Source organism: Hyla sarda, chromosome 8, assembly GCF_029499605.1.
Source record: "Hyla sarda isolate aHylSar1 chromosome 8, aHylSar1.hap1, whole genome shotgun sequence".
Taxonomy (NCBI): domain Eukaryota; kingdom Metazoa; phylum Chordata; class Amphibia; order Anura; family Hylidae; genus Hyla; species Hyla sarda.
This window is the reverse complement of record NC_079196.1, coordinates 147,777,442-147,849,530: the sequence shown is the minus strand read 5'-3', so window position 1 is coordinate 147,849,530 and position 72,089 is coordinate 147,777,442.

The window sequence follows — 72,089 nt, the reverse complement described above, 5'->3', positions numbered from 1 at the left end:
AACTCTGTTCCCATGAGTCCCTGCAGGACTTGAGCATTGCCATAATCCCTTAAGGACCAAGCCCATTTTCACCTAAAGGACCAGGCCAATTTTATTTTAGCATTTTCGTTTTTTCCTCCTCGCCTTCTAAAATCCCTAACTCTTTCATATTTCAATCTACAGATCCATAAAAGGGCTTGTTTTTTGCATGACCAATTGTACTTTGTAATGAAACCTCTCATTTCACCATAAAATGTACGGCGAACCCCAAAAAATATTTTTTTAGGGAGGAAATTTAAAGGAAAACCACAATTTTGCACATTTTGGAGGGTTTCGTTTTCACACTGTACAATGTACGGTAAAAATTACATGTGTTCTTTATTATGTGGGTCAATACAATTAAAATGATACCAATGGCTAGATACTTTTATATTTTTGTACCGCTTAAAATAAATCTAAAACTTTTTGTACAAAATCAGTAATCTAAAATCGCCCTATTTTGACCACCTATAACTCTCTAATCCTACTTCAGCACAAGCAGGAAAAAAAACTAGGTGATCACCAAGGAGAATAACCTTTAAAATGTGGTTGCTACACTTTAAATCCATTTAAAAAAACTAGCCCATTACTTCTTGTTGTCTTTGAGATTAACAGGGATGATCATAGCCAGGTTCCACCATAAAGCTTTTAGAGCCAAAGTCTTAAGTCATGCAGCCCCAAGTGTCTAGACCTTATTACCTTTATGTTAGAGCTATCACCCTTGGGATCACATTAAAAACAACACTCACTTGTTCAGTTTAGCATTTGTGGGCAAATAACACACTCATGCTTTACACAAATAAACTTATTTGTTTACTCTCTGACTGACTGCACTTTGAGTCACTTGTGAGGAAATAACATCAAATGTTTAATGTTGTTGTTAAATTTATCACATTTTATATTAGATAGTATGTGTTGCTTTTAGTTTAGATTTGTGACTAACATTTAAAGCAGAATACATGTTTTTAAGAAAAACAAAATATTGATAGTAGTTTACTGTCAGCCGCCAAGTATAGTAGAATCCACTAAAATCCACTACTGAGGTATGAGGCAGCATGACGGCCACTACGCCCCCTCCCATAGACTTGCATTGAAAGGGCGGGGCCGTGATGTCACAATCTTCCGGCCCTGCATTGCAAGTCATCAGGCACGGAGCGAACTTGCTTCATGCACCAGATGACAGGGGTGCTGCAGGAAAGATCGTGGGGGTTCCCAGCAGCAGGACCCTCGAGATCAGACATCTTATCCCCTATTCTTTCGGTAGGGGATAAGATGTCTGGGGCAGAGTATCCCTTTAATGCCATTCACCGGGACAATGCCCCAAAAAATAAATAGAGAAATGTTTAAAAGCATCTTCAATTTTCATTAAAGAGGTACATACTCTGTGGCAATATAAGGCATAGGAACAGGAGAAATTTGCTGCTGCAGAATTTGCTGCCCATTGACTTCAAAGGGTAGAAAAATCAGCTACACCAAATCTGCAGCAAAAATATGCCCGTGTGAATAGACCCTAAGGGTTTAGAGTAATAGCAGTATAGAGCACTTGACCCTGAATCTGTACAAAGCTTTTATTAGTTAATTGACCCTTCGAGCGCAGAGTTTAAAACAAAAATGCAAATTAGACTTTGGAGCCCACTGGGCCATCCCTTCGACTGCTATAACAACACAGTTTGGCCTTTCACCAATTAGTCACTCCCCTCTATGCAATGGTCACCTCCTCTACCCCCCTGTTCTGAAATCTCTGTCTCTACCCTGCAATCCCATGCAAGGGGTGTAGAGCAACAGGGCAGCGCAAGCATGGTAAAGTATTCTCCAGACATGCTCATACATGTTCTGCACTTGTGGCATCTTTCAGCACTAGTGTTGAGCGGCATAGGCCATATTCGAATTCGCGAATATTCGCGAATATATGGACGAATATTCGTCATATATTCGCGAATATTCACGTTTTATTTTCGCATATGCAAATATTCGCGTATGCGAAAATTACCATATGCGAAAATTTGCATATACGAAAACCTGTGCAAGCAAAAATTTGCATATGCGAACATTCGCACACCAGTCTCACACAGTAGTATTAGAGCCTTCTTTACACCACACAAGCTGGAAGAAGAGAGGGATGATCACTGTTATGTGTACTGTGAAAAAATAAAAAAATAAAATAAAAATGAATATTCGTAATTACGAATATATAGTGCTATATTCGCGAATATTCGCGAATTCGCGAATATGCGATATTCGCAAATATAATTCGTATTGCGAATATTCGCGAGCAACACTATTCAGCACAGAAAAGCTGTAGATGAAGCCGGGAGGACAGTGCTGTTCTTGTGACAAGAAGTTGTATAATGCTTGTGTGGTGAGGAACTGTGTGGAAAAGCCTTGTGGGGTGTAGGTTAGCTGGGTGTTGCTGTTCTAGATACTGAAAGGGCGCTGTTAACCCTTATCACTCGTGACGCCAGGGTGCGGGTTAAAACTCTGTATTGATGCTGGGCCTATCGCCACCTTTCCCAACGATAGGTGAATGCAAAATAAATGGATTGTCCACAGCAGTGCTGAACTTGCAGAATCTTTACTGAAGATTTTCTGTATTTGCAATAACGGTAATAGTCCAGATAACAGAGTCTATTGAAACAGCACAGCAGTGACTGACAGATGCTTAGGAACGGAAAGTTCGCTTTAGCTTTAGAGGATTGTATTTGCATAGATCCACCGGATTTACGGGTTTGATTAGGTCCAGAGATCTTGCTGAGGTAGCAGGGAATTGTATGAACTATCCGTCTCTAGCGCAGGCTTAGGCCGCAAGGCTTAGGCATAGTAATTTGTCTTGCAAGCTGCGGAGGTCCTACCTCATCCAGAGTCAGCAACCCAAGAGCAATGATGCTGCTTGCTTGGCAGCACAAGAACAAGAGAGAGCTCAAGATGGCGCAGCTCCCTTATATGGGCAGGGGCTGGCCGTTTTGGATTGGTCCAATCAGCTGTCACTCAGCGTTGCATTGCATTGTGGGTGATCACGTCATGAGAACCACCAAAGCTCCTTCAGCAAACCATAGAATTCTGCACTAAGTCACATGACCCGCAGGTCCTGCGACGCAAACAAGGTAGGAATCTTTAATAGACATATTTACATATTTATTTACATAAATATTAACTAACTATGGGGTGACAAGGAAATAGCTAAGGTAGAGGACCCCTACTGTTCCTAGGGACTCTGTCTTTGGGGACCTCACCACAAGGTAACGTATGAAATACGGTACAGGGACACCACAAACCCCCTTACTTAAAACAAGTCGACCCCGACGCCTGTCCCCTAAGGCAAAGGGACTAGGACCGGATTATTAATACATTCTATACATCCTGACAAAATCTGAATAAACATTGGATACCTTCACATTTTCTGGATACTCTTACTAGCATATTGACTAGACAATACAAATCTATCTAGACATTATGAAGCTTACTGTACATCTTGAAGCTTACTAGACATTGTTGAAGCTATCTAGCCTTTAGTTTCTAGCTCCTTAGACATTTTTATAGCTCTCTATAACATTTATGAGGCTAAATAGACATTTATGTAGTTCTTTAGATATTTATAAAGCTCACTAGACAATTATATGCAGCTTTCTATGCATTTAGTCTCAAGCTGTCTAAACATTTTTGAAATCTCACCACATTTTTTTTCTTTTTGCCATGATGAGTCACCTGTTAGTACACAGAAGGGTATATTGGCTTGCCTGAGGCTCTCTACCAATAAGGTTAGCTACTAGGGTCTATCGGCTACACGCTACTTACCCCTAGTACACAACAGTATAACCTACCTAGGTTACCTTTAGAAATACGTGTTTAATCTTTAGCTCGCAAGAGCACCTACTGGCCAGGTAAAGCATCTCACACACGTAATAAAGAGAAGAGAAATATGAGTGTACCTAACAGTGGCAGGAATTGTATATTAATAGGCTACAATTCCTAAAGTGTTTCTTGAATGTGAGATATATTTTTGTTTTGTGTACTGAGAAGACTGAGGTAGTACTTTTAAGTGAGCAATTTGGTGTACTGAAAAGACAAAGGTAGTACATTAAAGTGAGCTATTAAAGTTACTATGTGTGCAGGAACTGAATGTGAATCTTTGTACCTTAAGGGTAGTTTACCCTGTGTAGTCCTTTGAGACCGGTGTTAGCGATTGGCGACTGCAACAATGCTACTCTCGAAGGAGCCGGGAGAGTCACCCATTTAGCAACTGCTAAAACACCTTGTAAATGTTCCTAGTGTATGTACTTGTGTACAAGGACTACTGACAATCGTTTCTTTTGTGTACACGTGCATCTAGCGGACATTTTTCATGTACAACATTTACTTACGTTTTATGTACACAGACCCAAAGCTATTTTTCTGTGTTCAAGAACCATATACATTTTTATTACACAGACTTACACATTTATTAACGCTCCAACAAGGTTCAGGCGCATACATCTGATAAGTGCAAATTTTAGCAAAAAAGTCCTATGAATATAGGGTTATGTACATAGAACGGACGTGTAAGGATCTGCAGTCCACCTACACTAGGAGTCTATGGGAAACACGGCTTTACCACAATCAGCCGGGCACAAGACTTACGAATCTCCTACTGGTTAGGAGTCTCTTGACCTAATGATCAGGCACAAAGCTTAGTGGTTACGTTGCTGAACTTGAAACTGGAACAATCTCAACACAGTCCTGCTAGGCACATTTTCTTGAACTTTGTTACTGGAAAACAAAAGTGGTTAGCAAAGAAAACAATAGACATTACTTTACAGTCCTTCAAAAGAAATTTTTTCCGGAATCTTCTTGTGCCTCTTGTAAACCCCCTAGCCCTTCCTACATCAGGGGCTGGCTGGGAGTTAATGTAACTCTCCCACACCACATTGGTGAGAGTAGAGTGGGAAACAGTGGGATTTAAAGTGACCAGGGGCTTACTGGTCGGGATCAAGGTTGGTGCATAAGGTTTTAGCCCCATTTCCATGCCAGGATGGTCCAAAGCACTTTCGTTGGTACCCTGGAATCAGGCAGTGGTGGAAGATTGCAGGCCCCCTCTTCATCCAATGACAATGGCTGCAGACGGTCAGCAAGTTCCTGGAAAAGTTGGGATGCGACTGCCACAACTTTACCCTGTTCCGGTGCCATTGTGCTGTTCTCACCACGTGGAACGCTGCTCTCCTCCATGTTTGTACTCTCCGGCTCCTTGTGCAGACTGAAGAGGTCACTTTGCAGAGTTTCTCTTATAATGGGCTTCCCCAAAATGGCGGCCGGCAGGAAGGACGTCATCGGTGCAGCCCTGACTTCCGGTCCTCCCAGAAACAACTCCTCTGTTTCCAAGTTCCCTTTTGGCTGCGACACAGCAGCTTAGCAGCCACGCCCAGGGGCGGATCGTGGTGCAGCCCAGGAGTTCTTCGCGCGCTTCTCTGGCAGCAGGTTAACTCCTCCCATGCTGACCGGACCAGAGGATCGTAGCACGAATTAGTTTCGCAGGTTACACATTGCAGGGAGTACAATTTCACTAGTGGCAACAGCAGCAGGCACACACCCGTATCCTGTTCGTGCAACACCAAAAAGGCTTTGTGGTGAGGAACTGTGTGGAAAAGCCTTGTGGGGTGTAGGTTAGTTGGGGTGTTGCTGTTCTAGATACTGAAAGGGCGCTGTTAACCCTTGTCACTCGTGACGCCAGGGTGCGGGTTAAAACACTGTATTGATGCTGGGCCTATCGCCACCCTTCCCAAGAGCGATAGGTGAATGCAAAATAAATAGATTGTCCACAGCAGTGCTGAACTTAAAACTTGCGGAATCTTTACTGAAGATTTTCTGTATTTGCAATAACGGTAACAGTCCAGATAACAGAGTCTGTTGAAACAGCACAGCAGTGACTGACAGATGCTTAGGACCGGAAAGTTCGCTTTAGCTTTAGATGATTGTATTTGCATAGATCCGCCGGATTTAGGGGTCTGATTAAGAGCGGAGATCTTGCTGAGGTAGCGGGGAATTGTATGAACTATCCGTCTCTAGAGCAGGCTTAGGCCGCAAGGCTTAGGCCTTGTAATTTGTCTTGTAAGCTGCGGAGGTCCTACCTCATCCAGAGTCAGCAACCCAAGAGCAATGATGCTGCTTGCTAGGCAGCGCAGGAACAAGAGAGAGCTCAAGATGGTGCAGCTCCCTTATATGGGCAGGGGCTGGCCGTTTGGATTGGTCCAATCAGCTGTCACTCACCGTTGCATTGCATTGTGGGTGATCACATCTCATGAGAACCACCAAAGGTCCTTTAGCAAACCATAGAGTTCTGCACTAAGTCACATGACCCGCAGGTCCTGCGACGCAAACAAGGTAAAAATCTTTAATATACATATTTACATATTTATTTACATAAATATTAACTAACTATGGGGTGACGAGGGACTAGCTAAGGTAGAGGACCCCCACTGTTCCTAGGGACTCTGTCTTTGGGGACCTCACCACAAGGTAACGTATGAAATACCGTACCAGGACACCACACTTGTGCACAATCACAGGGGTTGGGCTGGTATTACAGTATAGCCTAGTGGTTTAACTGCTGAAAAGGCGGAACTGTATTTGGTCCTAGCAGCAGAGGTGAATTCCCCGTGGACTCCATATCCTATTTTGCATATCTTTAAGATATTAGAGCAGTTAACTAAGGAGAGGTAGGTATTGATTCAGAGTCAAAAACCTTAACCTCCCTGGCGGTATGATTCTGTCTGGAAATTTGTACCAAAAGCGGTACAATTTTTTTAACTGAATTTCACATCTCCCTCCGCCCATTTCACATCTCCCCTGTCACATTCCCCCTCTCCCTTGTCACAGCCCCCGTCACATTCTCCCGCCTCCTTGTCACATTCTCCCGCCTCCTTGTCACATTCTCCCCCCTCCTTGTCACATTCTCCCCCCTCCTTGTCACATTCTCCCCCCTCCTTGTCACATTCCCCCCCTTGTCACATTCCCCCCCTTGTCACATTCCCCCCCTGTCACATTCCCCCCCCTGACACATTCCCCCCTTGTCACATTCCCCCCCTGTCACATTCCCCCCCCCGACACATTCCCCCCCTTGTCACATTCCCCCCCTGTCACATTCCCCCCCCCTGATACATTCCCCCCCTTGTCACATCCCCCCCCTGTCACATCCCCCCCCTTGTCACATTCCCCCCTGTCACATTCCCCCCCCCCTGACACATTCCCCCCCTTGTCACATTCCCCCCCTGTCACATTCCCCCCCCTGACACATTCCCCCCCTTGTCACATCCCCCCCCCTGACACATTCCCCCCCTTGTCACATTCCCCTCCTTGTCACATTCCCCCCCCCTTGTCACATTCCCCCCCCCCTGACACATCCCCCCCCCCCCCCCCTTGTCACCTTGTCTTGTCCTGCAGCAAATACACTAGGTTTGCCGGGCAGATTTCAAACCTAGTGTATTTGCTGCAGAACAAGTCCTTTCCCCTTCAGCCAATCAGAGGCTTTACACCACTGTGGCCTGTGATTGGCTGAAAAGTGAAAGGTCCTAGAAGATGAATAGTGAAGAGAGGACACCCCGGACCGCGCGGAGGGGAACGGCATCTGCAGGGACCGGGACTAGGTGAGCAAAAGTTTTTTTTATTTTACTACTTCTTCCTTTTACACTTAGCTCAGTGTTTTTCTAACAGGGGGCCTCCAGCTGTTGTGAAACTACTACTCCCAGCATGCCCGGACAGCCTTTGGCTGTTCGAGCATGCTGAGAGTTGTAGTTTTGCAACAGCTGGAGGCCCCCTGGTAGGTAAACACTGACTTTTAGTATTTTTATTTACCTGCTCTGGCCGGCGCCCGCAACGGGAGCCGACCCGAGCAGATAATCGCAAGTTTTCCCGGGGGCCGCATCGCTATATCGCATTGCTTTTGCGATATATCGTGCAGCCCGGCCGGGAACTCTGCAATTCTACCCTGAGCGTGACTCGGGGTTACCGATCCTGGCAGGGAAAATTAACCCCGAGTCACGCTCGGGAATACCGCTCAGGAGGTTAAACAGCCATGACCTTACTTTAGGTCTTAAAAACCAGCTGACTTTAAACAGTTTTTTTGTATTTTTAAGCAACTATGGTACTTCAGCATACATCTGTGTTTATATCCTAAAATAAAATTTTATTTGATTTTACATGATCTTTATATTTCATAAACTGTATGTAGCAGTTTACATTCACATATTTTGCACCATTCTTTGACTATTTTGGAATTTTACTGTTATGTGGCTGAGCTTTTTTTTTTTACAGAACATCAGAACATATATTGTGGGTGCTGTATTTATTATGGTCATGCCAAAGACATTTTTTTTTTTTTTACTAGATGCCATTGTACAGTACTGTCTGTTGCTGCCCTGTCAATGTGTGACATCCATGGTTCTCATCAAACTGATTTATAAAGTTTTTTTTATTATTATTCGTAAGGCTAAATGTCTTAAAGTCATTTTTGTTTTGCTAATATTTACTTTACTGAATGGCAACATAATTTTATGTTTAGCATTTGTTGTTTACCTAAATAGGTCACTGTCCATTCACAGTATCCAAGTTTTATAAATTTACAGGATAGGAGGTGTTTTGTTGTTGTGACAGTATGGTGTTGTTATATCATTACAGTATTGATCAGTCACAGAATTTGGGGTTTATCCATGTATTAGAGCCTTATCCAGTCATTGCATCGGGGTGTTATCTAGTCACTGAACTGTGTTAACATTTAGTCCCTCAGTCAATAATTATTTTAGATGAGGCATAGCATGCCCTTTAAGTACTAATAGAGAATATCTTGGAAACACTGTTCAGATTGCTAAACACCTGGAACTGGGTGTGCGCAGGCGGCAATGCCAAGTGTAAATGTGACACAAAAGTGTCATTTACATTGCTCTATAGTGTTACTGATAGCAAATATTTTTTTTCAGCACCACAACTGAATAAACTGTGATAAACAATAGTTTAATCCTTCTTTGAAAACACTGTCAGATTATTATTACAATTGCTCAGAAATTAGAGAATCATGGCGATAATTGCAAGTGTAAATAGGCTTTTAATAAGGGCATATTTGTTCTCCGTGCCCAGGGTAGTGTGAGCTGTAAGTACTGCCCTGCAGCAAGTACTACCTAAATGTGTAAAGTGTGCAAAGTACTTCCTTATGATGTGCACTTTTTGCGTTTGTAAATTAATAATTTTTTTCTTTTTCTTTGTAGAGACTATAGTGTTACTGTTGACATGTCTTCAAATACATTCAAAGTTTTGATTGGTCCCAGTTTCACACTCTAGAATTAGATGAAGCATGTGGCAGACAAGTTCCAATATAGTCTATGGAGCCTGCTACTTGCAACATGATGGATTAAGCACTGAATCAGGGAATAAAGCATGCTGCTGTGCATGTTCCTTGGCTGTGATTGGTGGGGGTCTCAGCAATAAGTCCCCATCTGATTAAAATGTTTGTGATGTTTGCTTAAAGTCCAAATCAGGTCCATTGTTTGCATTACATTTGTACTCAGTGCTGCGTAAAGGATAAATTAAGAGCATGAACCTTTTAAAACAGATGGCAAAACCAGTCATACTGTACAAGAGGAAGGAAATTCCACTGAGAACAATGACTAACAAATAGTAATGATGAAATGCAAAGTGTTTTAATTAGGAAGTGTGACAAGGTAACCATCGAGCAATGTTTATCTAGGTTATGATAAATGACAAATCATTAAACCCTCCCCGCAGAAACTGCAGAATTCAGTGTCTGCTCAAAATGGTAACATGTTTTTTAAGTGCAGAAGTGTAGGACCATATTGTTACACTAAACAATATATGAAGCACTGACAACATAGTGATATAATATAATGTAAAAGGGTAAAAAGTGTTGTGGTTTTATATTGACCCAGCAATATATATTTTTTTTTTTTTAATTACCGCCAAAAAATTTACAGCTCTCTTGGTTCTCTGGAATATTGATCAAGAGATAAAGTATCTCTTTTAATTATAAAGGTTTTTATTATTATTTCATTATTATTATTATTATTATTATAGACTAATAAAATATTACAATTGCAATAAATATTATAGTATGTACTGTCAACCAACATTGGAGATCCGTTATTACAATTACCGTATTTATCGGGGTATACCACGCACCGGCCTATAACACGCACCCTCATTTTACCAAGGATATTTGGGTAAAAAAAGTTTTTTACCCAAATATCCATGGTAAAATGAGGGTGCGTGTGTGCGCATGTATACCCCGATACACCCCCAGGAAAGGCACCGGGAGAGAGGCCGTCGCTGCCCGCTTCTCTCCCCCTGCCTTTCTTGGGGTCTAGAGCCCTGCTGCCGGCCCTTCTCTCCCCCTGGCTATCGGCGCCGCTGTCCGTTCTGTCCCCCTGACTATCGGTGCCGGCGCCCCATTGCCGGCACCAATAGCCAGGGGGAGAGAAGCAGCGCCGACAGCCAGGGGGAGAGAAGGGGCAGTGGCACCCATTGCCGGCGCCGCTGCCCCGTTGCCTCCCCCCATCCCCGGTGGCATAATTACCTGTTGCCGGGGTCGGGTCCGCGCTGCTGCAGGCCTCCGGCGTGCGTCCCCTGCGTCTTGTTATGCACGGCGCGGCGCACTGACGTCATGCGCCACGCCGTGCAGCGCATAGCAACGACGCAGGGGACGCACGCCGGAGGCCTGCAGCAGCGCGGACCCGACCCCGGCAACAGGTAATTATGTCACCGGGGATGGGGGGAGGCAACGGGGCAGCGGCGCCGGAAATGGGTGCCGCTGCCCCTTCTCTCCCCCTGGCTGTCGGCGCCACTTCTCTCCCCCTGGCTATCGGCGCCGGCAATGGGGCGCCGGCACCGATAGTCAGGGGGACAGAACGGACAGCGGCGCCGATAGCCAGGGGGCGAGAAGGGCCGGCAGCAGGGCTCTAGACCTCAGGAAAGGCAGGGGGAGAGAAGCGGGCAGTGACGGCCACTCTCCCCCTGCCTTTCCAGGGGGTGTATCGGCGTATAACACGCACATAGACTTTAGGCTAAAAAATTTTGCCTAAAAAGTGCATGTTATACGCCGATAAATACGGTAATTCATTCATGTACATTAAATGGAATGCATAGGGGGAGATTTATCAAGACCGGCATCTCAAACAGCAGTCTAAATCTATCGCCAGCGCACACCTCTACAAAAATCCCTGTGCAAAAACTGTGTGCATTTGTAAGGCTGGGTTCATATATTAGGCGTCCGACATAGTTTCCCTCCGGTGTGCACCAGAGGGAAACAGATGCTAGAATTTATCCCATTTATTTTAATGGGACAGTTCGCAATCATCCAGCATCTCAATTTTGACGCCGGATGGTTGGACAGGGGAACCAAGCTTGCTGCTTTCCCCTGTCTGGCGTCCATTGCTTCTGTTGTCATTAGTTATGGCATCAGTTGCATTGAAATCTAGACTGAGTTTGATAGGGATGACCCTTATGTTTCTAATGACTGATTAATATACTAATACTAGGAAAGATCACAGTGGATGTCACTCCTGACACCGGCTGTGATCCTTCTGTATAATGTATAGATGCGGCTGGCCGCTCTTCTATGGTCCCCTGCACTGACGTATATACACACCTATTCATATTTCCCACAGAGAGTTGTGATTGGCCAGATGGTTCGTGCCAACTGTAATCTTTCTTTAACTGCAGGAACTACTGCTCCCAACATGGAGCCCACTCTGCTCAATGCTGGGAGGTGTTGTACCTGCATTAATACAGTAGACATATCGCAACAGGTGTCAGAATTTACACTCGGCCCGGAGTACAGAGCAGAGATGTGAGCGCTGTATAGAGCTGCTCTGCATCTCTGCTATATTATGGACGACCGCATCGAGTGTCAGGAGTACTACCTGAAAAAAAGTGGAAAAACACACACTTTATTAAAAATTACTTAATATTTTGTTAGAAAAAAAGAAATTTTGTTAAATACATTCTTTTCTCATCACTACTGCATCCTTTTATTTTTCCTTTATTTTTTTTTGGTACCCAATACATTTTGAAAAAACGTCAAAGGGGCCAAAAAATGCAATTTCCACTCAAAGGCAGAAAATGCTAGAAAAAAACGCATGAAAAAAAAATGCCAAACACAGGAAAATGCTGTGGCATTTTTTCTGGCGTTTTTTTCTTGCATTTTTTGGGCCACAAAAAAAAACTATTAGAAACTTAGCCTTATAGGTGGTCTGGATCTCAAGCATTTAACAAATACTTTACTTTTTGTCAATGCCTCTCATGTATGTTTCTTTTTTCATTAATATAGTAACTAATATTAAATGATGCACAGTTGCTATTTACAAAGGGCTACTTGTTAGTCTACTGCAGCCAGAATTATGCGATACCTTTATGAATCCTTGAAAATACTACACATGTATTTGTATTGTTGTTAATAAATAGCCCTTTTTCAATTAAGCATGCAAATGTTTGGTTCATTTGTTCCTAATCCTCTTCTTGCCCAACCACATGTACAGGATGTAATCTATTAATGTGTTTCATTATACAAACATTTTAATTAAGCATAGAGTTTTCTTCATTTCTTCTGCTCTCCAGCCATGGTGAGTAATCCTACAAAATGAACTCATTTATATCTGGAGAACAAGTGAACATATTTGTCATGTAGAATTTATGTGCTTTGTATTATATTAATTTGTATCCCATTTACAGAACTTCATCTTTCAACTGATGTTTTCCATTGCACAAACGTAATTCATTTGTCTTTGTCAACACTTTTTGTCATTTGAATTAAACAATATTACTTTGCTTATGATGTGTATTTAAAACTGAGATGAATGGTAATATATCTTGCTGCAATCAAATTGCAATAAAGCACTTCTGGATGAGCACAGATATGTCGGTAGTATTGACCTATCTGCTTGCCAAAAAAAATAAAATGTACATGCAAAGTAGTTGTGAACAATCTGAAATGAAAAGGGCTTTGTGGTTTTTATGAAACCATGTAGTAAATGTAGAACTATGCTACCATATGTCTATCTCCTATAGCTGGGGTCGGCAACCCCTGGCATGCGTGCCACTCATGGCATGCGGGGTGCTTTTCAGTGGCACGCGGGGCTGGCTCCGGGCGGAGAGGCTAATGAGGATCCAGGACACTTGTCCCAGATCCCCAGGTTAGCGAGCACACGCACACACAGCTTAAGCCTCCTCTCAGTGTGAGCCACAGGACCTGTGGCTTCATTGAGAGGAGACCTGTGCAGGCGCCGATGATGTCACTCATCGGCACCTGCACTGTGGCGGGAGAAGAACGCAGCCAGCCAGTGCTGCCCAGGAGATCCCTGCGTGGGAAATAGGGGAGTAAAAATTTGTTTTTTTTTAATCATCCTGGCATCAGCAGAGCAGGGAAGGCAAGGTGACGGGATAGGGGATGGGGGTTTGGGGTTTGCAAAGTGATGATGAGGGGAGAGAGGGTACAAAGTGATGATGATAAGGGGAGGGTACAAAGTGATGATGAGGGTGGGTGCAAAGTGATGATGATGAGGGTGGGTGCAAAGTGATGATGATGAGGGGGGTGCAAAGTGATGATGATGAGGGGGGGTGCAAAGTGATGATTATGAGGGGGGGTGCAAAGTGATGGTGATGATGAGGGGGGGGCGCAAAGTGATGATGATGAGTGGGGGGGTTGAAAGTGATGATGATGGGGGTGCAAAGTAATGATGATGAGGGTGGGGGAGCAAAGTGATGATGGGGTGCAAAGTGATGATGATGGGGGTGCAAAGTGATGATGATGATGGGGGAGCAAAGTGATGATGAGGGGGGGTGTAAGTGATGATGATGATGAGGGGGTGCAAAGTGATGATGATGAGGGGGTGCAGAGTGATGATGATGAGAGGGGGGTGCAAAGTGATGAAGATGAGGGGGGGTGCAAAGTGATGATGAGGGGATGGGAGTGATGATGAGGGGGGTGCAAAGTGATGATGATGAGGGGGGGTGCAAAGTGATGATGATGAGGGGGGGTGCAAAGTGATGGTGATGATGAGGGGGGCGCGCAAAGTGATGATGATGAGTGGGGGGGTTGAAAGTGATGATGATGGGGGTGCAAAGTAATGATGATGAGGGTGGGGGAGCAAAGTGATGATGGGGTGCAAAGTGATGATGATGGGGGTGCAAAGTGTTGAAGATGAGGGGGTTGCAAAGTGATGATGATGATGGGGGAGCAAAGTGATGATGAGGGGGGGTGTAAGTGATGATGATGATGAGGGGGTGCAAAGTGATGATGATGAGGGGGTGCAAAGTGATGATGATGAGAGGGGGGTGCAAAGTGATGAAGATGAGGGGGGGTGCAAAGTGATGATGAGGGGATGGGAGTGATGATGAGGGGGTGCAAGTGATGATCGGGGTGCAAGTAATGATGTGGGGTGCAAGTAATGATGGGGGGTGTAAGTGAAGGGGTGGAGGTGCAAGTGATGGGGGGTGCAAGTGATGGGGAGAGGGTGCAGGTGACGGGGAGGGGGCGCAGGTAACGGGAAAGGGTCAGGTGCAAGTGACGGAGAGGGGGATGCAGGTGACAGGGGAAGGGGAGTGCAGGTGACAGGCAGGGGGATGATGATTTGGATGTGAAGGAGCACTGGCTACTTCCCTACCTGGCTACCTACACAATTACCTGCCTGGCTACCTACCTCATTAATTTCCTGGTTAAATACCCACCTACTTAGCCACCTGGTTACCAACCTACACAGCTACCTACCTTCATATAGATGAAAGATCACTGCAGCACTCAAAGACTTGTGGTAAAAAAAACTTGTAAAAAAAAGTGTTTATTCCATCAAAAATGCAGAAGGCAACGTTTCAGCTGCTAACATGCAGCCTTTCTCAAGCAATTTACACAGTGCACCTGGGGAAGTATAAATATGGTGAACATAGTGATGTCATTGATTACATCATGAATTTATATATAGATAATAGATAGATAAATAGATAAACAGAAACCACAAGGGTCAGCCGGAAGAGTGTATGTCCGCGCATGCGCACCAGGACCTGAAGCGCCGCACGGACATGATAGGTGTTGGCACACACTATAGGAAAACTGTTCAGGGCATATAATGGCAAGTGAGGGCAACAGGTGAGGGCCAAATAGAATACTGGTAAAATTGCAACAATGTCACAAAGACTATGCCGGAGTGTTAGGTAATGGCAATAGGTATAGTATGGGCTTTCAGGAAAGATGTTATATATGGGTCATGAATATCCAGATGCAAACATACCAAAGACACAAAAATCGCGTCTAATCGTGACGGCGACACCGGCGCAGGTATGCGTGTCATGATGGGCCTGTCTAAGATCCCCACCTCTGTAAGTTTTAATATCTATGTTCTCTCACTTTACACTATGTATTATTGTTTTATTTTAACTGTATCACCTGTGCATCCAGATGCCAATACTACTGTACTATGGATGCACCTTAATTCACTATGGATCATTTGTTATCACTATGGTTTTATGTGTAATTATATATATGTAAATCCATTATATAATCAATGACATCACTATGCTCAACAAATTTATACTTCCCCATGTGCACTGTGTAAATTGCTTGAAAAAGGCTGAATGTTAGCAGCTGAAATGTTGCCTTCTGCATTTTTGATGGAATAAACACTTTTTTTTACAAGTTTTTTACCACAAGTCTTGGAGTGCTGCAGTGTTCTTTCATCTACTTGAAGTCTGGAGTTCTGCGACCAGGGACTCCCACTGAATTGCACCCACCTCCATCCTTTCTGATGATGTGCTGCTACCTTTCTATTTAAACTACCTACCTACATAGCTACTTACCTACACAGCAACCTAAGTACCTACCTATATACATACATAGCAACCCATTTACCTATCTTTGCTACCTACCTATGAACTTAATTCCATATCTACTAACCTACCTGCAAAGCTACCTAACTACCTAATTATATCCAAAGAAAATCGTAGTTCACCAAAGTATACAGTGCAGAATTCAGTGCAGTTTATTCCATTTCAAACAGTGTTACAGAGAAGGCTATGTTTCGTCACCTCTCATACTTGACAAAGGCGAAGACAGGTCGCTGAAACGTAGCCTGCTCTGTAACACTGTTTCAAATGGAATAAACTGCACTGAATTCTGCACTTCTGGGAATGCACTGGAGAAATGGAGAAACTAAAATGTTTGTCCTGCAGATGCTGCAATGATGGTATTTGGCTGGAAGAAGTCATCATGGTGGACTGAGCCAGATGAGGAACAAAAGGAAAGGGGACGCTGCCGACCATAAAATATGTGAATTGTGAGTCAGTTAATGTAACTGTATGTATTATAGATGAGTGAATCGAAGCTGACAAACCAGAATTCATTACGAATTTCATGAAATATTCTATTTTTTTTATTTTTTTTTAAGTTTTTAAATTTTATTTCAAATTACAAAATTACAATAATGCATTTCAAAATTCGCTTTACACAATATAAATAATCCCACCCCTATCCCCCCACCCACTACCAGCTAGGATGCCTCATCCCATTTCTTCCACTCGTTTTCAACTTTTTGACCTATCTTTTTTCCCTGATAGTAAATAGCTTCAAATCTTCTCATTTGTTGGACTTTCCTCTGCCACTCAACCCAACATGGGCCCTGGGGGGAAAACCATCTCCTAAGAATAATTATTCTAGCTAATCCGAAAGCCTTTATCAGAACACTGTTCTTGCAGTGCATCCTAAGTCCTATCCCTAGAATGGCCGTTTTAATATCAAAGCTTATCTTAATACCCAATTTCGTTTCTACCATATTGTATACCCCTGTCCAAAAGGAAAGCTATTTTGGGCAACTCCACACCATATGTGACAAATCCGCGCCTTCCATATTACATTTCGGGCATTTAGAGTCAAGTCTTTTTCCTATCTTATACAAGAACCCCGGCGTATATGGGATCCTATGTATCAGCTTTATCATAGAGGTTTTATGGTTCATATTGAGAGATGATTGGGAAATATTTATGAATACTTCCCTCCATTCTTCCCCATCGATCTGACCTACTACTTGCTTCCATTTATCCCTACTCTTTGGAGGAAATTTTTCAACGGAAAATCTAACTAGGCCCTTATATAAGTTACCTAATACCTTTGTCGAGGATGACCGAAGCCCAAACATATAGTCAAATAACTCATGTCTATTTATTGCCCATCTAGGGTTGTTCTTCTCCTTCTCAAAAGCGCTTTTGATTTGTAGGTATGAAAAGTATTCGCTCTGACTAATACTAAATTCCCTATTAAATGTTTTCCACTCTTTTAGTGTGCTTTCTATCACAAAATCTTTAACTCTAATAACCCCATTTCTTTCCCAGTTAACATATTCCTTTAATTTCATCCTTTCCGGAAAATTTCCATTACCCCACATTAGTGTGTAGTGCATACTACCCTCAATCCCTAATAAACGTCTCGTGAATCTCCATACTTTATTAAACATATTACAAGTGGGGATTTCTCCCCTGTGCATACATCTTCCCCCTTCAATTAATTTCAAAGTGCTATCTCCCCTAATACCTAATTTAGAAAAAAAAACTTTTAAAACATCATCTTCCTTTATCATGTATTCAATTTGTGTCGCTATATAATACAGTTGCATATTTGGTATACCCAAACCACCACTACTCAAGGGAGGACTCAGAAATGTGTGTTTCATCTGTGTTTGTTTCCCATCCCATAAAAAATCATTAATCTCACTCTGTATTTTATTAAAATGGTGTTCCCCTAACCAAACTGGTGCTGCTCTAATCACATGCATTTCATGAAATATTCGATTTTCAAAGAATGCGAAAATCGCTGCGATTCTATTGCGCAAATGGCTTCATTAAACTACATTTACTGTGGTCCAGACTCCAAGGCATCTAAAATGTCGGATCCACATGTCAGTACAAGGGGCAAGGAACACTGGGAAGGCGGGAAGGCAAGGCGGGATGGGAAGTAGGCGGGATGACCCTGAATCACATGCAGGATGCAGCCTATCAGCAGCAAGTCACCCCTGTGATGTCACAGCCCTATATATTTGGCAGCCATTTTGCGGCTCGTCATTTAATTCATTACACTGCATAGAGATAGGACGGACATTGCTGTGTGTGTTACACAGAAAGGCTTGTTGCAGCAGCGTTTCACATCCTAGTCAGATTCTGGTGGACAGAGAGCAGTGTTTTTCTTCACTGATAAGGATTTTTACTGCAGTCATTAATCTCCCAGTCACTTTCTTCACCATTGCATTAAAGAGAGGGGCAGATAGCTGTGTGTTGCCTCATGCATTTCAACGAGCTGCCTCAACTTCATAAACCTTAACAGAGGAGGCAGGAATAATTTTTCAGCGCAATTCTGTGTCTTTGTTCCGCAAAAAATAATCTGCTGGTTATACTAGTCTGTAGACGGTATAATAACCAGCAGTCCATTCCAAATAGTCTTTGACAGAGTGCAATTTTGTGTTTAGTACACAGCTTTTGTGTGCTGCAGCACTTTTGTGTACTGCTGGTGTTGTGCAAAAATATGTTTTTTTAAGTTTATTGTACCACATTTTTCTGCCCTCATAAGTGCATACCACATATGTACATCTAAGTAGTGTACTATTTTGTACCTGTTAATCTGTCAAGGGCCTACATACTGTGAAAGGACAGCCAAAAGTAATCACCAGCGTATAGTAGCGCATTTTTCTGCCCTCATAAGTGCATACCACATACCTACATCTAAGTAGTGTACTATTTTGTACCTGTTAATCTGTCCAAGAGCCTACATATTGTGAAAGGACAGTCAAAAGTAATCACTGCCAAATTTTTTACTCCAATAAGTTTATAAAGCGTACCGTAGAGCATTTTTCTGCCCTCATAAGTGCATACCACATACCTACATCTAAGTAGTGTACTATTTTAAACCTGTTAATCTGTCAAGGGCCTAGATACTGTGAAAGTCCAGACAAAAGTAATCACCCGCTGGTGTTTAACTAAAATATGTTTTTTTAAGCATACTGTACCGCATTTTTCTGCCCTCATAAATGCATACACATACGTTCATCTAAGTAGAGTACTATTTTGTACCTATTAATCTGTGATAGACAAATATAGTTTTAAGCATAGTGAAGTGTATTGTACTCCCCTCATATAGGCACCAAGTATGTCATGCAGAGAAGTGCCTGGGCATGCACAGAGGAGTGGCAGAGGCCTAAATTCATCAGGCATTGGTCGCAGCAGACTAGGGGCGAGTGGCAGCAGGAGTCGCAGCGAGATGACTGAGCTCCCGGTATCAGCTAGTGGTCATGTCTCGACGAGTAACCCATCTTCCGTCATCGATTGGTTAACACGGTCATCCACTTCATCACAAGAGACATCTGATACCCCCAGTCAACAGTCGATGGGTTCCTCAGACAGAACCCTCAGTTGGCATGGCCTGGGAGCAGCCCCTGTCCTCCCATTGCCTCTGTCCTATGCTCTTCCCTATATCTTATGCTATGGGTTCAGCTCCACTATTCACTGAGGACGATCTAATAGAGGACAGCCAGCAGCTACTGCCCAGCCAAGAAGTGGAGGAGATATCTGACGCTTCCCCCACTAGGCGGGCAAGTAATGATGAGGAGAGTGACGTGGGAGGCGATGTTGCCAGCGTTCAGGGTCCTGAAGCAGACACTGTTGATGAACCTGAGGAGGACATCAGTGACGTGCAGACACTTGTTCATGATGATGATGAAGCTGATCGCAATTGGGAGCCGGGTGAAGGGTCTTCATCATCATCAGGAGAAGAGAGTTGCAGGTAGCCCGTGAGGCAGCAGCTGAGCCAGCAATGTGGTAGCAGGCAGTCAGCATGGTGGCAGAAGTGAAAATTCTGGACCCAAACGTGCCCAGGGGAGACCACCTGCTTCACGGCAGCCTAAGTTCTCAGGAGGCAGTGGAACAGGTAGTGGAGCAGTAGCAGTCAATTAGTGCGGACTGTTGGTGGGAAAATCAGCTACTCGGTGGTGTTGCAGTTTTTCATCAAGCATCCGGAGGAGGTTCACATAGCCACATGCAAGATATGTTGGCAGAAGGTGAAGCATGACCAGGGTCCCAATGTCGGCATCATGGCCCTGCGTCAACATATGCTTCGCCACCATAAAGCAGCCTGGGAGAACGTGGCTCTGATGTAGTGGTCCAGCCTGCTGCATCACCCAGTGGCACGCTGCTCCCTCTTTCAGCCAGCCAAGGCTCGACCACCTCAGCCAAAGGGAGCTGTGTTTCATACCCTCCCTCTGTCGCTCCAGATGCTCCTGCTCCTCCTACTTTTAGTCAGCCATTCCGCCAACAATCCATCGGCAAAGCCATGTCCAAGAGACAACAGTAGGCGCCCACTCATCCAATGGTGCAGAAGCTGAATGTGCTCCTGTCTAAGTTGCTGGTGCTGCAGTCCCTCCCTTTTCAAGTCGTGGACTTTGCACCTTTCAGAGAACTGATGGCTTGTGCCAAGCCGAGGTGGAGAGTGCCAAGCCGTTATTTCTTTGCGAAGAAGGCAGTACCAGCCCTGCACAATTTTGTGAAAGAGAACATAGTCCAGTCCTTGAGCCTGTCAGTGTGTACCAAAGTGCATGGCACTGCCGACGTCTGGAGCTGTAACTATGGTCAGGGACAATACATGTCCTTTACGGCTCACTGGGTGAATGTGGTTCCTGCACAACCACAACCCCAACTTGGACAAATCACGCCGCTTCCTCATCCACACTCTCAGGCCGTTGGTCCTGTGACAGTGTGCGCCTCCGCCTCCTCATCCTCCATCGTGTCCTCAGCCTCCACTGCCCAGACAAGTCTCAGTGGCCCTTCAACATACCATGTGTATAGGGCACGGCGGTGTCATGCTGTTATTCACATGGTTTGCCTTGGCGAAAAGAGTCACACAGGGAAGGAACTGCTAAAAGTCATTCGTAAAGAAATCGGAGCATGGCTTACTCCATGAAAACTTGAAATGGGAACCATGGTAAGTGACAATGGGAAGAACATCTTATATGCGCTGCGACAAGGAAGGCTGAGCCATGCGCTCTGCATGGCACACGTATTCAATCTGGTTGTGAAGCAGTTCCTGAAGTGTTCCCCCCATTTGCAAGACATCCTAACAATGGGAAGGAAACTTTGCATGCAATTCAGCCACTTGTACACCACAAAGCACACCCTCCTTGAGCTGCAGCGTCAGAACGGTATCCCCCAACATAGTCTGATTTGTGACGTTGCCACACGTTGGAATTCCACCCTCCATATGATGATCCAAGCGGATAGGGGTACCCCCCTGTGTAACTTCAATGTGAACCAGTGGCAGCTCATACGTGACACCTGCCGTTTGCTCAGGCCCTTTGAGGAAGCCACATTGTTAGTAAGTCACCAGGATTACAGGATGAACAACGTCATTCCACTGCTTCATTTCCGACAACACATGTTGCAAACAATGTCTGGTCAGGGCACTGCAGACGTGGTGCCTACATCCCACTGCCACATGAGCCCTTTGGGGGCTGAACTGGAGGAGGAGAAGGGGGAAGGGCACAGTGGAGCACAGTTTAGGCTTCACCAAATGTTTTTTTTTTTCTAGTTATCTGACAGGAGAGGAGAAGCAGGAGCAGCCAGATGAGCTAGAGGGTTATGAGGAAGGCGAGACAGAGGACCCAGACACACCGTGCAGTATGCAGTGGAGATGGAGGCAGGGAGTTCCTACGAGTCACTTGCACAAATGGCACGATGCATGCTCACTTGCTTGCGTAGTGACAGACGAATTGTCACCATTCGGCAGCGGGATAACTTTTGGATTTCTACCTTATTGGACACTCGCTACCACCACAAAATAGGGACCTTTTTTACACCCACCGAGAGGGAGAACAAAGTGACCTACTACAGAGGCATCCTATGTAGTCAGTTCACCGATGCCTATCGGTGCCATCATCTATCCTCTCGCAGGTCTGAATTAGGGGGCCCTCTGCACTCACCTTCCACTGCCATGGCTGCTGGGGAGGGGTGGAGTGGAAAGACCAGAACCAGCTCCATCAGCAGCAACCTGAGTCTACAGTTGCTGATTTGTAGCTTTCTTCAGCCGCATAGTGAAGCAACTTATCAGCAGCAGGTAGACCTGGAGCAGGACCTGAACCAGCAGGTGGTGGCATACCTTGACATGCCCATGCCAACACACCTTGAAGATCCACTGGACTTCTGGGCAGCCAAACTTGATTTGTGGCCGCAACTAGCAGAGTTTGCCCTGGAAAAGCTGTCCTGGCCGGCCAGTAGTGTGCCACCAGAGTGGGTGTTTAGTGCAGCAGGTGCCATAGTCACCCCAAGGAGAACTCGTCTGTCCACGAAAAATGTGGAGAGACTGACCTATGTGAAGATTAATCAGGCATGGATCAGCCAGGATTTCCAACCACCAATGCCTGATGCATCAGAGTAGATTGACCATGGTGCCACACCAATACTTCACAGATATGGATAGTGCCAAACAGATTTGAGGCGCCGCTCCCCAGTTACAAACATTCCTCCATATCAGACCTTTTTTCAGCCATCTTCGTCACCGGGTAATGGTATTGCCACCAACCGCACCACTCTGTCACCGGGTCAATTTCAGGACTCCTGATGCTGTTGCTGCCACCTCCCGGCTGTCTCATTCAGCCACTATATGGTCTCTTCTCATACTTCAGCCACCTCCAGGCTGTGTCATTCAGCCAATATATGGTTTACTGCTGCTGCTGGGCCTGGGCCTAAACATTTTTATGGTATCACTAGCTACCATAAATCTTCAATTTAAATGTATAGGGATTATGAAGCCCTAGTGTCTGCTCATGCTGCTGCCAGCTCCAGGCTGTGTCATTCAGCAACTATATGGTCTCCTCATGCTGACAACACCTCCAGGCTGTGTCATTCATCCAATATATGATTTACTGATGCTTCAGCCACCTCCAGGCTGTGTCATTCAGCAACTGCATGGTTTAGTGATACTGCTGGGCCTATTACCTACATATGTTTATGGTAGCACTAGGTACCATACATCTTCAATGGAAGTTTCAAAATTAATCTTTTACTCTTAGAGATTGTGAGGCCCTATTGTCTCCTCATCTGCTGCAAACTCCAGGCTGTGCCATTCAGACACTATATGGTCTCCTCATGCTGCCACAAACTCCAGGCTGTGCCATTCAGCCACTATATGGCCTCCTCATGCTGCCACAAACTCCAGGCTGATCCATTCAGTCACTATATGGTCTCTTCATGCTGCCACAAACTCAAGGCTGTGCAATTCGGCCACTATATGGTCTCCTCATGCTTCAGCCACCTCCAGGCTGTGCCATTCAGTCACTATATGGTCTCCTCATGCTTCAGCTACCTCCAGGCTGTGCCATTCTGACACTATATGGTCTCCTCATGCCACCACAAACTCCAGGCTGTGCCATTCAGACACTATATGGTCTCCTCATGCTTCAGCCAAATCCAGGCTGTACCATTCAGCCACTATATGGTCTCCTCATGCTTCAGCCACATTCAGGCTGTGCCATTCAGTCACTACTTGGTCTCCTCATGCTGCCACAAACTCCACACAATGTCAGATGGGTTGCTGGTCGAGACACGACCGCTAGCTGATAACGGGAGCTCAGGCCTCTCCCTGCGAATCCTGCTGCCACTTGCTCCTAGCCTGCTGCGACCTCCTCCTGAAGGATTTAGGCCTCTGCCACTCCTCTGTGCACGTCCTGGCCCTTCTTTGACTGACATACTTATTGCGTATATGAGGGGAGTACAATACACTTCACTACGCTTAAAACAGTATTTGTCTAGAACAGCAGCAGGTGTGCACTTTTGTCTTGACTTTCACAGTATGTAGGCCCTTGACAGATTAACAGGTACAAAATAGTACACTACTTAGATATACGTATGCGCTATGCACTGATGAGGGCAGAAAAATGCGCTACAGTATGCCTAAAAACTCTGCATTTTTGTAAAACACCAGCCAGTGACTACTCTTGTCTGTCCTTTCACAGTATCTAGGCCCTTGACAGATTAACAGGTACAAGATAGTACACTACTTAGATGTAGGTATGTGGTATGCACTGATGAGGGTTGATTAATGTGTTACAGTACGCCTAAAAACTCTGGATTTTTGTACAACACCAGCTGGTGATTACTTTTGTCTGTCCTTCCACAGTAAGTAGGCCCTTGACAGATTAACAGGTACAAAATAGTACACTACTTAGATGTACATATGCGGTATGCACTGATGAGGGCAGAAAAATGTGCTACAGTACGCCTAAAAACTCTGAATTTTTGTAAAACAACAGCTGGTGATTACTTTTGTCTGTCCTTTCACAGTATGTAGGCCCTTGACAGATTAACAGGTACAAAATAGTACACTACTTAGATGTACGTATGTGGTATGCACTTATGAGGGCAGAAAAATGCGCTACAGTGCCCTTAAAAAAAACATATTTTTTGTAAAACACCAGCAGTACACAACAGTGGTGCAGCCGAAAAAAGCTGTGTACTAAACACAAAATTGCACTCTGTCACAGACTATTAGGAATGGACTGCTGTGTATAATACCGTCTACAGACTAATATAACCAGCAGATGATTTTTTGTGGAACAAAACACTGAATTGCACTGAAAAATTATTCATGCCTCCTCTGCTAAGGTCTATGAAGTTGAGGCAGCTTGTTTAAATGTATGAGGCAACACACAGCTATGTGCCCCTCTCTGTAATACAATGCCGAAGAAAGTGACGGGGAGGCTAATGCCTGCAGCTGCAGTAAAAATCCTTTTCAGTGAAAAAAAACAATGCTCTCCGTCCACCAGAACGCTGATGTGACTAGGAGGATGTTAAAGGGATACTCCGCCCCTAGACATCTTATCCCATATCCAAAGGATAGGGGATAAGATGTCAGATCCCCAGCAGCGGGACCCCCGGGATCTCGGTTGCAGCACCCATCTATATGGCTTCCGGCAACACTGGAGGCTTTGGATCCCGACCCCAATGGCGGAAGAGCATGACGTCACGACTCCGCCCCGTGTGATGTCATGCCCCACCCCCTCAATGCAAGTCTATGGGAGGTCCATCACGCCCCCTCCCTTAGACTTGCATTGAGGGGGCGGGGCGTGACATCAAACATGGCGGAGTTGTGATGTCATGCTCTTCCGCCATTGTGGTCGGGATCCGAAGCTTCCAGCATTGCCGGAAGCCGTACAGGTGGGTGCTGCCGCCGAGATCCCGGGGGTCCCCGGCAGCGGGACCCCGCGATCTGACATCTTATCCCCTATCCTTTGGATAGAGGATAAGATGTCTAGAGGCGGAGTACCCCTTTAAATGCTGCTGCACTGCGCTTTTCTTTGCTGTAACAGACACACACAGGCTCTGCATCCTATGATCCTTCTGCAGTGTATTGTAATGAAGTGAGAAGCCGGAATTATGGCTGCCAATTATGTAGGGCTGTGACATCACAGCGGTGACTGGATGCATCCTGCATGTAATTCAGGGTCATCCAGGCTACTTCCCTTCCCGCCTTGCCTTCCCAGCATTCCTTGCCCCATGTACTTTCATGTGAATCTGCCATTTTAGATGCCCTGGAGCCTGCATCGCAGTAAATGGAGTTCAATGAAGCATTTTGCGCAATAGAATTGCGGCGATATTTGCATTTGTTGTGAATCGAATATTTCCTGAAATTCGTAACCAATTCAGGTTCTTCAGCTTCGATTCGCTCATTTCTAGTCATATTGATACTTAATATTATTGTGAAAAGGCTCCTTGATCTTAAAAGCAATGGCACTGTTAATCACTTCTCTCAGTCTTTAGCTTTTGTTTTGATTAATCAAGGCACTCGTAACAACAATATTCCAGGGCTGCCATCAAAACTGCCTTCTTTATAATCCACTCGCTAGGCAGGAAACCCAGGACACCTGCCCCAAATCCCAAAGCCAGCGAGCTTTACCAAAGCTGTTTGTGTAGGCTGCAGACAGCTTTAGGGAATGGTCTACAATGGGAGTGGAGCCTGACATCTGTCCCGTCATCATCATCTGCACCAGAGCAGAGGAGGAAGGGAGGTACAGGCTGCTATTCTGGAGTGGAGGGGAGGTAAGTATGATTTTTTTGTTTGTTACTTTAGCAGGTGTGTGTGTGTGTGTGGGGGGGGGGCTACCTGCCTAAACTTGTAACTACCTGGCTAATATGGGGAAAATAAAGGGGAAACATACCTACCTACTAGGGGGAATGCCTACATAAATAGTGAACTATCTGCCTACAACATAACTACCTAACAGGGAACTGCTGTGGGGAACATACATGGTGGCAAACCTATCTAACTAATGAGGGATCTACCCACTTTTACTGTATGGAGCACCAAGAGTGGCATTATTACTATTTAGGAAAGGTGATGAGGAGTAAGTATAGAGATGAAGTATGAGGGCTTTGTATAAAGGTGAGAAGTGTGCCGGAGCGAGAAGTCTAAGATGTTTGTGTGGCAAATGCTGCTGGATTGTGACTTGGATTAGTAAGAAGTCCTGGTGGTTTGGGCCAGATAAAGAAGAAAAGAAAAATACTTTAATTAGAGAAGTCATCACCTGTAAGTCACCAGGTGTAACTGCACCGTATATTAACTACTGGTGTTCAGCTTGGACCTTCACCTGACAATAGAATCAAGCAATTGGACCTTTTCAGAAAGTCGTTGAGAACCCCTCCCCTACACTGAGTGCCAAATTTGGTGCCACAGGACAAGGCTGGACAATGAGTCACTCACACACAACGCACACAACATGACTGATGGCTCTCACTGCATCAACTCCATCCACACGCACTGCTGGGGAGAATTGTCCAATTTTGATTTTGAAAAGGCCCCAAGAATTCTATATACACCAGTTGTTGAACAGAGGTTGATATGAAAACAGTTTATTAAATTTAATTTATTGAATGTTTTGCTAAAATTAGTCACCAATGGTGGAATATTCTGGGACAGGGTAACTGTGTGAGTCTCTGATAACATGAGACTACTATTGGACTACATCATAAACGTTGCTTTAGTAGTATTCTGTGAATAGAACTTTTTTTTGTAAAGTTTCTATTGATAATATAGGAAAAACCTATTTGAGGTATCAGTTGAGGAGGGTTGATATTACAGTTTAAGATTATAGCATTAGCTATAATCCCAAAGACCGGGATCGCCGAACAGTGTGTTGTCTTCCTGGCGCTCAAATTTAGCACATCGCGGATCGGGTTGACAGGTTGCAGGGGGGGGGGGGGCTGGAGAGGACCCAGCAGTAATGGTACATATTGACACCAATGACAAAGTAAGAGGTAGGTGGAGTGTCCTTAAAAATGATTTCAGGGACTTAGGCCGCAAGATTAAAGGGGTACTCCGCCCCTAGCCATCTTATCCCCTATCCAAAGGATAGGGGATAAGATGTCAGATCGCCGGGGTCCCGCTGCTGGGGACCCCCGAGATCTCGGCTGCGGCACCCTGCCATCATTACTGCACAGAGCAGACTCGCTCCATGCATAATGACCAGCGATACAGGGGCCAGAGCATCGTGATGTCACGGCCCCGCTCATTGCGACATCACAGCCCACCCTCCTTAATGCAAGTTTTTGGGAGGGGGCATGATGGCCGCCACGCCCCCTCCCATAGACTTGTATTGAGGAGCGGGCCGTTACATCATGAGGGGTTAGAGCCGTGACGTAACGATGCTCCGGCCCCTGTATTGCCTGTCATTATACCTGTAACATGAGCAACACCAGAGAGGCAGCGAGAGATTAGGGAGGTAAAAAAGTGGCTAAGAAGCTGGTGTAGGAAGGAAGGGTTTGGTTCATGGAGAACTTGGCCGACTTCGCTGTCGGATACCGGCTCTACAGTTGGGATGGGCTGCACCTCAATGGGGAGGGTGCAGCTGTGCTTGAGGAGAAGATGGCTAGAAGGGTGGAGGAGTGTTTAAACTAGGGACTGGGGGGGAGGGAACCTACAACATAGAGGGGGAAGATAGTGTAGATAGAGAGGGGGGACTTATTAATGTACCTGTGGGTGGAGTGGAGGGAGGGGTTAGAATAGTTAATAGGGATAGGCATCATAGGAAGAAAAAAAACATACACCATTGAATTGCATGTTGACTAATTCCAGATGTCTGACCAATAAAACTGATGAACTGGAGTTGAAAATGTCTGAGGAGGATTATGACACAGTGGGTATAACAGAGACTTGGTTGGATAGCTGTGACCGGGCGGTCAACATACAGGGTTATAGTCTATTCAGGAAGGATTGGACAAAACAGGGGGGAGGTGTTTGTCTTTAGGTGAAATCGAGACTGAAGGCCGACATAATGGAAGAGGCAGAAGATCAATTACTGAGGCAACTAAACAAGGCAGCAAATCAAAGTGATAATAATGGGGGACTTTAACTATCCTGATATAAACTGGGAGACTGAGTCCTGTGAATCTCATAAATGTAACAAGTTTCTAACTATAGCTAAAGACAAGTATCTGTCCCAAATGGTGCAGGGCCCGACCAGAGGGGACGCCCTACTAGACTAAATATTAACGAACAGACCTGACAGAGTAACTAATATGCAAGTAGAAGGATACCTAGGAAATAGTGATAATAATATAATACATTATAACTTGTTCTTCAATAAGGGAATCTCTCAAGGGGCCACAAAAACAATGAACTTTAGGAAGGCAAAGTTCGATCAACTGAGAGAAGCCTTTAACAATATAAGATGGGATAATGTCGTCAAAAACAAGAATACTGACACTAAATTGAAGACTTTTTAAAATATCTTAAATTCTCACTATAAGATGTATATACTTTATGGGAATAAAAGGGTCAGAAATAAAAGAAAATCAATATGGATGAATAGGAACCTTAAGGGGGCAATAAATGACAAAAATAAAGCATTTAAACTACAAAAACAGGATGGTAGAGAAGAAGCATTCCAAAGCTATAGAGGAAAATGTTAAATATGTAAAAAACAGATAAAAGCCGCAAAAATAGAGACAGAAAAACTAATTGACAAAGAGAGTAAAACTAACCCCAAAATGTTCTTTAACTTTATAAATAGCAAAAAGGTCAAAAATTTAAGTGTAGGCCCTTTCAAAAAAATGATTAGTAAGAAATTATAAATGGGGATTTTCAGCAGGAAAAAGCAAATGTATTAAACACATTTTTCTCCACTGTATTCACCGAGGAAAATGAAATGCCAGGGGAAATACAGCGAGATAAGGTTAACTCCCCAGTACAGGTGTCACGATGCCGGCTGGCAGGAGGTGGATCCTCTGTGCCAGAGAGGGATTGGCGTGGACCGTGCTAGTGGACCGGTTCTAAGTCACTACTGGTGTTCACCAGAGCCCGCCGCAAAGCGGGATGGACTTGCTGCGGCGGTAGTGACCAGGTCGTATCCACTAGCAACGGCTCAACCTCTCTGACTGCTGAAGATAGGCGCGGTACAAGGGAGTAGACAGAAGCAAGGTCGGACGTAGCAGAAGGTCGGGGCAGGCAGCAAGGATCGTAGTCAGGGGCAACGGCAGGAGGTCTGGAACACAGGCTAGGAACACACAAGGGAACGCTTTCACTGGCACAATGGCAACAAGATCCGGCGAGGGAGTGCAGGGGAAGTGAGGTATACATAGGGAGTGCACAGGTGAACACACTGATTAGAACCACTGCGCCAATCAGCGGCGCAGTGGCCCTTTAAATCGCAGAGACCCGGCGCGCGCGCGCCCTAGGGAGCGGGGCCGCGCGCGCCGGGACAGGACCGACGGAGAGCGAGTCAGGTACGGGAGCCAGGGTGCGCATCGCGAGCGGGCGCCACCCGCATCGCATCCCGGCTGGAGGCGGTATCGCAGCGCACCCGGTCAGTGGATCTGACCGGGGCGCTGCGGGAGCGAGAGTGTAGCGAGCGCTCCGGGGAGGAGCGGGGACCCGGAGCGCTCGGCGTAACAGTACCCCCCCCTTGGGTCTCCCCCTCTTCTTGTAGCCTGAGAACCTGAGGACCAGACTTTTATCTAGGATATTGTCCTCAGGTTCCCAGGATCTCTCTTCAGGACCACAGCCCTCCCAGTCAACCAAAAAGAAGGTTTTTCCTCTGACCTTTTTGGAGGCCAGTATCTCCTTTGCAGGAAAAATGTCTGAAGAACCGGAGACAGGAGTGGGAGAGATAAGTTTAGGAGAGAAACGGTTGATGATGAGTGGTTTAAGAAGAGAAACGTGAAAGGCATTAGGAATACGAAGAGAAGGAGGGAGAAGAAGTTTATAAGAGACAGGATTAATCTGGCACAAAATTTTGAAAGGACCAAGATAGCGTGGTCCCAATTTGTAGCTGGGAACACGGAAGCGGACATATTTAGCGGAGAGCCATACCTTGTCTCCGGGAGAAAAAATGGGGGGAGCTCTTCTTTTCTTATCAGCAAACTTCTTCATGCGTGATGAAGCCTGTAAGAGAGAATTTTGGGTCTCTTTCCATATGGTGGAAAGATCACGAGTTATTTCATCCACAGCGGGCAAACCAGAGGGCAAGGGAGTAGGGAGGGGGGGAAGAGGGTGACGGCCGTACACCACGAAAAATGGGGATTTGGAAGAAGATTCAGAAACTCTGAAGTTATACGAGAATTCGGCCCATGGTAGAAGATCTGCCCAGTCATCCTGGCGGGAGGAAACAAAATGCCGTAAATAATCACCCAGGACCTGGTTAATTCTTTCTACTTGCCCATTGGATTGAGGATGATAAGCAGAAGAAAAGTTTAATTTAATCTTGAGTTGTTTACAGAGAGCCCTCCAGAATTTTGACACGAATTGGACGCCTCTATCCGAGACGATCTGCGTGGGCAACCCGTGAAGACGAAAAATGTGTACAAAAAATTGTTTTGCCAACTGAGGCGCAGAAGGAAGACCAGGAAGAGGGATGAAATGTGCCATCTTGGAGAATCGATCAACGACCACCCAAACAACAGTGTTGCCACGGGATGAGGGTAAGTCTGTAATAAAGTCCATACCAATCAGAGACCAAGGTTGTTCGGGAACAGGCAGAGGATGAAGAAGACCAGCGGGCTTCTGGCGAGGAGTCTTATCCCGGGCACAGACAGTGCAGGCCCGCACAAAATCAACAACATCCGTCTCCAGAGTCGGCCACCAATAGAAACGAGAGATGAGTTGCACGGATTTCTTGATGCCCGCATGGCCTGCGAGATGGGAGGAGTGACCCCATTTGAGGATTCCGAGGCGTTGGCGGGGAGTGACGAAGGTCTTCCCTGGAGGAGTTTGCCTGATGGAGGCTGGAGAAGTGGAGATCAGGCAGTCAGGAGGAATGATGTGTTGCGGAGAGAGCTCTACTTCCGAGGCATCCGAGGAACGAGAGAGAGCATCGGCCCTGATGTTCTTATCGGCAGGCCGAAAGTGAATTTGAAAATTAAATCGGGCAAAGAACAGAGACCACCTGGCCTGGCGAGGATTCAGCCGTTGGGCAGACTGGAGATAGGAGAGATTTTTGTGATCGGTGTAAATAATAACTGGAAATCTTGATCCCTCCAGCAGATGCCTCCATTCCTCAAGTGCTAATTTAATGGCTAGTAGCTCTCGATCCCCGATGGAGTAGTTCCTCTCCGCCGGAGAGAAGGTCCTAGAAAAAAAACCACAAGTAACAGCATGCCCGGAAGAATTTTTTTGTAGAAGGACCGCTCCCGCTCCTACTGAGGAGGCATCTACCTCCAATAGGAAGGGTTTAGATGGGTCAGGTCTGGAGAGCACGGGAGCAGAAGAAAAGGCAGACTTGAGCTGTTTAAAGGCGTCTTCCTCTTGAGGAGGCCATGACTTAGGATTGGCATTCTTTTTGGTTAAAGCCACGATAGGAGCCACAATGGTGGAAAAATGTGGAATAAATTGTCTGTAATAATTGGCGAACCCCAAAAAACGTTGGATAGCACGGAGTCCGGAGGGGCGTGGCCAATCTAAGACGGCAGAGAGTTTGTCTGGATCCATTTGTAGTCCCTGGCCAGAGACCAAGTATCCTAGGAAAGGAAAAGATTGACATTCAAACAGACATTTCTCCATCTTGGCATAAAGTTGATTGTCACGAAGTCTCTGAAGAACCATGCGGACATGCTGGCGGTGTTCTTCTAGGTTGGCAGAAAAAATCAGGATATCGTCCAGATACACAACAACACAGGAATATAAGAGATCACGAAAAATTTCATTAACAAAGTCTTGGAAGACGGCAGGGGCGTTGCACAGGCCAAAGGGCATGACCAGATACTCAAAGTGTCCATCTCTAGTGTTAAATGCCGTTTTCCATTCATCCCCCTCTCTGATGCGGATGAGATTATAAGCACCTCTTAAGTCCAGTTTGGTAAAGATGTGGGCACCTTGGAGGCGATCAAAGAGTTCAGAGATAAGAGGTAGAGGGTAGCGGTTCTTTACCGTGATTTTGTTAAGACCGCGGTAGTCAATGCAAGGGCGTAGGGAGCCATCTTTTTTGGACACAAAGAAAAATCCGGCTCCGGCAGGAGAGGAGGATTTGCGGATAAAGCCCTTTTTTAAATTTTCCTGGATGTACTCAGACATAGCAAGAGTCTCTGGGGCGGACAGAGGATAAATTCTGCCCCGGGGTGGAGTAGTGCCCGGGAGGAGGTCAATAGGACAGTCATAAGGCCTGTGAGGAGGAAGAGTCTCAGCTTGTTTTTTGCAAAACACATCAGCAAAGTCCATATAGGCCTTAGGGAGACCGGTTACAGGGGGAACCACAGGATCACGGCAGGGAGTACTGGTAACCGGTTTAAGGCAGTCCTTGAAACAAGAGGTACCCCAACTCTTGATCTCCCCTGTGGACCAATCCAGGGTTGGGGAATGGTGTTGAAGCCAGGGTAGTCCAAGGAGAATTTCGGAAGTGCAATTGGAGAGGACCAAAAACTCAATTCTTTTGTGATGAGGTCCGATGCACATTAGGAGGGGTTCCGCGGTAACGCACGGCACAGTCCAATCTTTCATTGTTAACGCAATTGATGTAAAGAGGTCTGGCGAGACTGGTCACTGGGATGTTGAACCTGTTGATGAGAGAGGCCAAAATAAAGTTTCCTGCAGATCCGGAATCCAAGAAGGCCTTAGTGGAGAAGGAGAAGGTAGAGGCAGATATCCGCACAGGCACAGTAAGACGTAGAGAAGCAGAGTTGACATCAAGGACTGTTTCACCTTTGTGCGGAGTCAGCGTACGTCTTTCCAGGCGGGGAGGACGGATAGGACAATCCTTCAGGAAGTGTTCGGTACCGGCACAGTACAGGCAGAGATTCTCCATGCGGCGTCGTGTCCTCTCTTGAGGTGTCAGGCGAGACCGGTCAACTTGCATAGCCTCCACGGCGGGAGGCACAGGAACGGATTGCAGAGGACCAGAGGAGAGAGGAGCCGGGGAGAAAAAACGCCTCGTGCGAACAAAGTCCATATCCTGGCGGAGCTCCTGACGCCTTTCGGAAAAACGCATGTCAATGCGAGTGGCTAGATGAATGAGTTCATGTAGGTTAGCAGGAATTTCTCGTGCGGCCAGAACATCTTTAATGTTGCTGGATAGGCCTTTTTTAAAGGTCGCGCAGAGGGCCTCATTATTCCAGGAAAGTTCTGAAGCAAGAGTACGGAATTGCACGGCGTACTCGCCAACGGAAGAATTACCCTGGACCAGGTTCAGCAGGGCAGTCTCAGCAGAAGAGGCTCGGGCAGGTTCCTCAAAGACACTTCGAATTTCCGAGAAGAAGGAGTGTACAGAGGCAGTGACGGGGTCATTGCGGTCCCAGAGAGGTGTGGCCCATGACAGAGCTTTTCCAGACAGAAGGCTGACTACGAAAGCCACCTTAGACCTTTCAGTAGGAAACTGGTCCGACATCATCTCCAAGTGCAGGGAACATTGTGAAAGAAAGCCACGGCAAAACTTAGAGTCCCCATCAAATTTATCCGGCAAGGATAGTCGTAGGCCTGAGGCGGCCACTCGCTGCGGAGGAGGTGCAGGAGCTGGCGGAGGAGATGATTGCTGAAGCTGAGGTAGTAGCTGCTGTAGCATCACGGTCAGTTGAGACAGCTGGTGGCCTTGTTGCGCCTGTTGTGACTGCTGGGCGACCACCGTGGTGAGGTCGGCGACAACTGGCAGAGGAACTTCAGCGGGATCCATGGCCGGATCTACTGTCACGATGCCGGCTGGCAGGAGGTGGATCCTCTGTGCCAGAGAGGGATTGGCGTGGACCGTGCTAGTGGACCGGTTCTAAGTCACTACTGGTTTTCACCAGAGCCCGCCGCAAAGCGTGATGGACTTGCTGCGGCTGTAGTGACCAGGTCGTATCCACTAGCAACGGCTCAACCTCTCTGACTGCTGAAGATAGGCGCGGTACAAGGGAGTAGACAGAAGCAAGGTCGGACGTAGCAGAAGGTCGGGGCAGGCAGCAAGGATCGTAGTCAGGGGCAACGGCAGGAGGTCTGGAACACAGGCTAGGAACACACAAGGGAACTCTTTCACTGGCACAATGGCAACAAGATCCGGCGAGGGAGTGCAGGGGAAGTGAGGTATACATAGGGAGTGCACAGGTGAACACACTGATTAGAACCACTGCGCCAATCAGCGACGCAGTGGCCCTTTAAATCGCAGAGACCCGGCGCGAGCGGGGCCGCGCGCGCCGGGACAGGACCGACGGAGAGCGAGTCAGGTACGGGAGCCGGGGTGCGCATCGCGAGCGGGCGCCACCCGCATCGCGAATCGCATCCCGGCTGGAGGCGGTATCGCAGCGCACCCGGTCAGTGGATCTGACCGGGGCGCTGCAGGAGCGAGAGTGTAGCGAGTGCTCCGGGGAGGAGCGGGGACCCGGAGCGCTCGGCGTAACAACAGGTCACCTGTCTAACCCAGGAAGAAGTACAGTGCCGGCTACAAAAAATCAAACTAGATAAATCAACAGGTCCAGATGGCATTCACTCCCGTGTTCTAAAGGAATAGACAGACCCCTTGTTAGGACAGGCCGGATCTTACTGTTAGGAATCACGGCAGGTGAATATCAGGAGGTGGATTATCAGGGCCTGTGTGGATAGAGACTTGAGCCATGCCAGAGAGCAGGGTCTAAGGTGCCACCGGTCTTCACCAGAGCCCGCCGCAAAGCAGGGTAATCTTGCTGTGGCAGGTGACCCCCAAGTCGCTACCCCTGGCACTACTCGTCCACACAGGTAGGTGGTGGGTGACGTGGCACAGACAGAGACTGGCAGGATGTGGCAGGCAGGACGTGACTGGCAAGGCAGAAGGACAAGGCTGGAACACGGGAACAGGATAGGCCGGAACTAGGGACAGGTACACAGACTCTGGAACAGGACTTGACTCTGGAACAGGACTTGACTCAGGCTAGGACAAACAAAGACTAAGACAGACAACAAAGATCCGGCCCAGGGAGCAGGGAGGAGCAGATACCTAACGCCTTAAGGATGCATGGCTTTTCCGTTTTTGCATTTTTAATTTTTCCCCATCACCTTCTAAAAATCATAACGCTTTCAATTTTGTACATAAAATTCCATATGATGGCTTATTTTTTGCGCTACCAATTCTACTTTCCAGTGACTTTAGTCATTTTACCAAAAAATCCACAGCGAAACAGAAAAAAAATTCCTTGTGTGACAAAATTGGAGAAAAAATTCCATTTTGTAAGTTTTGGGGGCTTCCGTTTCTATGCAGCGCATTTTTCAGTGAAAATGACACCTTATCTTCATTCTGTAGATCCATATGGTTAAAATGGTACCCTAGTTATATAGGTTTGATTTTGTTGTACTTCTGAAAAAAATCATAACTACATGCAGGAAAATTTACACGTTAAAAATTCTCATCTTCTGATCCCTACAACTTTTAGATTTTTCTGCGTACGGGCGGTATGGGGGCTCATTTTCCGCATACGGGTGGTATGAGGGCTCATTTTTTGCAGCGTGATTTGAAGTTTTTATTGGTACGATTTTTATATTGATCGGACTTTTTGATCACTTTTTATTCATTTTTTCATGACATAAAAAGTGACCAAAAATACGCTGTTTTGGACATTGAAATGTTTTTTTCGTGTACGCCATTGACTGTCCGGTTTAATTAACAATATATTTTTATAATTCGGACATTTCCGCATGTGGCGATACCACATATGTTTATTTTTATTTTTATCTACTCAGTTTCTTTTTATATGGGAAAAGGGAGGTGATTCAAACTTTTATTAGGAAAGGGGTTAAATGGCCTTTATTAACTTTTTTTCACTTTTTTTTGCAGTGTCATAGTTCCCATAGGAGGCTATAACACCGCACACACTGATCTTCTACACTGATCCCTGCAAAGCCATAGCTTTGCATTGATCAGTATTATAGGCTGTCGATTGCTCAAGCCTGTATCTCAGGCTTGGAGCAATCAATCGCCGATCGGACGTGATGAATACAGTGGAGGGGACCTCCACTCCCGTGCTAGCTGATCGGGACATCCCGTTTTATTTACCGGGACCAGCCGCAGGGCGAACAGGTACGCCCTGCGTTCTAAAAAGGTTAAAGAGGACAGGTTAAAACACAAACTAATAGGGTACTGTTCCTTTAACTAACAGAGCTCCGGCGCACGTGCTCCCAAAGGGGCCAGAGGCACACACACCGGAGCAGCGGGACATTAGGGAGCAAGGACACAGGATGGTAAGTGATGGGCTGAGACTCGCATGCGGGCATGTACCGCTCTGCGAATCTCAGCTCCGCCGACAGCGGGGACAGAAAGCGCTCGCGGCCGGCAAGTCCGACCGGAGCGCAACTGTAACATCCCTTGAGTATCTTGATAAAAATAAATGTATGACTCCATATCAGCATGGCTTTATGAGGAATCAGTCCTGTCAAACTAACCTGATAAGCTTTTATGAGGAGGTGAGCTCCAGACTGGACCAGGGAGAATCGCTGGATGTCGTATATCTGGATTTTTCCAAAGCATTCGTTACGGTTCCACATAAAAGATTTGTGCATAAAATGAGAAGGATTGGACTGGGGGAGAATGGGTGTAACTGGGTAAGTAACTGGCTCAGCAATAGGAAACAGAGGGTGGTTATTAATGGTACTTATTCTGATTGGGTGACTGTTACTAGCGTGGTACCACAGGGGTCCGTCTTGGGTCCTGTTCTTTTTAATATATTTATTAATGACCTAGTAGAGGGGTTGAATAGTAAAGTAACAATTTTTGCAGATGATACTAAACTCTGTAAAGCGGTAAACACAATAGAGGACAGTGATATGTTACAAATGGATCTGGATAGGTTGGAGGTTTGGGCTGGGAATTGGCAGATGAGGTTCAGCACTGATAAATGTAAGGTTATGCACATGGGGAAGAAAAATCCGGGCTGGGATTATGTATTAAATGGGAGAATACTTGGGACGACTGATGTGGAAAAGGACTTGGGAGTCTTAGTTAACAGTAAATTGAGCTGTAGTGACCAGCGTCGGGCAGCTGCTGCCAAGGCTAATAAAATCATGGGATGCATCAATAGGGGCATAGATGCATATGACAAGGAAATTATGTACAAATCACTAGTCATACCACACATAGAATACAGTGAACAGTACTGGGCACCAGTGTACAAGAAATATATAGTGGAGCTGGAGAGGGTTCAAAGACAGGCAACCACGGTAATACGGAAAATGGGAGGACTACAGTATCCAGAAAGATTAGCAGAATTAGGGTTGTTTAGTTTAGAAAAAAGAAGGCTTAGGGGAGACCTAATAACTATGTATAAATATATCAGGGGGCCATACAGAAATCTCTCCCATGATTTATACCCAGGACTGTATCCATAACAAGGGGGCATCCTCTACGTTTAGAGGAAAGAAGGTTTCTACACCAGCACTTGGGGGTTCTTTACTGTAAGAGCAATGAGACTGTGGAATTCTCTGCGAGAGGAGGTGGTCATGGTGAACTCAAAGAGTTCAAAAAGGGTCTGGATGCATTTTTGGAGAATAATAACATAGCTGGTTATGTATACTAGATTTATAGGGACAGAACGTTGATCCTGGGATTTATTCTGACTGCCATATTTGGAGTTGGAAAGGAATTTTTACCTCTAGTATGAAGATTTTTTGCCTTCCTCTGGATCAACTCAGTAGGGACTCATTAGGGATATAGGTTGAACTTGATGGACTCTGGTCTATTTTCAACCTTATGAACTGTGTTACTATGTATGTAACATAACAACTCTATGAAACAATAATATACAAAACATTGTCACACTGAAGTAAATGCATTTTACACATTAGTTACATTTCGTGTTCATAAACCAAGTAAATCCATTATTGAATGAAGGTGAGAAAGGTCAACATTTAAAAAGATCAGATGGGAAAAACTGAAATATAGGTTTTTTTTCTCCATTTAATTTGAGTTGAAAGAGAAAAAGCAGAAAGCTTTAGATAATGTATGAAGACAGCAAGGTCAGACCATAGGTCTGTAATACACATCTGTGAGTGTTCAGTAATGCATCTCAAGCTGGTAACTCGAATGTTGAAAAAATGCTTAGAAATGTTTTGGAGATAGAAGGTACATGTTCAAGAACATTACAGGTTAAAAAGATGCAAGTTGCTGAAGTGAGATCTAAAATGATACATATATATTATTATGGGTCAATTTAGTTGTCTATCTGAAAATTAATACATGCAAAATATCATAATAGTTAAATAGTCAGACCTACAAGTGAACACTGGAAAAGAACAGGAAAAGGGAATCTGCCTCTTAAATAGATATTGGTCAGTAACATCTCTCATTAAGTTAATAAAGAGGTTTTCAGACAGGAGGTAAATACAACTCATATGCAAGGTGATAGAAAAACATAACATTGTATACAATGTTACAAACTGATATTCTGGGACTCTGGTCATTGGTTTGAGTGCACTTGGCCCATGGGGCTGAAGGGGGGCAAATTTCTCAAATATTTCTCTACTGTAATGCTATTATATTTGTTAACCCTACTCTGTAACCTTATCCTGTTTTGTGACATCACATCATCACGTTTTCATTATAGAGACTTCTTATATGCATTACCTTTTCCCTATTTTTGCCTATTTTTATTTTTTATTTGCCCAGAGATCCCTGTAATGCTTACCATGTACCATGACATTACTATTTGTATTATTTATTAGATATGTAATTCAGAAATGTGCGCATTTCTGAAAAATTTTATTCGGCTATTTCTGGCCTACAGAGAGGCTCAATAGGGGTGTTTTGCAGTATCCATGGCAACACAATGAGAGATCCTGGAGGTGGTAGCATCAGCATGAGGAGACCATATTGCTGCACAATGACAGAGCCTGGAGGTGGCAGCATCAGCATGAGGAGACCATATAGCATCACAATGATAGAGCCTGGAGGTGGCAGCATCAGCCTGAGGAGATTATATGGTGGCACAATGACAGCGCCTGGAGGTGGCAGCATCAGCAAGAGGAGACCATAGTGCAGCACAATGAGAGAGCCTGGAGGAGGCAGCATCAGCATGAGGACACCATATGGCTGCACTTTAAGATTTATATTTTAAGATTTATATTAGATTCCCAAGTTTAATGTTCCAGTGTTTACTTTGAACTAATACCGTATAACCACAAAACCCAATCTAACAAGGAGCCACATTGTGGCACCTTAAAATGTTTTGCAGTATCCATGGCAACACAGTGAGAGATCCTGGAGGTGGCAGCATCAGCATGAGGAGACCATATTGCTGCACAATGACAGAGCATGGAGGTGGAAGGATTAGCATGAGGAGACCGTAGAGCAGAATGAGACAGCCTGGAGGTGGCAGCATCACCATGAGGAGACTATGTAGCAGCAAAATCAGAGAGCCTGGAGGTGGCAGCATCAGCATGAGGAGATTGTATGGCGGCACAATGACAGAGCCTGGAGGTGGCAGCAGCATGAGCGCCATACCAACTGAGGGTTGAGTCTGAGGAACCCACCAGCTGTTGACTGGGGGTTTCGGATGTCACTTGGGATGAATTGGATGACTGAGTGAACCAATCAATCACGGCTGCTGGGTTGCTGGTCAAGACACGACTGCTAGCTGACACCGGGAGCTCAGACCTCTTGCTGCGACTCCTGCTGCCATACGCCCCTACTCTGCTGCAACCTCTGCCTGCGCCTGATGAATTTAGGCCTCTGCCACTACTCTGTGCACATCCTGGCACTTCTCTGCCTGATATACTTAGTGTGTATATGAAGGGAGTACAATACGCTTCACTACGCTAAACCCCTTAACGACCACGGACGTAAATGTACGTCCTGGTTTGGCGGTACTTCGCGCACCAGGACGTACATTTAAGTCCTGTGCATGAACGCGAGCATCGGAGCGGTGCTCTCGTCATACACAGCAGGTTACGGCTGCTATCAGCAGCCGGAGACCCACCGGTAATGGCCGACATCCGCGCATGTTAAAATAGATGATCGGATCGCCCGCAGCGCTGCCGCTGCAATCCAATCACTTGTAATGGCGGACGGAGGTCCCCTCACCTGCCTCCATCCGTCTCCCAGCGTCTCCTCCTCTATTCTGAGATTGAGCAGACCAGAGCAGGAGATAGCTGATAATACTGATCAGTGCTATGTCCTATGCATAGCACTGAACAGTATTAGCAATCAAATGACTGCTATATATAGTCCCCTATGATGACATAAAAAGTATAAAAAAAAGTTGAAAATAAAAATCCCATCCCCCAATAAAAAAAAAATTGTCCACTTTTCTAATTTTACCCCCAAAAAGCATAAATTATTATTTTTTTATAAACATATTTGATATCGCCGCGTGTGTAAATGTCCGAACTAAGATCTAAAATGGAAAAAAAAGGAAAGAAAAGAGAGAGAGGAAGGGAAGGGAAATGAAAGAGAAAAGAAAATGAATTGATATAGTATAATGGAAATAGTAATAGAATGGGTAAGTCTTGTCCCTCTGCCTCCCGCCCACCCAGTAAGGGGAGATATGTAATGGGGGTGAAAGGTGAGGGTAGGGGAGGGGGGTAGGAGAAAAGATAAAATCTTGAAATTCAATGTATAAAATGTTATTTATTAAAATGTAAATGAAAATTTTTTTCAATAAAGAAATGTTGATAATTAAAAATGTCCAAACTATCAAAATATAATGTTAATGATCCCGTACGGTGAACGGCGTAAAGGTAAAACATAAAAAAAAGACCAAAAATGCTGCTTTTTGTCACATTTTATTCCAATTTTTTTTTACAAAAAATTATATAAAAGTTTAATTATGCAAATGTGGTATTGATAAAAAAAAGTACAGATGACGGCGCAAAATATGAGCCCTTATACCGCTCTATATACAGAAAAATGAAAAAGTTATAGGCGGTCAAAATAGGGCGGTTTTAGATTACTGATTTTGTACAAATAATGTATTATTTTGTCTAGCCATGGGTATCATTTTAATCGTAATGACCCACAGAATAAAGAACTCATGTAATTTTTACCGCAAATTGTACAGTGTGAAAACAAACCCCTCCAAAATGTGCAAAATTGTGGTTTTCATTTAAATTTCCTCCTTAAAAAAATATTTATTTTTGCATTCGCCGTACATTTCATGGTAAAATGAGAGGGTTCATTACAAAGTACAATTGGTCACGCAAAAAACAAGCCCTTATATGGGTCTGTAGATGGAATTATAAAAGAGTTATGGATTCTAGAAGGCGAGGAGGAAATAAAAGAAAACGCTAAAATAAAATTGGCCTGGTCCTTCACCCCATAAGGACCAAGCCCATTTTAACCTTAAGGACCAGGCCAATTTTATTTTTGTGTTTTCATTTTTTCCTCCTCGCCTTCTAAAATCCATAACTCCTTTATATTTCCATCTACAGACCCATATAAGGGCTTGTTTTTTGCGTGACCAATTGTACTTTGTAATGAAACCTCTCATATTACCATAAAATGTATGGCGAACCCCCCCCCCCCCCCCCCCCCAAAAAAAAAAAATAAATTTTAGGGAGGAAATTTAAATGAAAAACTAAATTTTGCACATTTTGGAGGGTTTTGTTTTCCCACCATACACTTTACGGTAAAAATTACATGTGTTCTTTATTCTGTGGGTCAATACGATTAAAATGATACCGATGGCTAGATACTTTTATATTTTTGTACTGCTTAAAAAAAAATCTTAACTTTTTGTACAAAATCAGTAATCTAAAATCGCCCTATTTTGACCACCTATAACTTTATCATTTTTCCATATATAAGGCGGTGAGAGGGCTCATTTTTTGCGCCGTCATCTGTACTTTTTATCGATACTACTATTGCATATATAAAACTTTTAGATCTTTTTTTTTAATACAATGTGACAAAAAAGCATCATTTTTGGACTTTATTTTTTATGTTTACGCCATTCACCGTACGGGATCATTAACATTATATTTTGATAGATCGGACATTTACGCACGAGGCGATACTAAATATGTTTAGAAAAAAATGTTTTACACTTTTTGGGGGTAAAATGGGAAAAACTGACAATTTTCATTTTTATTGGGGGAGGGGATTTTCTTTGATTGCTAATACTGTTCAGTGCTATGTATAGGACATAGCACTGATCAGTATTATCGGTGATCTTCTGCTCTGGTCTGCTCGATCTCAGACCAGAGCAGAAGACCCCGGGAGATGGCCGGAGCCAGGTGAGGGGACCTCCAGCCGCCATGCTGGATGATCGGATCTGTATTGATCACAGCATCTGAGGGGTAAATAGCGGACTTCCGTGTGATCGCGGATGTCAGCCATTACCGGTGGGTCCCCGGCTGCTGCAATCAGCCGGAACCTGCCGTGTATAACGCGAGCACCGTTCTGATGCACGTGGTCATACACAGGACGTAAATGTACATCCTGGTGTGCGAAGTACCGCCAAACCAGGACGTACATTTACGTCCGTGGTCATTAAGGGTTTAATGTGAAAAGGGGTTTGGTCCTTAAGGCGTTTAAAAAGTCTTTGTCTATAACAGCAGCAGGTGTGTACTTTTGGCTGGCCTTTTACAGTAACTAAGCCCTTGACAGATTAACAAATACAAAAAAGTACACTACTTGGATGAAGGTATGTGGTATGCATTTATGAGGGCAGAAAAATGCGTTACAGTACACTTAAAAAAGTATTTGAGTAAAACACCAGCCAGTGATTACTTTTGCCTGGACTTTCACAGTGTCTAGGCCCTTGAGAGTTTAACAGGTACAAAAAATACACTACTTAGATGTACAGTGCCTTGTGAAAGTATTCAGCCCCCTTGAACTTTTCAACCTTTTGCCACATTTCGGGCTTCAAACATGAAGATATAAAACTGTATTTTTTTGTGAAGCATCAACAAATGGGACACAATCATGAAGTGGAACGAAATTTATTGGATAATTCAAACTTTTTTAACAAATAAAAAACTGAAAATTGGGCGTGCAAAATTATTCAACCCCCTTAAGTTAATACTTTGTAGTGCCACCTTTTGCTGCGATTACAGCTGTAAGTCACTTGGGGTATGTCTCTATCAGTTTTGCACATCGAGAGACTGACATTTTTGCCCATTCCTCCTTGCACAACAGCTCAAGCTCAGTGAGGTTGGATGGAGAGCATTTGTGAACAGCAGTTTTCAGTTCTTTCCACAGATTCTTGATTGGATTCAGGTCTGGACTTTGACTTGGCCATTCTAACACCTGGATATGTTTATTTGTGAACCATTCCATTGTAGATTTTGCTTTATGTTTTGGATCATTGTCTTGTTGGAAGACAAATCTCCGTCCCAGTCTCAGGTCTTTTGCAGACTCCATCAGGTTTTCTTCCAGAATGGTCCTGTATTTAGCTCCATCCATCTTCCCATCAATTTTAACTGCTTAAGAAAAGCAGGCCCAAACCATGATGCTGCCACCACCGTGTTTGACAGTGGGGATGGTGTGTTCAGGGTGATGAGCTGTGTTGCTTTTATGCCAAAAAGTTCGATTTTGGTTTAATCTGACCAGATCACCTTCTTCCACATGTTTGGTGTGTCTCCCAGGTGGCTTGTGGCAAACTTTAAATGACACTTTTTATGGATATCTTTAAGAAATGGCTTTCTTCTTGCAACTCTTCCATAAAGGCCAGATTTGTGCAGTATACGACTGATTGTTGTCCTATGGACAGAGTCTCCCACCTCAGCTTTAGATGTCTGCAGTTCATCCAGAGTGATCATGGGCCTCTTGGCTGCATCTCTGATCAGTCTTCTCCTTGAATGAGCTGAAAGTTTAGAGGGACGGCCAGGTCTTCGTAGATTTGCAGTGGTCTGATACTCCTTCCATTTCAATATTATCGCACAGTGCTCCTTGGGATGTTTAAAGCTTGGGAAATATTTTTGTATCCAAACCGGCTTTAAACTCGGACCTGCCTGATGTGTTCCTTGTTCTTCATGATGCTCTCTGCGCTTTAAATGGACCTCTGAGACTATCACAGTGTAGGTGCATTTATACAGAGACTTGATTACACATAGGTGGATTCTGTTTATCATCATTAGTCATTTAGGTTAACATTGGATCATTCAGAGATCCTCACTGAACTTGTTTCCGCCTTCCCAGGATGCCTTGCCCCATGTCCTCACATGTGAATCCGCCATTTTAGATGCCCTGGAGCCTGGACTGCACTAAATTGAGTTTAATAAAGAAATTAGAGATGAGCGAATTTCTGAAGTATTCGATTTGGCCGATTCCCCCGAATTTTCCCCCAAAATTTGGTTTGGGATGAATTTATTTGCAGTGAATCACTATTAAAAAAGCCTTGTTCTGGTCTACAGAGAGGCTCAACAGGGATATAGAACACTTGGCCTTGTCCTAACACACATAGGGAGTGTGCTGTGATAGTGAAATAATACTGTTATTCAGTATGACATGCAGATTACAGGCATCGCTTTTAGAATCACAGAGCATGTGGATGTGGCAGATGTTTTATGTAATTTTTATTTCATTTCATTCGAAATTATTTAAATTTTTTGATTACCCATTCTGGTGAGCATCGAGCTGGCGGTCTTCCTTCAGGTGAAATACTACCTGTTCCAGCCCCTGCCTCTCAGAGGAGCCTCCCTGACTGTGAAAGTGTGAATGTTTCATTTAATCAGTTATGGTTTATTGTTATCGCTCCAAGATGTTTCATTGGATTCTTGTGATAATTCCACAGGTAATATAACATCGAAGACCATAGGGCCTCAGTCTTGAAAAGATTACATCTATTTATTTAAATTTAAGATTTATATTAGATTCCCAAGTTTAATGTCCCGGTGTTTACTTTCAACTAATACTTTATGACCACAAAACCCAATCTAACAAGGAGTCCCATGGCGGCACAATGACAGAGCCTAGAGGTGGCTGCAGCATGAGAAGACCATAATCTGGCAGAATGACACAGCCTGGAATTGGCGACAGCAAGAGGAGACCATATAGTGGCTGAATGATACAGCCTGGAGGTGGAGGCAAGATGAGGAGACCATAGGGCCTCACAATCCCTAAGATTAAAAGATGAATTTTCTTATTTAAATTGAAGATTTATGGTAGCTAGTGCTACCATAAAAAATGTACGTAATGTCCCAAGCCCAGCAGCATCAGTAAACAATATAGTGGCTGAGTGACACAGCCTGAAGCTCGCGGCAGCATGAGGAGACAATAGGGCTCCACAAACCCTAAGAATAAAAGATGAATTTTAAATTTTAAATTGAAGATTTATGGTAGCAAGTGTTACCATAAATTTTTTTAGATAATGTCCCAGACCCAGCAGCATCAGTAAACCATATAGTGGCTGAATGACACAGCCTGAAGCTGGCAGTAGCACGAGGAGACAATAGGGCTTCACAAACCCTAAGATTAAAAGATTAATTTTAAAATTTAAATTGAAGATTTATGGTAGCTAGTGCTACCATAAAAATTTTTAGGTAATGTCGAGGCCCAGCAGCATCAGTAAACCATATAGTGGCTGAACTCCACAGCCTGGAGGTGGTGGAAGCATGAGGAGACCATATAGTGGCTGAATGACACAGCCTGGAGGTGGCAGAAGCATGAGGAGACCATAAAGTAGCTGAATGGCACAGCCTAAAGTTGGCGGCAGCATGAGTAGAACATATAGTGGTTGAATGGCACAGCCTGAAGTTGGTGGCAGATGAGGAGACCATATAGTGGCTGAAAGGCACAGCCTGGAGTTGGCGGAAGACTGAGGAGACCATATAGTGGCTGAATGGTACAGCCTGAAGTTGGTGGTAGATGAGGAGACCATATAGTGGCTGAATTGCACAGCCTGGAGTCGGCAGCAGCATGAGGAGAACATATAGTGGCTGAATGGCACAGAGTGGAGGTGGCGGCAGCATGAGGAGAACATATGGTGGCAGAATGAGACAGCCTGGAGGTGGCAGCAGCAGCATCAGAAGTCCTGAAAAGGACCCGGTAACAGAGTGATGCGGTGGTTGGCAATACCAGCACCCGGTGACGAAGGTGGGTGATGAAGAGGAATGTTTGTAACTGGAGAGCAGCGCCTTAAATCTGTTTGGCACTATCCAAATTTGTGAAGTGTTGGAGTGACACCATGGTCAATCTACTCAGGTATTGTTGGTTTGAAATCCTGGCTGATCCATGCCTGATTCATCTTCACAACGATCAGTCTCTCCACATTTTTCGTGGACAGATCAGTTCTCCTTGGGGTGACTATGGGACACGATGAAGAATGAGGAGGCAGAGTCGCACACTGTTGCCGGACCAACAGCCTGAGAGCATGGAGGTGGAAGCGGCGTGATCTGTCCAAGTTGCTGTTGTGGCTGTGCAGGAACCACATTCACCCAGTGGGCGGTAAGGGACATGTATTGTCCCTGATCATAGTTACAGCTCCACACGTCGGCGCTGCCGTACACTTTGGTACACTTTGGAAAAGTGGGGTGGTGGGTGTTAATACCAGTACCCGGTGACTAGAGATGAGCAAACTTTTTAAAAAATTTATTTGGCTGTTTCACTGAATTTTCCGAAAAATAATTGTTATGGACCGAATATTTTTTTTGCAGCGAATCACTATTAAAAATGGCTATTTCTTGCCTACAGAGAGCCTTAATAGGGGGTGTAGAACACTTTGCCTTGTCCTAACACGCATAGATAGGGAGTGTGCTGTGTTAGTGAAATAATACTATTATTCAGTATGACATGCAGATTACAGGCATTGCTATTGAATCACTGCGGAAAAGCGTCGATGTGGCTGAAGGGAGACCATATGGTGTCAAAATTGAAGAGAATAAAGATTTGAATTGATTTAAATGTTTTTGAGTACCCATTCTAGTGAGCATCGAGCTGGCGGTCCTCTGCCAGGCGGGATACCACCTGTGAAAGTGCAAATGTGTCATTTAATCAGTTATGGTTTATTGTTATTGCTCCAAGCTGTTTTATTGGATTCTTGTGATAATTCCACAGGTAATATGACATAGATTACCATAGGGCCTCAGTCTTGAAAAGATTACATCTATTTTTTTTAAATTTTAATTTAAGATTCATATTATATTCCCAAGTTTAATGTCCCAGTGACAAAGCCTAGAGATGGCAGCAGGAGGAGACCATAATCTGTCAGAAAGACACAGCCTGGAATATGGGGCAGCACGAGGAGACCATATAGTGGCAGAACAACCCAGTCTGGAGGTGGCAACAGCCTGACAAGACCATAGGGCCTCACAGTAGAAAAGATATTTTAGAAATTTTAAATGAAAGATTTTAGATATATAAAATTTTTTAGTTTAATTTAAGGTGCCAAAAGCATAAGGAGACCATATGGTGGCACAAAGACACAGCCTGGAGCTGGCGGCAGCATGAGTAGACGATAGGGCTTCACAATCCCTAAGAATAAAAGATGAATTTTAAACTTGAAATTGAAGATTTATGGTAGTAAGTTCTACCATGAAATATCTTTAGGTACTGTCCTAGGCCCAGCAGCATCAGTAAAAAATATAGTGGCTGAATGGCACAGCCTAGAACTGGCAGCAGCATGAGTAAATAATAGGGCTTCACAACCCCTAAGATTAAAAGATGAATTTTAAAATTGAAATTGAAGGTTTATGGTAGCTAGTGCTACCATAAAATATTTTTATCTAATGTCCCAGGCCCAGCAGCATCAGTAAACCATATAGTGGCTGAATGGCACAGCCTGGAGTTTGTGGCAGTATGAGGAGACCATATATTGTCTGAAAGGCACAGCCTGGAGGTGGCTGAAGCATGAGGAACCATATAGTGTCCTAGTGGCACAGCCTGGAGTTGGCAGCACCATGACTAGAACATATAGTGGCTGATTGGCACAGCATGGAGTTTGTGGCAGCATGAGGAGACCATATATTGTCTGAAAGGCACAGCCTGGAGGTGGCTGAAGCATGAGGAACCATATAGTGTCCTAGTGGCACAGCCTGGAGTTGGCAGCACTATGACTAGAACATATAGTGGCTGATTGGCACAGCATGGAGTTTGTGGCAGCATGAGGAGACCTTATAATGTCTGAATGGCACAGTCTGGAGGTGGCTGAAGAATGAGGAGACCATATAGTGGCTGAATGGCACAGCCTGGAGTTTGCTGAAGCATGAGGAGACCATATAATGGCTGAATGGCACAGCCTGGAGGTGGCTGAAGCATGAGGAGACCATATAGTGGCCGAATGGCACAGCCTGGAGTTGGTGGCAGCATGAATAGAACATAAAGTGCCTGAATAGCACAGCCTTGAGTTTGTGGAAGCATAAGGAGACCATATAGTGGCCGAATGGAACAGCCTGGAGGTGGCTGAAGCATGGAGACCATATAGTGGCTGATATTGAACACTCTAGAGACAAACCACTTGCTATGCACATGCGCAGTGTCCACCCACAGCACCCCTTCAATATATCATTTCAGGTTATTGAAGTACTAAAGAGAGATGGAAGGGGTGGCAATTTGGATAGACAATAGTGTTGAGCGGCATAGGCCATATTCGAATACGCGAATATTCGCGAATATATGGATGAATATTCGTCATATATTCGCGAATATTCGCATATTCGTAATAGTCTTGTTTTATTTTCGCGTATGTGAAAATTCGCATATGCGAATATTAACATAAACAAACATTCGCATATGCGCAAATTAGCATATGCTAATTTTCGTATATGCGAAAATTCGCACACCAGTCTCACACAGTAGTATTAGAGCCTTCTTTACACCACACAAGCTGGAAGCAGAGAGGGATGATCACTGTGATGTGTACTGTGGAAAAAAAAAACAAAAAAAAAACGAATAGTCGTAATTACGAATATATAGCGCTATATTCGCGAATATTCGCGAATTCGCAAATATGCGATATTCGCGATTAAAATTCGTATTGCGAATATTCGCGAGCAACACTAATAGACAACTCCTCCAAAAAGAAGCCAAATGGATATTCAAGCTAAAAACCATGAGTCTGGAGGGACTTAATGATGATCTGTCGTTTGCCTCTTCCATTGATCCATAATCAACACTTTACTTACTACTCCATTGTTTTGTTAGCCATTATGTATCCTTTTGTTGAGCAGGCTATGACAGTAGTATGACACATACTTATTAACCTTGAAATTTGGGTTAATGAGCTAACTAAAGCCACTATGTCAGGTCCATCCTTATATCGATATCTGTAACATCAATTTCATATATCTTTATATTTATATATGCAACATCGATTTCATATCAATAGCCACTACTGCATTAAAAAACATATGCAAACCTGTATGTAATGGAAGACGGCGCAGTTACAGCATCTGTTGCTGTAAATATTTATGCCGTGTATACCATTGCGGTTCCCTTCTACGGAATGCTCTATTGTGATACTGTGGAGGATCCTGCGCAACCGCACTGTTTGGAGCGCAGTCTGCATTCCACTAGGTATGCGCAGGCGCATTGGCATTAGCGCCGCGAGTCTTGCATTTACTGAATGGATGGCCGCTGAACCGGAAGCCTGTAATTCTCGCGCAGGCACATGGGCTGGAACACTGTTTGCGGTTCACCCACCGGACAGCGTGCAATATCCCGGAAGGAGATGAATTGGCTCCGGACAGACAGCAGATAAGGGCTATAAAAAGAGACATCTATCCAAATATAGGGTGCCAACATCGCTGCATCTATCCTTTGGCATCCATCCTGACATAACCGGGCTTCCACTCCGCAGTCTGGACATCATTGTCTGTAGGACTGGGCCCTTCAGCTGATCGGGCTGAAAAACCTGAGCTTTTCCATCACCTAATGGGGGCATTGAGCTAAGTATTATCTATCATGTGATCTATATGCTCATCGTAGTATGCAAAGTGATCTTTGTATGTCCTGTGCAGCCCCCTGCTGGGTTATTGGTACCTGAACACCAACTACCATGTGGCTTTGATATTATGTGTCTAATCTGGTTTAGCCTACTCTGAATTTGTGGTACCAGGGTGATTGTGGCCCAATTGATGTACCCGATTAGCTATCCTTGATGAACCCCTCTGTGCCAAGAGTGGGGGAAACACATCGGTATAATACATGGGGATTGTCGCCCTGTTTTTTAGGGAACAACTTTATTCCAACTAGGATGGTCCAAATATCTAGTGGACATTCTATGTGATTTTATTTATTCACGTGTGTTCACATATACACTTTGGCCTGGATTCGAGACGATCTGAGATTACACAATAGTCTCACACTACACTGCTATTTTTTTCTATTCCCCTCCTGCATCTGGTTGTTATTTTATCCTGTGCACTTAGTTGACAGGAAGGGAACGGCACCGTGGTCGAGGCATCCTGTTAAGGAGATGGGTCCCTCAAAAGGCAGGGAAAGACTTTTTGGGGGGACATAGACATCAGGGTGGGCACGATTACCCTTTCCTGCTCATTATTTGTCCCAACAAAATTGTTTAACCAATCCATCAGTCTACACCCACGTTAATTATCATACCTGTTTTACATCTTTCCAATCTTGTATGTGATCAGTCTCCAATCCTGGCCATTTGATTCTTGTACATACACTTACATTTGAAACCATTTTTGTGTTTTGGTACCCTTTTTAACTTTGAGTTATTAAAAGTTATGTTTTAATATCATGCCTCAAAGGTGGTTACTCCTTTTGAATTAAGTATATGAATTTGGACTGGCTGTCCGCTACCTTGGGTATTTCTCAACCTGGCAGTTTGCAGCTACTGCATCATTTCTTGCTGTTCTGATATTTTTCATATAGTGGCTGAATAAGACAGCCTGGAGGTGGCAGCAGCAGCAGCATCACTAGTCCTGAAAGTGACCCGGTGACAGAGTGGTGCGGTGGGTGGCTATACCAGTTTCCGGTGACGAAGGTGGGTGAAAGAAGGACAATTTGGCATCAGATGTGTGGCATCAGGTGGGTGGAAGGATCAGAATAGAATCTGAGGCCGGTAGGCAGAAGGAAACGGTCTTTTTTTTTTTTCAAAGTATTGGTGTGCACAAATAAGTATTGAGGATATGCATAACGTAAAACGTAACTTTTCTTAGAATAAAATATATGGACCCCAATTTTTTTATTTTATTTAGGTGTGCAAAAAAACACCAAGTATTTATGCGATGCAAAGACCTCTAAAAGGGGGAAGGGAACAACATATGGTCCATTGTAACAGTTGTGGGTAAAAACTTCCCCTGTAAGGCCCTACTCTCGCACTATTTATTCCCTTTTTGGTAAGTGTTACTCATCCTAAAAAAGGCAGCCCCACACAGGAACCTCTCCCTATTTCCAACTAAAAACCATGGGAAGTGGCAGTGTTTTTAGGTGGAAATAGGGAGAGGTTCCTGGGTGGGGCAGCCCTTTTTAGGACAAGTAACACTTGCCAAAAAGGGAATTAATAGTGCGAGAGTAGGGCCTTACAGGGGATGTTTTTACCCACACCTGTTACAATGGACCATACCTTGTTCCCTTCCACCTTTTAGAGGTCTTTGCATTGCATAAATACTTGGTGGTATTGGTGGCACATGTTGTTTATTGCACACCTTTCCTTTTGTTAGATTTAAAAAAAGAATTGGGATCCATATATTTTATCCTAAGAAAAGTTACGTTTTACGTAATACATATCCTCAATACTTACTTGTGGTCTAATACGGAGGAATTTCTGAAACTGGGGACCAGCACCTTAATTATGTTCTGCAGTATCCATGGCAGCACAATGAGAGAGCCTGGAGGTGGCAGCATCAGGATGAGGAGACCATAGAGCAACCAAATTAGAGAGCCTGGAGGGGGCAGCATTTGCATGAGGAGACCATATGGTGGCACAATGACAGTGCCTGTAGGTGATAGCATCAGCATTAGGAGACTATATGGTGGCACAATGACAGAGCCTGGAGGTGGTAGCATCAGCATGAGGAGACCATATGGTGGCACAATGACAAAGCGTGGAGGTGGTAGGATTAGCATGAGGAGACCGTAGAGCAGAATGAGAGAGCATGGAGGTGGCAGCATCAGCATGAGGAGACCATATGGTGGCACAATGATAGAGCCTGGAGGTGGTAGCATTAGCATAAGGAGACCATGGAGAAGCACAATGACAGAGCCTGGAGGTGGCAGCAGCAGCATGCGGGCCATGCCAACTGAGGGTTGAGTCTGAGGAACCCACCGACTGTTGACTGGGGGTGTCAGATGTCACCTGGGATGAAGTGGATGACCGTGTGAACCGATCAATCACGGCTGCTGGGTTGCTGGTCGAGACACGACTGCGAGCTGACACCGGGAGCTCAGACCTCTCGCTGCGACTCCAGCTGCCACACGTCCCTACTCTGCTGTGACCTCTGCCTGCACCTGATGAATTTAGGCCTCTTCCACTCCTCTGTGCATGTCCTGGCACTATTATGCCAGACATACTTATTGCGTATATGTGGGGAGTACAATACGCTTCACTACACTTAAAACAGTATTTGTCTAAAACACCAGCCGGTGATTACTTTTGGCTGTCCTTTCACAGTATCTAGGCCCCTGGCAGATTAACAGGTACAAAATAGTACACTACTTAGATTTAGGTATGTGGTATGCACTTATGAGGGCAGAAAAATGCTCTACAGTACGCTTAAAAAAGCACTGGGGTAAAACCTCAGACAGTGATTACTTTTGACTTTTACTGTATCTAGGCCCCTGACAGATTATCAGGTACAAAATAGTACAGTACTTAGATGTAGGTATGTGGCATGCACTTATGAGGGCAGAAAAATGCGTTATTGTACGCTTCAAAAATTATTTGAGTAAAACACCAGCCGGTGATTACTTTCGGCTGTCCTTTCACTAGACATGCGCACAAGAAAAAAAATTGTTTTGTTTCGTTGTTTCATTGTTGGTAAAATTTTCGGTTCGGTAATTTTTTCGGGCTCGATTTTTCGGATACATTCGGTATTCGGGGGTTCGGGTGTGATTTTATTTCGGATACATTCGGTATTCGGGTACATTCGGGTAAATCTTTTTTAAGCAGGGGACCAATATCGGGAGCGTGTGCAGGAAAAGAGGGAAGCCGCAGAGATATTAACATTAACATTACCATTGAACATTAAGACAGGTAAGATAATGTATAATTCTATGTGATTCATTAATACATGATGTAATGTTGAATGGATCAATGAATGAATGCTGTATGAATGATTGATGTGTTTGATCGATGTGTTTGATTGTCGGGTGATTTATGTATAACATGTCATGTCACTTGCGATACCGTTTCTGTTACCAGGGTGCATCCAGCTGTTGCAAAACTACAACACCCACCCAGCATGCCCTGACAGCCAAAGGCTGTACGGGCATGCTGGGAGTTGCAATTTTGCAACAGCTGGAGACACTCTGGTTGGTTGGAAAACATGCGCTATGTTCTAACTACTTTCATTTTTTAATTTCCCTCTCTATTTTCTGAACTGAGTTAGTTTGTGATTGAAATGCATAGTAATTGCCGTGGGAACATTTTTTATTCATAAAACCGCAGACTTAATTGGATAATTGGACCATAGGAGAGCAGCCGCTGCAACTATACATTATACAGGAGGATCGCAGCGAGTGTCTGGAGTGATACCCGCAGTGATCTTTCCATAACTACAAGTACTACTACTCCCAACATGGAGTACACTCTGCTCCATGCTGGGAGCTGTAGTACCTGCATTAATAGACAGATCGCATCATGTGTCAGAAATTACACTCACTGCGATCTGTCTATTAATGCAGGTACTACAACTCCCAGCACGGAGCAGAGTGTGCTCCATGTTGGGAGTAGTAGTACCTGCAGTAAGGGACAGATCCCAGCAGATGTCACTCCTCTGGACACGCGCTGCGATCCTCCTGATGTGAATGTCGGGATCAGCTGTCCACAGGGCTACAGAGCCAGGAGAACAGCTGATGCTGAGCCGTAGGTATACATCATATATCTACTGCCCAGCAAGAACTTACAGTGAGCCTGCAATGTGTATACAGTATACACATTGCTGGCTCACTTAACCCCTTGCTGAGCTGTGCACTGTGCACAAGCCCAGCAAGGAAAGAGATAACTTACACTGCTGGACAGTGTAGGTTAACCATTTGGGCGGTATACACTATATACAGCTATCTATCTATATAGTGTATACTGCCCAAAGGATTAACCTACACTGTCCAGCAGTGTAAGTTAACTCTTTCCTTGCTGGGCTTGCACAAAGCGCACAGCTCAGCAAGGGGTTAAGTGATCCAGCAATGTGTATACTGTATACACATTGCAGGCTCACTGTAAGTTCTTGCTGGGCAGTAGATATACGATGTATAACTACGGCTCGGCATCAGCTGTTCTCCTGGCTCTGTAGCCCTGAGGACAGCAGATCCCGACATTCACATCAGGAGGATCGCAGCAGGTGTCCAGAGGAGTGACATCCGCTGGGATCTGTCCCTTACTGCAGGTACTACTACTCCCAACATGGAGCACACTCTGCTCCGTGCTGGGAGTTGTAGTACCTGCATTAATAGACAGATCGCAGCGAGTGTAATTTCTGACACATGATGCGATCTGTCTATTAATGCAGGTACTACAGCTCCCAGCATGGAGCAGAGTGTACTCCATGTTGGGAGTAGTAGTACTTGTAGTTATGGAAAGATCACTGCGGGTATCACTCCAGACACTCACTGCGATCCTCCTGTATAATGTATAGTTGCAGCGGCCGCTCTCCTATGGTCCAATTATCCAATTAAGTCTGCGGTTTTATGAATAAAAAATTTTCCCACGGCAATTACTATACATTTAATTCACAAACTAACCCAGTTCAGAAAATAGAGAGGGAAATTCAAAAATGAAAGTAGTTAGAACATAGCGCATGTTTTCCAACCAACCAGGGTGTCACCAGCTGTTGCAAAACTGCAACTCCCAGCATGCCCAGACAGCCTTTGTCTGTCGGGGCATGCTGGGTGGGTGTTGTAGTTTTGCAACAGCTGGAGGCACCCTGGTAACAGCAACAGAAACAGTAGCGCAAGTGATATGACATGTTATACATAAGTCACCCGACAATCAAACACATGGATCAAACATATCAATCATTCATACAGCATTCATTCATACATACATTTATTCATTCATTCATTCATTCAACATTACATCATGTATTAATGAATCACATATTTAATGAATCACATAGAATTATACATTATGTTACCTGTCTTAATGTTTTGATCTCCACGGGTCTCTTTTTTTCCATGCATCCGTTCCCAATAATGTTCCCCTGCTTCTAAATGAAAACGAATTTTGTTTAAAATTTGTTTTTCACAATTTCGTAGGCATGTATGATTCGTTTTGTTCGGATTTCGGATTCATTCGGATGTAAATTTTTTGTACATTCGGATCAATCCGAATGTACGAAATATGAACAATTCGGACAAAATCTAATTGTGTCCGAAATGAATTGCACATGTCTACCTTTCACAGCATGTAGGCCCTTGACAGATTAACAGATACAAAATAGTACATTACTTAGATGTAGGTATGTGGTATGCACTTATGAGGGCAGAAAAAGTTCACTACAGTACGCTTAAAAATATGTATTTTTGCACAACACCAGCAGTACTGTGTAAGCCAAAATTGCACTCTCTCACAAACTATTAGGAATGGACTGCTGATTATTATACCATCTACAGATTAGTATAACCAGCAGATTTGTTGCAGAACAAAGACACAGAATTGCGCAGAAAAATATTCCTGCCTCCTATGCTAAGGTTTATGAAGCTGAGGCAGCTTGTTGAGGCATGAGGCAACACACAGTTCTCTGCCCCTCTCTGTAATACAATGCTGTAGAAAGTGATTGGGAGGTTAATGGCCGCAGTAAAAATTATTTTCAGTGAAAAAAAAGCACTGCTCTCTATCCATCAGAACGCTGATCTGACTAGGAGTTGAAACGCTGCTGTAATAAGCTTTTCTGTGTAACACACACACAGGCTATCCGTCCTATCTCTCTGCAGTGTAATGAATGAAGTGATGAGCCGCAATATGGCTGCCGATTATATAGGGCTTTGACATCACAGGGGTGACTGGCTGCTGTAAGGCTGCATGTGATTTAGAGCCCTCCCGCCTACCTGCCTTCCCGACTTCTCAGCGTTCCTTGCCCCATGTACTGACATGTGGATCCACAATTTTTGACGCCCTGGAGCCTGGACAGCACTAAATGGAGTTTAATGAAGCTATTTGTATGATAGAATCACGGCGATATTCGCATTCGTTGCTATTTAAATTTTTCAAGAAATTCGTAACAAATTCGGGTTAGTCAGCTTCAATTCGCTTATCGCTGCCGGTGATGAATGGGGGTGAAAGAAGGAGAACTTGAAATCAGATGTGGGGCATGAGGCGGTTGACAGGATCCGAATAGTAGCTGAGGCAGGTAGGCAGAAAGTCAAAGTGTTGGTGTGCACAATTAAGTATTGAGGATATGCATTACGTAAAACTTAACTTAACATTATTCTTAGGATAAAATATATGGACCCAAATTTTTTGGGAAATCTAACAAAAGGAAAGGTGTACAAAAAACACCATGTGCCACCTACAGCACCAAGTATTGATGCGATGCAAAGACCTCTAAAAGATGGGAACAACATATGGTCCATTGTAACAGGTAGGTCTAAAAACTTCCCATGTAAGGCCCTACTCTCGCACTATTATTTCCCCTATTGGCAAGTGTTACTCGTCCTAGAAAGGACGGCCCCACACGGGAACCTCTCCCTATTTCAACCTAAAACACTTCCATTTCCCAGGGTTTTTAGTTGGAAATAGGGAGAGGCTCCTGTATGGGGCTGCCCTTTTTAGGACGAGTAACACTTGCCAAGAAGGGAATTAATAGTACGAGAGTAGGGCCTTACAGGGGAAGTTGTAACACCCACCTGTTACAATGGACCATACGTTGTTCCCTTCCACCTTTTAGAGGTCTTTGCATTGCATCAATACTTGGTGGTGTAGGTGGCACATGGTGTTTTTTGCAAACCTTTCCTTTCTTAGATAAAAAAAAAAAATTGGGTCCGTATATTTTATCCTGAGAAAATTAGAGTTTTAGCTAATGCATTTCCTCAATACTTACTTGTGATGTAATGCAGAGGAATTTCTGTAACTGGGGACAAGCACCTTAATTATGTTTTGCAGTATCCATGGCAGCACAATGAGAGAGCCTGGAGGTGGCAGCATCAGCATGAGGAGACCATATGGTGGCACAATGACAGAGCATGAAGGTGGCAGCAGCAGCATGATGGCCATGCCAACTGAAGGTTGAATCTGAGGAACCCACCGACTGTTGACTGGGGATGTCGGATGTCACTTGGAATGAAGTGGATGACCGAGTGAACCAATCAACCACGGTTGCAGGGTTGCTGGTCGAGACACAACTGCTAGTGGACACCGGGAGCTCAGACCTCTCGCTGTGACTCCTGCTGCCACACGCCCCTACTCTGCTGTGACCACTGCCTGCACCTCATGAATTTAGGCCTCCGACACTCCTCTGTGTACGTTCTGGCACTTCTCTGCCTGACATACTTAGTGCGTATATGAGGGGCTTCACTACACTTAAAACGGTATTTGTCTACAACAGCAGCAGGTGTGTACTTTTTGTTACGCCGAGCGCTCCGGGTCCCCGCTCCTCCCCGGAGCGCTCGCAACATCCTCGCAATTGCAGCGCCCCGGTCAGACCTGCTGACCGGGTGCGCTGCGATACCTCTCCCAGCCGGGATGCGATTCGCGATGCGGGTGGCGCCCGCTCGCGATGCGCACCCCGGCTCCCGTACCTGACTCGCTCTCAGTCGGTCCTGTCCCGGCGCGCGCGGCCCCGCTCCTTAGGGCGCGCGCGCGCGCCGGGTCTCTGCGATTTAAAGGGCCACTGCGCCACTGATTGGCGCAGTTGGCTTAATTAGTGTGTTCACCTGTGCACTCCCTATTTATACCTCACTTCCCCTGCACTCCCTCGCCGGATCTTGTTGCCATTGTGCCAGTGAAAGCGTTTCCTTGTGTGTTCCTAGCCTGTGTTCCAGACCTCCTGCCATTGCCCCTGACTACGATCCTTGCTGCCTGCCCCGACCTTCTGCTACGTCCGACCTTGCTCTTGTCTACTCCCTTGTACCGCGCCTATCTTCAGCAGTCAGAGAGGTTGAGCCGTTGCTAGTGGATACGACCTGGTTGCTACCGCCGCTGCAAGACCATCCCGCTTTGCGGCGGGCTCTGGTGAATACCAGTAGCAACTTAGAACCGGTCCACCAGCACGGTCCACGCCAATCCCTCTCTGGCACAGAGGATCCACCTCCTGCCAGCCGAATCGTGACACTTTTGGCTTGCCTTTTACAGTAACTAGGCCCTAAAGACTTTATCAGGAACAAAATGGTACAACACTTAGATGTATGAAGGTGGTATGCACTTAAAAGGGCAGTAGAATGCGCTCCACCTTGCTTAACAGTATTTGTCTAGAACAGCAGCAGGTATGAACTTTCGGCTGTCCTTTCACAGTAGCTAGTCCCTTGACAGATTAACAGGTACAAAATAGTACACTACTTAGATTTAGGTATGTTATATGCACTTATGAGGGCAGAAAAATGCCCTACAGTACGATTAAAGAATTATTTGAGTAAAACACAAGCCAGTGATTACTTTTGTCTGGACTTTCACAGTATCTAGGCCTTTGAGAGTTTAAGGTAAAAAATAGTTCACCACTTAGATGTAGGTATATGGTATGCACTTATGAGGAAAGAAAAATGCACTACAGTATGCTTAAAAAAAATATTTGAGTAAAACACCAGCCGGTGATTACTTTTGCCTGGCCTTTCACAGAATCTATTCTAGGCCCTTGACAGATTAACAGGTACAAAATAGTACATTACTTAGATTTAGGTAAGTGGTATGCACTTATGAGGGCAGAAAATGTGCTACAGCACGCTTAACTTGTTGGGGATGGAGGGCATATGCCCTCCGCATTTCCGATCACCACCGCTCGCCGGGCGGTGATCAGACCGGGATGACTGCTGATATCTATCAAATAGTAGAATATGGCACTCTTGATCAACGTAGGTGCACAAGTAGGATCCCACTCCTTCAACTCATAGAACAATAAAACTTGGTACTCAAAAGTTGCAGTTTAGGTGATTTATTTCATATGCAATCCATAAGGTAAATAGATAACGTTTCGGTCAAACACTGACCTTTATCAGATCTAGAATCATACAACATAGATGTCATTAATTATACATATGTACAACATTGTGTATAAAACAGATGTCATGTAGTGACAATAAGTGGACAAATAAACAGTGCCCTGTTCTAAATCAAAGGGTATCGAGTTATTGCATATGAAGCGATGTAGGTAGGGTAATGTCTGGAATGTATTATCAAGGAAAATTATGGACATCAGGACAAAGATGAGTTTACAACAGAACTATTGCAAGAATATTTACAAATTGTGTTTACTGGTTTTCACCAGAGCCCACCGCAAAGCGGGATGGACTTGCAGCGGCAGGTAACCCCCAGGTCGTTCCACCCGATAGCGACTCAACCCCAACTGACAGCCGAGACAGGCGCGGTATACAGGGACAAGGCAAGAGCAAGGTTGGACGTAGCAGAAGGTCAGGGCAGGCAGCAAGAGTCGTAGTCACGGGCAACAGCAGAAGGTCTGGGTACACAGGCTTGGGAACACACTAAACGCTTTCTCAGGGCACTAAGGCAACAAGATCCGGCAAGGACAGGAAGGGGAAGTGGGTTTTTAATCACATGGAGCAGGTGGGAGCTAATTAGGAAGATTGAGCCAGGCACCAATTAGCGGTGCGCTGGCCCTTTAAATCTGAGAGCCCCGGCGCGCGCCCTAGAGAGCGGGGCCGAGCGCACCGGGACCCAGCAGAATATCGGGACAGGTGAGTGGGACGGGGTGCGATCCGCGAGCTGGAACGTCCCGCTAGGCGGAATGCATCCCCGCCGGGCACAACAGAGCAGCGTCTCCGGTCAGCGCTGCCGACTGGAGCGCTGCAGGGCAGGAGATGCCGCGAGTGCTCCGGAGGAGGAGGAGGAGCCGGAGCTCTCGGCGTAACAGTACCCCCCTTAGGTCTCCCCCTCTTTTTGGAGCCCAGGAACCTATGGATGAGCTCCTTGTCAAGCATATTGTCCTCGGGCTCCCAAGACCTCTCTTCGGGGCCACAATTCTCCCAGTCAACAAGAATTTTTTTTTTACCTCTGACCACCTTGGAGGCGAGGATTTCTTTTACCGTGAAGACATCAGAGGAGCCAGAGACAGGAGCAGGAACGGTGACCTTGGGGGAAAAGCGGTTAAGAACGAGAGGTTTGAGAAGGGAAACGTGAAAGGAGTTAGGAATATGAAGAGAAGGAGGAAGATGAAGCTTGTAGGAGACAGAATTGATTCCTGTAGCTAGGAACACGAAACCGGATATATTTGGCAGAGAGCCACACTTTGTCCCCAGGAGTGAAGACAGGAGGAGTTCTTCTCTTCTTATATGCATGTCTCTTCATACGAGACGAGGCCAGTAGGAGCGACATTTGAGTCTCCTTCCAGATAATATGCTGTTCTGTTTTGGTCGCCTGTACATAAAAGGGACACTGTGGAGCTGGAAAGGGTGCAGAGACGCGCGACTAAACTAATATGGGGCATGGAACATCTTAGCTATGAGGAGCGATTAAAGGAGTTACAATTGTTTAGTCTTGAGAAGAGACGTTTAAGGGGGGATATGATAAACGTATATAAGTATATTAATGGCCCATACAAAAAATATGGAGAAAAACTGTTCCAGGTTAAATCCCCCCAAAGGACGAGGGGGCACTCCCTCCGTCTGGAGAAGAAAACGTTTAGTCTCAAGGGGCAACACGCCTTCTTTACCATGAGAACTGTGAACTTATGGAACAGTCTACCTCAGGAACTGGTCACAGCAGGAAAATTTAACAGCTTTAAAACAGGATTAGATACATTCCTGGAACAAAATAACAATGCTTATGAAGAAATATAAAATCCCATCCCTTCCCCAATATCACGCCACACCCCTACCCCTTAATTCCCTGGTTGAACTTGATGGACATATGTCTTTTTTCGACCGTACTAACTATGTAACTATGTAATAACAGAGAAGTCCCGGGTAACTTCATCTACAGCAGGTAGTCCAGAAGAATTGGGAATGGGGAGGGGGGCAGAGGGGGACGTCCGTACACTACAAAGAATGGGGATTTGGCGGAGGATTTTGAATTTTTGAAATTGTACGAGAATTCAGCCCAGGGCAGAAGGTCGACCCAATCATCTTGGCAGGAGGAGACAAAATGTCGCAAGTAGTCACCAAGAATCTGGTTTACTCTTTCTACTTGTCCATTGGATATGGGGTGATAGGAGGACGAGAAATTTAATTTGATCTTTAATTGGTTACAGAGAGCTCTCCAAAATTTCGACACAAATTGAACGTCTCTATCCGAGACGATATGCGCGGGAAGCCCGTGAAGGCGAAAAATGTGCAGAAAAAATTGCTTCGCCAACTGTGGCGCAGAAGGAAGACCGGGAAGCGGAATGAAGTGAGTCATTTTGGAAAAACGATCAACGACCACCCAGATGGCGGTATTGCCATGGGATACGGGAAGATCAGTAATGAAATCCATGGCAATTTGGGACCATGGTTGCTCAGGGATGGGCAAAGGAAGGAGGAGTCCAGCAGGCTTCTGGTGAGGGGTTTCAGATTCGGAGGCATCAGAGGAACGACAAAGGGCGTCAGCTCTGACATTCTTGTCAGTGGGACGGAAATGTATCTCGAAGTTAAAGCAGGCAAAAAACAACGACCATCTAGCCTGGCGAGGATTCAGACGCTGAGCGGACTGGAGGTACGAGAGATTCTTGTGGTCAGTGTAAATGACAATGGGGTGTTTGGAACCCTCCAATAGATGTCTCCACTCCTCGAGTGCTAACTTGATGGCCAGAAGTTCACGATCTCCAATGGAGTAATTCTTTTCTGCCGGAGAGAAAGTTTTTGAGAAAAAAACACAAGTAATGTTACGTCCGGTAGCGTTTTTTTGAAGAAGTATGGCTCCGGCTCCGACTGAGGAAGCGTCAACTTCCAGGAAGAATGGCTTCAACGAATCAAGTCTGGACAGCACTGGTGCAGAGGCGAAGGCAGTTTTGAAACGATTGAAGGCCTCATCTGCTTGAGGAGGCCACGATTTAGGATTAGCATTCTTCCTGTTCAGGGCCACAATAGGGGCCACTATGGTGGAGAAGTGGGGAATAAACTGTCGGTAATAGTTGGCAAATCCCAGGAAGCATTGGATAGCGCGGAGTCCAGAAAGTCGTGGCCAATCCAAAACCGCTGACAGTTTATCTGGATCCATTTGAAGCCCTAGGCCAGAGACTAGGTAACCTAGGAAAGGAAGACTGTTGCATTAAAAGAGACATTTTTCAAATTTAGCGTACAGGTGGTTTTCACAAAGCCTTTGGAGCACTTGACGGACATGAGGACGGTGTTCCTCTAAGTTAGAGGAAAAAATCAAGATGTCGTCCAAGTAAACCACAACACAGGTATACAATAAGTCCTGAAAGATCTCATTAACGAAGTCCTGGAAGACTGCAGGGGCGTTGCAGAGCCCAAAGGGCATAACTATACATTCAAAATGTCCATCTCTGGTATTGAAACCGGTCTTCCACTCATCACCTTTCCGGATGCGAATAAGATTATATGCGCCCATTAAGTCTAATTTGGTGAAGATACTTGGTTAAAGAGTTCAGAGATCAAAGGCAGGGGATTGCGGTTTTTGATGTTAATTTTATTTAAACCGCGGTAGTCAATACATGGACGTAAGGATCCATCCTTTTTAGAAACAAAGAAGAACCCCGCTCCAGCAGGGGATGAGGACTTCCGTATAAAACCTCTCTTTAAGTTCTCTTGGATATACTCAGACATGGCTTGAGTCTCTGGGGCTGACAGAGGGTAAATCCTGCCACGGGGCGGAGTGGTACCAGGAAGGAGGTCAATGGGACAATCATAAGGCCTATGATATTCCAAATAAAAAAAATATTTATTCACAGTTCCAATATGTCTACTTTATGTTTGCATCATAAAATTGATGTGTTTTTACTTTTGGAAGACACCAGAGGACTTCAAAGTTCAGCAGCAATTTTCAAATTTTCCACAAAATTTTGAAACTCACTTTTTTTCAGGGACCAGTTCAGATTTGAAGTGGATTTGAAGGGTCTTCATATTAGAAATACCCCACAAATGACCCCATTATAAAAACTGCACCCCCCAAAGTATTCAAAATGACATTCAGTCAGCATTTTAACCCTTTAGGTGTTTCACAGGAGTAGCAGCAAAGTGAAGGAGAAAATTCACAATCTTCATTTTTTACACTCGCATGTTCTTGTAGACCCAATTTTTTTATTTTTACAAGGGGTAAAAGGAGAAAATGTATACTTATATTTGTAGCCCAATTTCTCTTGAGTAAGCACATACCTCATATGTCTATGTAAAGTGTTCGGCGGGCGCAGTAGAGGGCTCAGAAGCGAAGGAGCGACAAGGGGATTTTGGAGAATACATTTTTGTGAAATGGTTTTTGGGGGCATGTTGCATTTAGGAAGCCCCTATGGTGCCAGAACAGCAAAAAAAAACACATGGCATACCATTTTGGAAACTAGATCCCTTGAGGAACATAACAAGGAATTAAGTGAGCCTTAATACCCCACAGGTGTTTCACGACTTTTGCATATGAAAAAAAAAAAAAAATGTCACTAAAATGTGTGTTTCCCCCCCAAATTTCACATTTTTGCAAGGGTTAATAGCAGAAAATACCCCCCAAAATTTGTAACCCCATCTTTTATGAGTATGGCGGTATCCTATAAGTTGACCTGAAGTGCACTACGGGCGAACTACAATGCTCAGAAGAGAAGGAGTCATATTTGGCTTTTTGAGAGCAAATGTTGCTCAGGGGGGCATGTCGCATTTAGGAAGCCCCTATGGTGCCAGGACAGCAACAAAAAAAACACATGGCATACCATTTTGGAAACTAGACCCCTTGAGGAATGTAACAAGGAATTAAGTGAGCCTTAATACCCCACAGGGGTTTCACGACTTTTGCATATGTAAAAAAAAAATATTTTAATTTCACTAAAATGTGTGTTTCCCCCAAATTTCACATTTTTGAAAGGGTTAAAAGCAGAAAATACCCCCCAAAATTTGTAGCCCCATCTCTTCTGAGTATGGCGGTACCCCATAAGTTGACCTGAAGTGCACTACGGGCGAACTACAATGCTTAGAAGAGAAGGAGTCATATTTGGCTTTTTGAGAGCAAATTTTGCTCGGGGGGCATGTCGCATTTAGGAAGCCCCTATGGTGCCAGGAAAGCAAAAAAAAAAACACATGGCATACCATTTTGGAAACTAGACCCCTTGAGGAACGTAACAAGGAATTAAGTGAGCCTTAATACCCCACAGGGGTTTCACGACTTTTGCATATGTAAAAAAAATGTTTTTATTTCACTAAAATGTGTGTTTCCCCCCAACTTTCACATTTTTGAAAGGGTGAATAGCAGAAAATACCCCCCAAATTTGTAACCCCATCTCTTTTGAGTATGGCGGTACCCCATAAGTTGACCTGAGGTGCACTGCGGGCGAACTACAATGCTCAGAAGAGAAGGAGTCATATTTGGCTTTTTGAGAGCAAATTTTGCTCGGGGGGCATGTCACATTTAGGAAGCCCCTATGGTGCCAGGACAGCAAAAAACGAACCACATGGCATACCATTTTGGAAACTAAACCCCTTGAGGAACGTAACAAGGAATTAAGTGAGCCTTAATACCCCACAGGGGTTTCACGACTTTTGCATATGTAAAAAAATATATATTTTTTTCACTAAAATGTGGGTTTTCTCCAAAATTTTACATTTTTACAAGGGTTAATAGCAGAAAAGACACCCCACAATTTGTAAATACATTTCTTTGGATTAAGGACATACCTTAATTTTTGATGATTTTTGCTCCACGGGTGCACACCAGGTCTTGGAGCGGGAGGTCAGTCAGGGGCCTTGAGCTTATCTTAGCAGCCAGGATGTGGGACCCCCCCTCAAGGAGCATTAATGGGGGGAGCACTGAGCCCTAAAATAGGGGAACACGATGGGGGACAACGGGCCGTAACTGGGGTAGACAGGTGGGGTACAGAGGCCCGTAATATGGGGTACAGTGGGCCAAAAAACTATAAATCATAAAATAATAAAACAGGATATGTTCCCAGAATGATGACCCAGAGCATAGCCAAAACTATATAAATAATGCCCGCCACAAACCCTATGCTCTGAATCATCATTCTGGGAATGTGATGTGTGTGGCCGTCCCTAACCTGTTGCCTCAAATGCGCACCCGCTCAGGTGGAGAGAGAGCGCTGCGCATTTGAGGCAACATAAAAAGTCCCCGATTATAGTGACTCAGTGACCTATGACCCATTTTTTTGAAAAATCCCCCCAGAGGTGTTATCAGGTTTTTTGTTTTTTTGTTTTTTGTTTTTTTCAGTTTTCTGGGCAATTTAGTGATTTATGGGGTTAAAATTTGGAATGTACTCTGGACTTGGTACATTGGTCAAATTATGGACAATTAAAAATGTAAAGGGAAAATTTAGGGCTCCATGGAAGTGTGATACTCCCTGAAGCAGTCTTTTATGCACAGGCCCGGATTATCTGGGCAAGTGTTGCACTGATGGATGGTGTCCTTCCGTATCACACTCTGCATTTTTTCTGGGATCGCCCCTTCTTTCCAGTGTGGGGGACCTCACCTGGAAAGTGTTGGCCTGGGACGATCCTGGCGCCTACAATTCCAGAACCTTGGGAAGTCAGGCCTGATCTTTCCCGGTCACCAAAGATCAGGAACCTTAGGACTTCTTCTTGGTACTGGAGGAATGTCCCTGTGTTGCCAGCATACTGGGGCAGTACAAAAGCGTTGTACATGGCAACCTGTACCATGTAGACCGCAACTTTTTTGTACCATGCCCTTGTTTTCCGCATGGCGTTATATGGCTTGAGGACTTGATCTGAGAGATCAACTCCCCCCATATACCGATTGTAGTCCAGAATATAATCGGGCTTGAGGACCGGTCTCACGGTACCTCGCACAGGGACAGGGGTGCTGCCGTTCCCATGAATAGTGGTGAGTATAAGGACATCCCTCTTATCCTTATACTTCACCAACAACAGGTTATCAGGGGTGAGGGCACGGGACTCACCCTTGGGATAGGCGTCTGGACCAAATTTAGAGGGAGGCCTCTCTGGTTCTTCCGCACGGTCCCACAAGTGGACGTGGATCTAGCGGAAAGGAATCTGAACAGAGGGATGCTGGTGTAAAAATTATCCACGTACACGTGGAAACCCTTATCCAGCAATGGGTGCATAAGGTTCCAAACGATTTTCCCGCTAACACCCAGAGTGGGGGAACAATCTGGGGGTTCAATACGGGAATCTCGTCCCTCATACACTCTAAACCTGCAAGTGTACCCGGAGGTACTCTCGCAGAGTTTATAGAGCTTTACGCCATACCGCGCCCGCTTCGAGGGAATATACTGGCAGAAGAGGAGTCTCCCCTTAAAACTGATGAGAGACTCATCTACCGAGAGGTCCCTGAGCGGTACGTAGGCCTCCAAAAATTTGGCCCCAAAGTGATCGATGACCGGCCTCACTTTGTAAAGCCGGTCATGGGCGGGATCACCTCGGGGCGGACATGCCGCATTATCTGCATAATGCAGGCATTTCCGAATGGCCATACTGTAAAGCGTGGTCTGGTAGAGGACGTCCCTGCTCCAGTAGTGCCTGACACATGGTTTTTTGTCCAGGCCCATATGCAGCGTGAGGCCCCAAAATGTCCTTATTTCCACTGCATCAATGGCGCGCCATTCATTGGACCTGGCCAAAAATGAATCGGGGTGGTGGGCAATGAACTGCTGGGCATACAAGTTTGTTTGCTCCACCATGTGATTGACAAAGCTGTCACTGAAAAAAAAAACTTTAAAAAGTCTAGATCAGTGAAGCCAGCCGTGTCAATTCGGATTCTTGAGTCACCAACAAACTCAGGAATCTGTGGCTGATAACCCTCTGGGGGCTCCAGACAGGGTCATCGGAAGGGGGTTCCGGTGCACTTGCCTGGGGGGCCGGACTCCTATTACGAGAGGCATTGCCACTCGTACCAGTGTCGGCAACTGGGTCACTCTCATGGGGGGTGCGTGGCCTCGCCTGGCGGCGTCTCCGCCCCCGTACAGGGGACTCATCACTACTAGATGATGAGGAGGGCGATGAAGAACACAAAAATTTAGGATCTTCATCGTCCTCACTGGCAGATTCGGAGTCGGAGGCTAAAAAAGCGTAAGCCTCCGCTACCGAAAATGCCTGACGGCCATCGCCTTTTTTCTACGGTGGTGGGGGGCGGTGGCGGGGGGGGAAGGGGTGTGTGCGGGGGGGGGTCAGGGAAGTATGTAGTGCTTGGTGTTAACTTACAGGGGGAAAAAAAGAGCTGCGGCCAAAAAAAAAAAAAAAAAAAAGTGTGGCACTCGCAGCACCCTGAACCCCTAATAGGGCCCGGGGTCACACGGATCAGGTGACAGCGGACCATTGGGGACCTATTAGGGGGTCAGGGGGGGGGGATTTTTTTTTAAACTTTATTTTTAACTTTTTTTTTTTTTTACTGTTTTTGGACACAGAATGCCTACCTTGCCCTGATAACTGCTTTCCCTGATCTAGGGGCTCCTGAGGGGGCTCCGATGGTGCACAGGGGGGGTCCCAGTCCTCTCATGGCAGCTCTGCCCACTGACTGAACTCAGCGAGCACGCAGAGCTGCGTGAGGGGACCGTTAACCCCTCCTCTGCTGCACTGCTATTGGCCGACGATCACCGGCCAATAGCAGCCTTTCTGGGGCGGTGACAGTATCGTCACCTCTCCCCAGCAACGGCAGGTGATTGGCGGTGTATTGTACACCGCCGATCACCTTCTTTTTACGGGTCATCGGGTCACAAGTGACCCAAAGGACCGGAATCGCAGCAGATCGCTCGCGTGATTTCGCGAGTGCTCTGCTGCGATCGCTGACATGTGGGATCCCGGGACTCCCCTCGGCATTTGCACAGCATGCCTGCTGAACGATTGCAGCAGGCATGCCGTTCCGATCTCTGCTCGGCGTGCGGCAGGGACCGGAAAATGCCAGGGCGTAAGTTTACGCCCTGGATCCTTAAGTACCAGGGTGCCAGAGCGTAAAATTACGCCCTGGGTCCTGAACAGGTTAAAAATGCAAAAGATTAGAAGTACAATTGCATTATGAAATAATGTCAGATGTTGGAACTTACACTCAGATCTGCTATGTGGTATGAATAGTATTTTTTTCTGGCTTTAACTGATCTATCTTCAGATTCGACCAACAAGTGCCTGGCATAAAGAATTTTGGGGTTAAATAAGCACCATAAATGTATCACAAATCATTCAGGCATTAATTATATCATGGCTTCATTTTCAGCAATTCATCTTGTCCTCCTTATTAACCCAGTTCAGTTAGAAAGGACTAAATGTAAAGATTTATTCAGACTAGTATTTCATAATCCATTCTTAAAGAAGCACTCTATCTTTTTCCCATCAATATTCCTGTAATGTCATCTGTCTCACCCCAACTCAGCTGCATCAAATCATTTCATTACTGTAGTTGGGTCTTCCGAACCACAGTCTTACAACCAGTACATTACAGTGCTTAAATTGGCACTGTTAGATTCAAAAACTTTTTATATGTTGTTCATCTTGGCAAAACCTCAACCTTTCTTCTATACTTCATAATCAAATTGTATTTCCTTTCTTATAGAAATCATGGCTTATAAAATCATGGCTTTGTCCAAGCTGAAGCACAGGCATGACTAAATCCAGTAAGTGAGGGTGGGCTAGCACTCCTCTGTGCTCTCTCCTGTCGGATAGTACCCCTCTGTGCTCCCCCCTGTCTGATAGTACTCCTCTGTACTCTCTCCTGCCTGAAAAATACTTCTCTGTGCTCTCTCCTGTCTGATAGCACTCATCTGTGCTCTCTCCTGTCTGATAACACTCCTCTATGCTTTCTCCTGTCTGATAGTACTCCTCTGTAATCTCCCCTCTCTGATAGTACTCCTCTGTGCTCTCTGCTGTCTGATAGCACTCCTCCGTGCTCTCTCCTGTCTGATAGCACTCCTCTGTGCTCTCTCCTGTCTGATAGGACTCCTCTGTGCTCTCTCCTGTCTGATAGGACTCCTCTGTGCTCTCTCCTGTCTGATAAGACATCTCTGTGCTCTCTCCTGTCTGATAGCACTCCTCTGTGCTCTCTCCTGTCTGATGGCACTCCCCTGTCCTCTATCCTGTCTGATAGCACTCCTTTGTGCTCTCTCCTGTCTGATTGTACTCCTCTGTGCTCTCTTGTGTCTGAAAGTACTCCTCTGTGCTCTCTCTCTTGTTCTATCAAACAGGAGAAAGGAGTGTTAGCCCACCCTCACTTACTAGTGGGAAAAATAGAGGGTGCTTCTTTAAGACTGGATTATGAAATACTAGTCTGAAGCACAGCTTGGACAAAGCCATGATTTTCTAAGGCACGATTTCTATAAAAAGGAAATACATTTTTCTTATGAAGTATATTAGAAAGGTTAATGATTTTCCAAAATCTACAACATATAAAACGTTTTTGTACCTGACAATGCCTATTTAATGTGTCACAGGAAGTGATCTGTTCTGTCACCTGTGACTTCCTTACCCCCTAAAGGACCAGGCCAATAGTGTTGCTCACGAATATTCGCATTATGAATATTCGTCGTGAATATTGCATATTCGCGAATATTACGAATTTCACAATTAAAATTCGCTATTACGAATATTCGTCTTTTTTTCAAACTGTTTTAAAAACTGAGCACATTGTAGGGATCTCCTTCAACTGATAAATGCAATGCTTGTATCATTTCATTAAAGACCCAGGGATGAAAGGTTTATGCTTGCGAATATTCGTGGAAATTCCGCCCTACTTATGCCTGTGGGCCAATGAGAGTTCTGCAAGCACAGTTGTCAGAGCTTAGCAGCGTCCCTAGCAATGTCCCTTGCATGATGTTCTAGCACGCATGCGCAGACGAGCGAAGTTTCGCTATTAATTTCGCATTCGCAGTAGCAAAATTTCGCAATTCAAAAAAACTTCACGAATATAACGAATATTCCAATTTCACGAATATGGGACGAATATTCATCCTCATATTCGCGAAATATCACAAATTCGAATATGGCATATGCCGCTCATTACTACAGGCCAATTTTCATTTTTGCAATTTCATTATTTCCTCCTTCCCTTCTAAAAATCATAACGCTTTAAATTTTGCACCTACAGACTCACATAAGGGATTGTTTTTTGCATCACCAATTGTACTTTGTAATGACATCAATCATTTTATAACAAAATCTACGGCAAAACCAAAGAAAATATTTGTGGGGTGAAAGTGAAAAAAAAAAGCCATTTTGCTTTTGGGTTCTACGCAGTGCACTTTTTGATTAAAATTTATCTTTATTCTTTAGCTCCATACGGTTACAAGGATTCCCAATTCATATAGGTTTCTTTTTAATATTAATACTTTAAAAAAAATTATAATCACATGCACCAAAATTATTATCATTATCCCCTTAACGATCAAGGACGTAAATTTACATCCAGGTATTGCGGTACTTAGCGCACCAGGACGTATATTTATGTCCTGTACATGACCGTGAGCATCAGAGCGATGCTCGGATCACTCGCGGCTGGTCCCGACTGCTGATCGCAGCCAGGGACTCGCCAGTAATGGGGGACATCAGCGATGATGGGGATGTCTGCCATTAACCCCTCAGATGCCGTGATCAATACAGATCTCGGCATCTGTGGGTGTGCGGTCAGAAATATGGATGATCGGATCGCCCGCAGCGCTGCCGCGGTGATCCAATCATCTAGAACGGTGCACAGAGGTCCCCTCACCTGCCTCCACCGCCTTCCATATGTCTTCTGTTATGGTCTGAGATCGAGCAGACCAGAGCAGAAGATGACCGATAACACTGATCAGTGCTATGCCCTATGCATAGCATTGAACAGTTTTAGCAATCAAAGGATTGCTATAAATAGTCCCCTATGGAGACTACTAAAGGGTAAAAAAAAAAGTAAACAAAGTAAAAAAAAAAAAAGTAAAAAAAATTTTAAAAATCCCCTCCACAATAAGAATGTAAAATATCCTTTTTTTCCGATTTTACCCCCATAAAGTGTAAACAAAAAAAAAAAAAAAAAAAATGAATACACATATTTGGTATCGCAGCGTGCATAAATGTCCGGACTATTAAAATATAATGTTATTGATCCCGTACGGTGAACAGCATGAAAGTTTAAAAAAAAATAAATATGCTGCTTTTTTGTCACATTTCATTCAAATAAAATTAATTAAAAAATTATTAAAAGTTTTATATACACAAATGTGGTATCAATAAAAAGTACAGATCATAGCGCAAAAAATGAGCCCTCATACCGATGCTTATACGGAAAAATGTTAAAGTTATAGGTCGTCAAATTTGAAGGATTTTAAACATACTAATTTGGTTAAAAAGTTTGCGATTTTTTTAAGCACAACAATAATAGAAAAGTATGTAATCCTGGATATCATTTTAATCGTATTGACCCAC